The sequence below is a fragment of the Eumetopias jubatus genome, unplaced genomic scaffold (assembly GCF_037043125.1).
Source record: "Eumetopias jubatus isolate StellerSeaLion01/CBP00866 unplaced genomic scaffold, mEumJub1_p1.0 scaffold_12, whole genome shotgun sequence".
Lineage (NCBI taxonomy): Eukaryota > Metazoa > Chordata > Mammalia > Carnivora > Otariidae > Eumetopias > Eumetopias jubatus.
In genome coordinates, this window is record NW_028274818.1 from 113,154,221 (window position 1) to 113,226,309 (window position 72,089).

A 72,089-nucleotide genomic window follows, 5' to 3' on the forward strand; every position below is an offset into this window, starting at 1 on the left:
GGATCGTGAGAATCAGGAACATGATCAAGTCCAGCAGAGGTTCAGTTAGATTACTGTTAGTGGAAGGGTCAAGGTCAGGGTTAGGGTGAGAATCAAGAAGAGGGTGAGGGTCAAATTCACATGAAGTCCTGGGTCAGGGTCAGTGTCAGAGTGAAGGTCAGAAGGATCAGGGTCAGGTTAAGGTTGAGTTTTGTCAGCAAGGTGTGAGGGTGTCTCAGGGCCTGAATGACAATCAGTCCCATCAATCCAGGGTTGTTGAGTGTTAGAATCAGGGCCAAAACCAGGGTGAAGAGTAGGCTCTGATCTGTGTGAGGGACAGTCTGGGTGATGGTTGGGTTTTGGAGTCAGGGTCAGAGTCCAGTTTATCAATAAGGGAAGATCAGGGCAAGGGTCAAATTTAGATGACTCTGAGTTTTATGGTCAAGGTCATGATAAGAGTCTGGGTGAGGATTATGGTCAGAGTCAAAGCAAGCCTCAGGGTTAGAGTTGGGATAAGGTCACAGTCAGGGTCATGAAAAGGGTCAGATAGCATTTGGATATTTTCAGCGTGAAGTTCTGACTGAAAATCAGGGTTATGTGAAGGATGTAGTCAAAGTCAGTGTCAGAGTCAGACATGATCACGGGAGGTTCTGGGTGAGACCCTCAGGTAAGAGTGAGGTTGAGTGAAGTTCAAGTTGTGAGTAGGATTAGGGAGAACATCACTGTTAGAGTGAGGGTAAAGCTTAGGGTAGAATCAGAGTCAGGGTAATAAGTCAAGGTCAGGGTTGGAATGACGGTGTGTGAGGTTGAGGTTCAGGGTTAAGTGAAACACGGTCATGGTCAAGGTGAGGGTCAAGGTCAGTGTCAGAGTGAAGTTGGTCAGCAATCCCTTCCCCACCACCCAGCACCACGTGCAGCTTTTGCAGATGCCACCTCCTGAAACGCTCTCCTGCACTGAGCTCACCTTCTTGGGAGTCCTCAGTGCTGCCTAACCCTCCCTGCAGACCTCCACAGGGGTACAGGTGTCTCGAAGTCAGGGATCTTGGAACAGAATGTTTTGTCCATTGATGGATTCCAAGCACTCAGAAGAATCTGTGGCCTACAGGAGGTGCTCAATTGAAAGCTTATTTAATAAGCAACGAGTATCCATTAAGTTATTTCTGGAGGGAAAAAGTACATCTCGAAATAAAATAAACTGTTCACAGTAGTTCTCTATGGAAGAATTACAAGAAACTTTCATGGTTGACTTGACACATGTCCATACTGTTTAAAATTTTTAAAAATTAATGTTGATTATTTTATAATGACCAAAAATGGATTCTTCCACTTTGAGAAAAAACAAAGAACTCCAGGTAAAGTTCCTGGTAAAGTGACAAGAGTCTCATTGCACTGTAGCTATTACCCAAGCCTCAAACAACTGGTAGCCTGTTGGGGAGCCTTGGAACATCTTCGAAGAAACCTTATTCTAGTTCTCTTCTCTAAGGAGGAAAGACAAACCAAGAGGCAAGACAACACAGAAGGTCTATTTATTCAACAGCAGCTTTGGAAAGGAATCCTTGAGACAGTGAGGGGATGTATTTCCCCATTTCTACTTCACTCCTTTCCCATATGGTCCTGTCCTTCACAGGCTAGAGCCTGATGCAGAAAAGGTGATTGCCTTAGATGTACTTATATACGACCTTGGAGGGCACACTCTGGAGGTGCAGACGGACGGGACATTTGTAAAAGTGGGACAGCAGAGTCTCACTGTAGCCCACCAGGTAGTAGAAGTTGTGTGCGGGCAGCTGCCTCAAGACCAGGACACAGATCTCCAACTGGTTAGCCCAGCGCTTTAGGATCAGCTGGTCGACCAGACACCCTGGGAATGCCCAGCATGAACTTTCAGAGGAAAACATCCTCCACTGTTCACTCTGTAGCATGGTTCTCCCCATCCAGGTTAACTGAAAGGAGAAGGGCACCTCAAAGACCCAGCAGAAACTCCAGAGGTAATATCCAAGAGCATTGGGCACTCAATTCCACCCTACCCTGGCTTCTTCTCTCTTCTTCTACAAGTGGAATAAAAATAATAACACTTTAAAGTTCAAAGTACATTATTTCATAACATTCACAAATAAATCCTGTGAAGTAAGTATTATCAGTTATCCTGGTTTTGCAAAAGGGAAGACTGAGTCCTGAGTAGGTCACAAAACTTGTGATGATGATCTTCTCCTGTCTAGACCTTTCCCACTCTTTCTGGATGATTATAGAAGCACTGGCCATCCCTTGGCCCAGAGAGATGAGGCCAGCAGCTACTTTTGAGACTGGGGACATGAGCTCTCTCACCATCCAGGGACATGGCTATAAAGACCCAGGTTTGGGGGACACCTGTGCAATACCATGGGACTCAGCCTGCCACCCTGACAGAAACCATGCCATTTGGAACTCCAGAAAGCATTCAGAGCAGGAGAAATCTGCATGCCTATCCAAGTGAAACCCCACATTTAGTGGCCCCCTGGTGGCAAACCCTGAGCCTAACACTCATCCTGACCCACACCTTCAACTCAGACCCCCGGGAAGCTCGCACAGCATGGGCAGATCCCTGCTGAAATGATCCTAAGCCTTAACTCTAACCCTAGGTTAACTTCTGAGTGGTCTGTCCACAGAAGCCTGGCTCCAAAGCCACCGAGATGGGGACACCTGAGCAAGACCAGAAGACGCAGCCTGTCACCCAGAAGGAAAACAAGCCATTTGGAACTCCAGGAAGCATTCAGAACATGAGTACACTGCATGGCCATCCAAGCAAGCCCCCACTTTGATCGGCCCCTTGGCCTCTATCCATGAGGATGACACTTACCCTGATGAACGCCCTTAAGTCAAACCACACGTACCGCACCACAGCACCGGCAGTTCAGCTTGCCATGCTGCCAGGCCATAACCGTCACCCTAGGAAGGCTTCTGAGGGGTCTGTACCCAGAGGTCTGGTTCCAAAGCCCCAAGGACTGGGGACTCCTAGCAATACAAGAGGACTCAACCTGCCAACTAGAAGGACCTGCCAACTCAACACGCCATTTAATCTCTGGAAAGCATTAAGAACAGGGGGACTCTGAATGCCCATCCCAGCAAATCCCCATATTCAGCGCTCCCATGGACACAAACCCTGAGCCTGAAACGCACCCTGACTCACACCCTCAACTCAGAAGCAGTGGAAGCTCACCACAGCACATGCAGATTGGTCCTGACATTCCTCTAGTCCCTAACCCTAAACCTAGGGTGGCTTTTCAGGGGTTTGTCCCTAGAGGCCCCGATCCAAACTCCATGGATTGGGGACTACTGAGCAATACCATAGGATTCAACATGGCACCCAGATGGATTCCGTGAAAATGGACCTCTGGGAAGCATTCAAAACAAGAGGTATTCGAATGCCAACCAAGCAAATCCTACTTTCATTGGCCTGCAGGTCTCAAACCCTGAGCCTAACACTCACCCTGACCCATGCCCTTAACACAGAACCCTGGGAAGCTCGCCACTGAAACGGCAGATCAGCATGCCATGCCCCTAGGTCTTACACCAAACCATAGCATGGCTTCTAAAGGGCCTGTCCCCAGAGGCCCAGTTCCAAAGACCCAGGGATTGGGGACACCTGAGCAATAGCAGAGGACTCAGCCTGCCACCCAGAAGGAAACTGAGCCATTTTGAACTCTAGAAACCATACAGTGCAGGAGAAATCTGCATGCCCATTCCAGCAAACCCCACTTTCTGCAGGCTCCCTGGCTGCAAACCATGAGCCTAACACTCACTTGACCCACACTCTCAAATCAAAGCCCTGGGAAGCTCAACCCAGTGCCAGCAGATCGAGCCTCCCATTCTTCTTGGCCCTAACCCTAACCATAAGGTGGCTTCTGAGGTGTATGGCCTCAGAGGCTGGGCTCCAAAGCCCCAGAGATTGGGAATAACTGAGCAATACCAGAGGATTCAACCTGCCACGCAGTAGGAAACCACACCATTTGGAACTGTGGAAAGTTCTCAGAGCAGAAGATCTCTGCATGTTCATTCCAGCAAACTGCCAATTTCAGTGGCCCCCTGGAGGCAAACCCTGACCCTGACACTTACCCTGAACCATGCCCTCAACTCAGACCCGGTGGTAGTGATAAGGAAATCTGTGACGTAAGATGGCGGACCGAGCCAGGCAGAGAGTCCCAGTCCTTGCCCCGGGGCTCTTTCAGGTTCTTCTCCCTGCCCCGCTTTGTGCATGCACCAAAAGTGCCAAGTATGCAGAAGTAGAAGTGTATTAATTGCCCCCTTTGTGCTCAGGGCTCAGAGCATTGGAGATCACTCTACTCCGAGACCGCTGGCATTAAATAAACCTCCTATCCTCCAAGATCTAGGGTGCCGCTACGTTCTTCCATTGGGCGATCCAGTCCAGGTTCCGTAACATTTGGTTCCCTGACCAGGAAACCCAACCACACTGGCCCACTGTTGCCACCGGTTTGGGGCAATGGCGAGGTGGTGACACAACGAGGGATTGCAACGGAGAAGGTATGCCCTAATATTCGGGAGTCTCCCGCCCCAGTCGCCTTGGGCTGGCCCCACTCTGGTGTTTCCACCGGACTCAAGGAGACTTGGCAGGCGAGGACCTGGTCCCGATGTCAGATTCTAGTAAGGCCATGGGTCCCAGGATCCAGACAGGCCCACCCCTATTGGGGTGGAAGGGGAGCCTGATCACCTCCCAGAGACCTCTTGGAGGTCTCACAGGTAGGGATTCCCAGGGAGGGAATGTAATAACTTCTGGAGTGTGAATGTGGGAGTGAATATGCAGTCCGACTTGGCTTGCTCAATTGGACTGATCCTGTGACTCCATGGGCGGACACCTTTCAGGTCCCCAGAAGTATACGGAGTCTGAGTGGGCCCATCTGCAAATCCGTGGTGAATGGCATACAGTCTATGGCGGCATCAGAATAGTTTCTGATCGTAAGTCACAACACTGAGACCGCTATGGCTAAGCCTCACCCAAGCTCCTTTGGGACACGGTCAGACAGGCTTCTGATTGGTCTCCTCATCTCAGTTGGCACCCCCCCCCTTTGTCTGTCTCTGCACCACCGCACACTGGGCAACACCATGGGGTCAGGGCAGAGTAAACCTATGGTTCTAGAGACCATGATCCAAAATTTCAAGAAGTGGTTTTCAGGAGACTATGGAGTCAGGATGAACCCCGGCAAGTTAAGAACCCTATGTGGATTGGAATGGCCCACCTTAGATGTCGGGTGGCCTTTAGAAGGGACATTGCATGTCCCAATGATTCTTTGAGTATGGCGAGTCATAACAGGAGAACCAGGACACCCTGACCAGTTTCTGTACATTGACTCCTGGCTAAGAACTGCTCAGAACCTTCCCCCCTGGATGCGATTTGCTTGCAATAGGGAGGGACAGGCCAGGGTCTTAATCGCATCATCCAAGTGACCTAAAGAAAATCAGGAAAAGCCCCAATCTCCACAAATCCTGTTTGGAGATCCCAAGGATGAACCGACCCTGCCCCCACCGTACGTACCCCCAAGACTGCCTACACATGGCCCTTCAGCTCCAGACACACCGCCGCCATTGGTTTCGCCAGCGCCCCCAGGCCCAGAGGATCCATGGCTCCCCCAGGCCCAAAAGATCCACTTTCTCCAGGACCAGCAGCCAGGCTATGCTCCAGACCAGAAGGCTCAGAAGCCCAGCTGCTACAAGGAAGAACTCCAAGGGGAGGACCTCATAGGCCTTGCGGGAATGGACTCAGACTGAGGGGGAACAGGCTCTTTCTTCCTTGGCCCCCATGAACCCACGGTCAAAATGAAGGTGGGGGGCCAACCAGGGTTTTTATCTTTTTTTTCTTTTCTTTTCTCTTTCTTTCCCTTTCTTTTCCCCTGGTTTCAGGTCTTTTCTGATTTGTATACAGTATATTTGCTGGGGACGTTGTAAACCTGTTAGCATTTTGTTCTCTCATTCATCTATTCTCCTCTGGACAAAATGACAAGACGAAAAAAATCACCTCAGCAAAAAGAACAAGAGGTAGTACCGTCAGCCAGGGACCTACTCAATACGGACATTAGTACGATGTCGGACCTAGAGTTCAGAATCATGACTTTAAAGATACTAGCTGGGCGTGAAAAAAGCGTGGAAGTTATTAGAGAAACCCTTTCTGGAGAAATAAAAGAACTAAAATCTAACCAAGTCGAAATCAAAAAGGCTATTGATGAGGTGCAATCAAAAATGGGGGCACTAACTGCTAGGATAAATGAGGCAGAAGAGAGAATCAGTGATATAGAAGACCAAATGATGGAAAGTAAAGAGGCTGAGAAAAAGAGGGAGAAACAACTACAGGATCACGAGGGCAGAATTCGAGAGATAAGTGATATGATAAGACGAAACAGCATTAGAATAATTGGGATCCCCGAAGAAGAAGAGAGAGAGAGAGGGGCAGAAGGTATATTGGAGCAAATAATAGCAGAGAACTTCCCTAATACGAGGAAGGAAACAGGCATCAAAATCCAGGAGGCACAGAGAACCCCTCTCAAAATCAATAATAATAGGTCAACACCCCGACATCTAATAGTAAAACTTACGAGTCTCAGGGACAAAGAGAAAATCCTGAAAGCAGCTTGGGAGAAGAGATATGTAACTACAATGGTAAAAATATTAGATTGGCAACAGACCTATCCACAGAGACCTGGCAGGCCAGAAAGGACTGGCAAGATATCTTCAGAGCACTAAACGAGAAAAATATGCAGCCAAGAATACTATATCCAGCTAGGCTGTCATTGAAAATAGAAGGAGAGATAAAAAGCTTCCAGAACAAACAAAAACTAAAGGAATTTGCAAACACGAAACCAGCCCTCCAAGAAATATTGAGAGGGGTCCTCTAAGCAAAGAGAGAGCCTAAAAGCAGCAAAGATCAGAAAGGAACACAGACAACATACAGTAACAGTCACCTTACAGGCAATACAATGACACTAAATTCATACCTTTCAATAGTTACCCTGAATGTAAATGGGCTCAATGCCCCAATAAAAAGACACAGGCTATCAGATTGGATTAAAAAATAAGACCCATCCATATGCTGTCTGCAAGAGACTCATTTTAGACGCAAAGACACCCCCAGATTGAAAGTGAGGGGGTGGAAAATCATTTACCATGCTAATGGACACCAAAAGAAAGCTGGGGTGGCAATCCTTATATCAGACAAACTAGATTTTAAAACAAAGACTGTAATAAGAGATGAGGAAGGACACTATATCCTACTTAAAGGGTCTATCCAACAAGAAGATCTAACAATTGTAAATATCTATGCCCTGAACATGGGAGCAGCCAATTGTATAAGGCAATTAATAACAAAAGCAAAGAAACACATTGACAACAATACAATAATAGTGGGGGACATTAACACCCCCCTGACTGAAATGGACAGATCTTCTAAGCAAAAGATCAACAAGGAAATAAAGACTTTAAATGACACACTGGACCAAATGGACTTCACAGACATATTCAGAACATTCCATCCCAAAGCAACGGAATACACATTCTTCTCTAGTGCCCATGGAACATTCTCCAGAATTGATCACATCCTAGGTCACAAATCATGTCTCAACCGGAACCAAAAGATTGGGATCATTCCCTGCATATTTTCAGACCACAATGCTTTGAAACTAGAACTCAACCACAAGAGGAAAGTCGGAAAGAACTCAAATACATGGAGGCTAAAGAGCATCCTACTAAAGAATGAATGGGTCAACCAGGAAATTAAAGAAGAATTAAAAAAAACTCATGGAAACCAATGAAAATGAAAACACAACTGTCCAAAATCTTTGGGATACAGCAAAGGCAGTCCTGAGAGGAAAGTATATAGCAATACAAGCCTTTCTCAAGAAACAAGAAAGGTCTCAAATACACAACCTAACCCTACACCTAAAGGAGCTGGAGAAAGAACAGCAAATAAAGCCTAAACCCAGCAGAAGAAGAGAAATAATAAAGATCAGAGCAGAAATCAATGAAATAGAAACCAAAAGAACAGTAGAACAGATCAACGAAACTAGGAGCTGGTTCTTTGAAAGAATTAACAAGATTGATAAACCCCTGGCCAGATTATCAAAAAGAAAAGAGAAATGACCCAAATCAAAAAAATCATGAATGAAAGAGGAGAGATCACAACCAACACCAAAGAAATACAAACAATTATAAGAACATATGATGAGCAACTCTATGCCAGCAAATTAGATAACCTGGAAGAAATGGGTGCAATTCTAGAGATGTATCAACTACCAAAACTGAACCAGGAAGAAATAGAAAACCTGAACAGACCTATAACCACTAAGGAAATTGAAGCAGTCATCAAAAATCTCCCAAGAAACAAAAGCCCAGGGCCAGATGGCCTCCCAGGGGAATTCTATCAGACATTTCAAGAAGAATTAATACCTATTCTCCTGAAACTCTTCCAAAAAATAGAAATGGAAGGAAAACTTCCAAATTCATTTTATGAGGCCACCATTACCTTGATCCCAAAACCAGACAAAGACCCCATCAAAAAGGAGAATTATAGACCAATATCCTTGATGAACATGGATGCAAAAAGTCTCACCAAAATACTAGCCAATAGGATCCAACAGTACATTAAAAGGATTATTCACCACGACCAAGTGGGATTTATCCCTGGGCTGCAAGGCTGGTTCAACATCCGCAAATCAATCAACGTGATACAATACATTAACAAAAGAAAGAACAAGAATCATATGATCCTCTCAATAGATGCAGAAAAAGCATTTGACAAAGTACAGCATCCTTTCTTGATCAAAACTCTTCAGAGTATAGGGATAGAGGGTACATACCTCAATATCATAAAAGCCATCTACGAAAAACCTACAGCGAATATCATTCTCAATGGGGAAAGGCTGAGAGCTTTTCCCCTAAGGTCAGGAACGCGGCAAGGATGTCCACTCTCACCACTGCTATTCAACATAGTATTAGAAGTCCTAGCCACAGCAATCAGACAACAAAAAGAAATCAAAGACATCCAAATCGGCAAAGAGGAAGTCAAACTCTCACTCTTTGCAGATGATATGATACTGTATGTGGAAAACCCAAAAGACTCCACCCCAAAACTGCTAGAACTCATACAGGAATTCAGTAAAGTAGCAGGCTTTTAAATCAATGCACAGAAATCAGTGGCATTCCTATACACCAACAACAAGACACAAGAGAGACAAATCAAGGAGTCGATCCCATTCACAATTGCACCCAAAACCATAAGATACCTAGGAATAAATTTAACCAAAGAGGCAAAGGATCTGTACTCAGAAAACTATAAAATACTCAGGAAAGAAATTGAAGAAGACACAAAGAAATGGAAAAACGTTCCATGCTCATGGATTGGAAGAACCAACATTGTGAAGATGTCAATGCTACCTAGAGCAATCTACACATTCAATGCAATCCCCATCAAAATACCATCCACTTTTTTCAAAGAAATGGAACAAATAATCCTAAAATTTGTATGGAACCAGAAGAGACCCCGAATAGCCAGAGGAATCTTGAAAAAGAAAAGCAAAGGTGGCGGCATCACAATTCCGGACTTCCAGCTCTATTACAAAGCTGTCATCATCAAGACAGTATGGTACTGGCACAAAAACAGACACATAGATCAATGGAACAGAATCGAGAGCCCAGAAATGGACCCTCAACTCTATGGTCAACTACTCTTTGACAAAGCAGGAAAGAACGTCCAGTGGAAAAAAGACAGTCTCTTCAACAAATGGTGTTGGGAAAATTGGACAGCCGCATGCAGAAGAATGAAACTGGACCATTTCCTTACACCACACACAAAAATAGACTCCAAATGGTTGACAGACCTAAACGTGAGACAGGAGTCCATCAAAATCCTAAAGGAGAACACAGGTAGCAACCTCTTCGACCTCAGCCACAGCAACTTCTTCCTAGAAACATCGCCAAAGGCACAGGAAGCCAGGGCAAAAATGAACTACTGGGATTTCATCAAGATAAAAAGCTTTTGCACAGCAAAAGAAACAGTCCACAAAACCAAAAGACAACCGACAGAATGGGAGAAAATATTTGCACCCGTCAGAATGGCTAAAATTAACAAGTCAAAGAATGACAGATGTTGGCGGGGATGTGGAGAAAGGGGAACCCTCCTACACTGTTGGTGGGAATGCAAGCTGGTGCAACCCCTCTGGAAAACAGTATGGAGGTTCCTCAAACAGTTGAAATTAGAGCTACCATTCGATCCACCAATTGCACTACTGGGTATTTACCCCAAAGATACAAATGTAGGGACCCGAAGGGGTACGTGCACCCTAATGTTTATAGCAGCAATGTCCACAATAGCCAAACTGTGGAAAGAGCCAAGATGTCCATCGACAGATGAATGGATAAAGAAGATGTGGTATATATACACGATGGAATATTATGCAGCCATCAAAAGGAATGAGATCTTGCCATTTGCAACGACGTGGATGGAACTGGAGGGTGTTATGCTGAGTGAAATAAGTCAATCAGAGAAAGACATGTATCACATGACCTCACTGATATGAGGAATTCTTAATCTCAGGAAAGAAACTGAGTGTTACTGGAGTGGTTGGGGGTGGGAGGGATGGGGTGGCTGGGTGATAGATATTGGGGAGGGTATGTGCTACGGTGAGCGCTGTGAATTGTGCAAGACTGTTGAATCACAGATCTGTACTTCTGAAACAAATAATGCAACATATTTTGAGAAAAAAGAAAAAGAAGAAGATAACAGGAGAGGAAGAAAAGGGGAGTATGTCAGAGGGGGAGACGAACCATGAGAGATGATGGACTCTGAAAAACAAACTGAGGGTTCTAGAGGGGAGAGGGGTAGGGGGATGGGTTAGCCTGGTGATGGGCATTGAGGAGGGCACGTTCTGCATGGAGCACTGGGTGTTATGAACAAACAATGAATCATGGAACACTGCACCAAAAACTAATGATGTAATATATGGTGATTAACATAACAATAAAAAAATTTAAAAAAAAAATTAAAAAAAAAAAAGAAAAAAGAAAAAGAAGAAGATAGCAGGAGAGGAAGAATGAATGAAGGGGAGTAAGTCAGAGGGGGAGACGAACCGGGAGAGATGATGGACTCTGAAAAACAAACTGAGGTTTCTGGAGGGGAGGCGGGTGGGGGGATGGGTTAGCCTGGTGATGGGTATTGAGGAGGGCACGTTCTGCATGGAGCAGTGGGTGTTATGAACAAACAATGAATCATGGAACAGTACACCAAAACAAATTATGTAATATATGGTGATTAACATAACAATAAAAAAATTTAAAAAAGAAAGTATTAACAAAGCCAAAAGTTGGTTCTTTGAAGTAATTTTTAAATATTACACCCTTACAAGACATGAACAAGTATAAAACAAAGAGTGGTGCCTGGGTGGTACAGTTGGTTAAGCGTCTGCCTTTGGCTCAGGTCATGATCCCATGGTCCTGGGATCCCCCGCATCAGGTTCCCTGCTCTGTGGGGAGGCTGCATCTCCCTCTCCCTCTCCCTCTGCTGCTCCCACTGCTTGTGCTCTCTCGCTCTCTGTCAAATAAAGAAAGACTTGTACTCTGAAAACTAACAGACCTTGATTAAAAACAAACAAACAAACAAACAAACTAAAGACGACACAAGCAAATGGAAATACATAATATGCTCATGGACTGGAATAATTAATACCGTGAAAGAGTCCATAATTCCCAAAGCAATCAACAGATCTGTAACTCTGAAATAAATAATGCAATATATGTTAAGGAAAAAAAAAAAGATAGCAGGAGGGGAAGAATGAAGGGGAGTAAATCAGGGGGGGAGATGAACCACGAGAGATGATGGACTCTGAAAAACAAACTGAGGGTTCTAGAGGGCAGGGGGTGGGGGGATGGGTTAGCCTGGTGATGGGTATTAAAGAGGGCACATTCTGCGTGGAGCACTGGGTGTTATGCACAAATCATGGAACAGTACATCCAACTAATGATGTATGGTGATTAACATAACAAAAAATTTAAAGTAAAAAAAAACTAATGATTTAATGTGTGGTGACTAACATAACAATAAAAAAATTTAAAGAAGAACAAAGTTGGAGGACTCACACTTCCTGATTTCAAAACCCACTACAAAACTACAGTAATTAAAACCATGTGATTCTAGCATAAAGACAGACATACAGACCAACAGAAAAGGATTGAAGATCCCTAAATAAACCTATACAACTACAGCCAATTGGCTTTCAACCTGGGTTCCAAGACTATTCAATAAGGAAAAAATGATTTCTTCAACAAATGGTGCTGGGAAAAGTGGATATCCCCATACAAAAGAAGAAAGTTGGCTCCCTATCTCACATCATACACAAAAATTAACTACAATGGATCAATGATATGAGTATAAGTACAAAAATAATAAAACTCATAGAAGAAAACATAAAGGTAAACCTTCACGATCTTGCAGATGGCAACAATTTCTTAGATATGATACCAAAAGCATGAACAACAAAAATATATAAATTTAACTTCATTAAAAATAAAAATTTTGTGGGCGCCTGGGTGGCTCAGTTGGTTAAGCGACTGCCTTCGGCTCAGGTCATGGTCCTGGAGTCCCGGGATCGAGTCCCGCATCGGGCTCCCTGCTCGGCGGGGAGTCTGCCTCTCCCTCTGACCCTCTTCCCTCTCGTGCTCTCTATCGCTCTCATTCTCTCTCTCTCAAATAAATAAATAAATCTTTAAAAAAATAAAAATAAAAAAAAAATAAAATAAAAATTTTGTGCATCAAAGACACTATCAAGAAAGCAAAAGGAACAAAATATTTGCAAATCATATATCTGAGGAGTCTAATATCCAGAATATATAAAGAACTCTTAGGACACAACAACAAAAATATAAACAGCCCAATTTAAAAATGGGCAAAGAACTTGAATAGACTTTTTTTTTCAACAAATATGCAAAAAGATTCTCAACATCAGTAGTCATTAGGGAAATGTACACCAAAACTACAATGAAATATCACTTCATACTCATTAGAATGACTATAATAATAAAAAAAAAAAGAAAATAACAACTGTTGGTAAGGGTGTGGAAAAATTGGAACCCTCATACATTACCGGTGGGAATGTAAAGTGGTTCAGCTACTGTGGAAAACAGTTTGGTGGCTCATTAAACAGTTAAACATAGAATTACCATATGAACCTGAAATTCTACTCTTACGTATATACTCAAAGAAATGAAAATATTGCACACACAAAAACTTGTAAACACATGCTCATAGCAGCACTATTTGCAAAAGCCAAAAGATGGAAACAGTACAAATGTCCATCAACAGAAAAATGGATACACAAATAGTGGTATATCCATGCAATGGAATAATATTTGGCCTTAAAAAGGAAGAAATTTCTGACACATACTACAACATGGATAAAATCTTGAGGACTTTACGGTAAGTTAAATAAACCAATCCCAAAAAGACAAATACTGTGTGATTCTAACTATATGAGGCCCTTGGTGTAGTCACACCCATGAGGACAGGAGGTAAAGTGTTGGCAGTCAGGGGTTGGGGGGAGAGTCGGAGTCACTGTGTAATAGTGAAAGAGTTTCAGAGTCACAGGATGGAAGGGGCTGTAAGGATGGATGGTTTGAACGTATACTGTGTGTTGTATGTATTTCAGCACAATAAAACAGTCACACACCGTGTGGTTCCACTTACGTGGAATATTCAGAGCACACAAATCCATAAAGACAGCAGACTGGCGGTTCCAGGGGATGAGAGGGGGTGGAATGGGGAGAAGCTGTTACATGGGTGTGGGATTTTACTGTGGGGCACAGAGAGGTTCTGGAACGAGGCAGAGCTGGTGGTTGCACAACACTGGGAATTGTACTAAATGCCACTGAATTGTTTGCTCTGAAACGGTTTATTGTATGTGAATTTCGCCTCAAAATATTATTTTAAAAAATTAGTTCCAGGGGCTCCTGGGTGGCTCAGTTGGCTGAGCGTCCAACTCTTGGTTTTGGCTTAGGTCACATTCTTGGGGCTGTGGGATGGAGCCAAGCCCCGCGTGGATCTCCGTGCCCCAGGGAGGGTCTGCTGGAGATTCTCTCCCTCTGTCCCTCCCTCTGCTTGAGCTCTTACACACTCTCTCTCTCTCAAAAGAATAACTCTTAAAAAAAAGTTCCAGAGCTTTTGAGAAACTCTGCTAGTATCTGTTTCCCTTGTTCGTTGCCGTCGCTCCACCCCACCAATGCTTACTTAAACATTGTGCTTTGGGGAGAGGTTGTATTCTGCCCACATCGCTGGCCACCAAGACCCTCTGGGCCAGGGTCTCAGGAGATCGCAGTCTCTGGACACACTAATACCAGTTTGAGAACTAAATGCTCACTCAATTACCCATCGTGGTGCCCTAGGGGACTAACCCCAATGACATTTTCTGTAGTTTGTCCGAGGAACACATAAGGAAAGCTAGGGGACCCTTGAACTCAAGTTGAGTTCATGGCCTATTGACTTGGCACTTCCACAAAACATTTCTTCAAAAAAAAAAATACACAATTATACTCTTAAAATAGTACAGAATTATAATTGTAATTCTTCTTCCTGGTGATATCTTTTGAGTGCCAAAGTACCCTGAAGATAACTTCATTGGATATTTTTCCTTAAATGATTGCAAAAAAATTAAAATTCAATCCTTTCTAACTCTTACTTATAGGAAAATCCCTCTCTCTCTGTCATAGAATCACAGAATAATAGCTAACATTTATTGAGCACTTACTATATACCAGATGCTGTTTTTTTTTTTTTTTTTTTAAGACTTCATTTACTTGAGAGAGAGAGTGCACAAGTGCATGAGCGGGGTTGTGGGGAGGGGCAGAGGCAGAGGGAGAAGCAGACTCCCTGCTGAGCAGGGAGCCCAATGTGGGACTCAATCCCAGAATCCTGGGATTATGACCTGGGCCAAAGGCAGACGCTTAACCAACGGAGCCACCCATGTGTCCCTACCAGACACTGTTTAAGCACATTATAATGCTATGATCACCCCCATTCTAAAGATGGTAAGCTTGACGGGCTTGTCTGCCCACTCAGTGGGGAAACCAGGGTTAGAACTCTGGGTGCACAGCATGCATCCCCAACCACACGGTGCCACACTGCCCTGCGTCTCATCCTAGCAAGGGACAGAGCAGAAGAGACTCTTCACTCTGTAGGCGAACGCACCTTATGGCCTGCAGCCGTGCATGGCCTGGGTCAAAGCTCTCTACCAAACCACGATTCCTCTACTTGACAGTACAGGGACGGGTCACCCTTCTTCTGACTGACCTTCCCATTCATTTAGAATTCAGGCATTTCTTCTCTTCTGCTCTGCACACCATTGTCCCCACCCCAAAACACACACACAGAGCACATTCATTACCTCACACAGGGTCTTATCAAGTCTTTCTCTAGAGCTGTCTTGGATCTGCTTGGACTATTTCACACTGAGACAAACAAGGTTTCCCAGACTCACCTGTAATCCAGCTGCTCCCTTCTGAGGATGTTGTTTTTATTCTTGAAAGTCACAGGCAGTGCTCTTAGCTTGGGTCAGGTGGGAAGCCATAGACAGGCATCCCACAGGGCGGGTACCGCATCTGTGTGGCCCACAGAAGGCTGGGCTGGGCAGGGGAATAAAAATTTGCTTTATGAGAGGGGAGGGTGACCACCATGTGACAAATAATTGTTCAGCGCCTACTTTATGCCATGCATTATGATGCATGGGAAAACAGGGAAATAACGCAAAGCCGGCGCTGCCTGGGGAGACAGGCAGTCAACAAAGATCAGGCACAAGAGGATGTTAGCTCAGACTCTCCCATGGAGGCCCTCCTATGGCAAAGCCAAGTGGGAAAGAGGCTGGGGGTGTGTGGCTGTGGCGGGGTGTAGGCAGGATGACCAGGGGAGCTTTCTGAGGGTGATGCCTACCAGCGTTGGGGGTCTCTGGGTCTGGAAGCCGCACACAGGTGATGTTTCTTTGGAGGAAGTGCACATACCTGCTGACCTGAACAACTCTACTTCAGAATTTAAACTTAATTCGTGTCCCAAACTGCTGTAGGTATTAGATTTAATCCCTGTCTCAGGTCTTAGAAACGTAAGATGTTTTAAGGTCATGTAAAAGAAATTTACCACAAAGTAGCTTTTGCACAATCTGATTTTCTCAATGTTGGGGAAAATTTTGTAAGGTCAGAGGGTATCTGAAAGCTGAGAACTTGGGCCCAGGTGTGAACTGAGGTGCCCAGAAACACCTGGAAAGATATACCAGCTCTCAGGACAGAAGAAGCCTTCAATGTAGGAGCCTTGAACTGAATGATGAGCTGGGTTACCTTTCAGGAAGCATCTACACATGCGTCTTTAACATGAACCCATATGGTGCTCTGAGGTAGGTGGGCCATGCATTATTCCTGTTAATGAGCAGATTGAAGCTCAGAGAGGCTGAACTACAAAGCCAAAGGGCAACAGCTAATAGAGGGTGGATGTGGGTGCTCATCAAATCTCAGAGTACAAGTCTTTCACTTCTTTGGTTAGGTTTATTCTTAGGTATCTTATTATTTTGAGTGCAATTGCAAATAACATTGTTTTCTTATTTTTTCTTTCTCCTGCATCCTTGGTAGTGTATACAAATGCAACAGATTTCTGCACCTTGATATTGTACCCTGGAACTTTCCTGAATTCCTTGATCAGTTCTAGTAGTCATTTGCTGGGATCATCAGGGTTTTCTGTCTAGAGTACCATGCCATCTGCAAACAGTGAAAATTTTACTTCTTCCTTGTTTGGATGCCTTTTATTTCTTTTTGTTGTCTACTTGTGGGAGAGACATAGGGCAGTCAAGTCCCCAGAAAACCAGACTTGCCAGGAGGCTTTTGACCAAACCCCCTCTGACCAAGCTTGGCACAAGGCAATCAAGTCATCTGCACAGAAGGGTGACCAGGAGCCTTAGGACCATGGGCCCTCCATCTCAGCTTTGTACAAGGCAAAGGAATCACCAAGACCCTGGGCCAAGTGCATGCCCACCAATGCAACAAAGAACAGCGCAATTGAATCCTCAGAAAATCAGGCCTCCTGGTAGTCTCAAGAATATGAAACCTCCAACCGAGCTCTGCACTGCCCAAATGAGGACCAATGACACCAGGCTGAGGGAGAGTCCTCTGAAGAGGAGCCCTCCAACATATCCAAGCACTGGCCACAAGAATCGCTTGGACACCAGGCTGAACACAAGCACCCTGGGATCATGAGGACACCATCCCTGCCAAGCACAGGGTAATCAGGTCCCCAGAACACCAGGAGCCCTTAGGCTAGGAGCTCTCCAACACAGTCTGGCACGGGCAAATGAATCACCTGGACTCTAGACTGCAAAGGAGCCCTCAGAAGAAAAGCTCTCCAACCCAGAAAAGCATAAGGCAATCAGGTTCTCAAACACAGGATTTTGCGGAGCCCTCTGACCAAAACCCCTCCAACCAGACCTGGAGGTGGACAAATATATTTTCTGGACAGTGGACCCAGCAGGAGCCTTAAGTCCAAAAGCCCCCCTACCCAACTCAGCACCAGAGAAAGGAGCTACTTGGAACTTAGGACAAAGAAGGGGAGTCTTCTACTGCTGTTGAGAAAATGGCAACGAATTCCCCAGAACACCAGGCCCAATAGATGCCCTGAGACTATGACACCACCAAGCTAGTTGTACACTGGGCAAAGGAGTGCCCTGGACACTGGGCTGAGTGGGAGTCCTCTCTCTGGCAGCTCTTCAGCCCAAGAAAGCAGAGGGCAATTGAGTCCTCACAACACTGGGCCAAACAGGAACCTTCAGACACTCCAACTCAGGTTGGCAGTGGGCAAAGGACTCACTTGGACAACAGGATGACTGGATTCCCTCCAAGTGGGGGCCCTTCAACTGAGGAGACAGCTGGCAACTGAGTCGCAAGAACACCAGCGCCAACTGGGAGATCTGGGTCGCCAAGCCTTCTGATTCAGCTTGACACTGTGCCGAGTCTCTCGGACATCAGCCTGAGCAGGAGACCTCTGACCCAAAACCCTCCACCCCATAGAGCACAGGACAATTGGGTCCCCAGGACAGAGGTTGGCTGGGAGCCCTGTGGTCATGACTCCTCCATCTCAGCTCTGCACTGCGCCAAGAAGTCCCTAGAACACTAAACTGACTGGAAGTCCTTTAACTAAGGCGACCCCAGGACAAGTGAGTCACCAGTTCCCTGGGATAGACTTCAGCTTAAGGTCATTGTGGCTTGTCACCTGGGTAGCCCTCATCTTTTGGGGAATATCTCTCAAGAGGAAAGGATACCAAGCCAAAAAGTGGAGTCAAACCAAAAGTTTGGAGAGTTTGAAATAGAATTCATAGCAGGAGATGAGGTGGGGGGTTGAAACAGAACTCATATCAGGAGACGAGATGGGGACTGGAGGGAATTCTAGAAGAGACCCCAGGCCCTGAATACAGAGGACTCATTGGCAAAGGTCCTCCAGATGAAGAAGAGGTGCTCCATCCTAGAAGGAGTGGTGGAGACCATAGAAAAACAAATCAAGTCGTGGGGTGAGAAGCAGGCTCAGGTCTATAAGGTAGAGACATTTTTTGGGTACATCAAGGACTTGCTGGAAGCTTTTGCCTCCCAGGCAACGGCATCCAAGTGGTGACGTCCCTGCACACTCCCATCCAAGATGCCATAAATGCGGAGCTTGGAAAAGTTTGGTCATCTCCAGGAGTGAGAGTTTTAATATTTTTCAGAGGCCTAAATAACTTAAAAACATTATTTCAGAATAAGTACAGGAAACAACCGGTGTGACTGTGATGTATAGCCTGGGTTATTCTCACTACTGTGCCTTGTAAGTCATCACGTTCTCCAGTTGGTGGGCAGTGGCCTCCACAGCTCTGAGAGAGTGTCAGTGAATTATGCAGAGCTGACCCTGAACACATCCTTCCTATCCCCATCAACACTTTTAGACATCCTGGTTTCTGAAAATCAAGGTCAGCTGCTGAGGTCATCCGCATTCTGAAGGAAGGAAAAAATAAGCTGTAATGTCCATATGTAGGTATTTCTGCAAAAATGATTTTTGTCCCTAGCCCCATCACACATGATGTGGCAAATTTGTGTTTGGGCCCTGGCATAAAGTTTCCAAACTCTGGTCACCAGAACTATTTCCTGACTGCATGTCCCTGTGTGATGCAGACCTCTGAACAGTAAATGTGACAAGATGAGGGAACCAGGCTGGAGGGCGGCCAGAAGCAGGGGACCATTCCCTGCCTCTGGATGATTTCCTCCTGTGGGTGAGGTAGGTATAGACTGGAGTAAGGAGCCTGGAGTGTGGGCTCTCTGCTCTGAGCCACAGAAGCACTGCAGAAGTTGGGGGAGACACAGATTACTACTTGCTGCTCCATGTGGAGGGGTGGATGGACAGAGTAAAGAAGAGAAGGAGACAGGAACAGGTGCATATGGAATACTCGGGTGTATGTGGATATGGAGGAAGGTGTCTACCTCTAATATGCAGAGCTGAGATTCTGCCATGCATTGGACAGAAGGAAGGAGGAGAGTAAGGTTCCAGGTTTGTCTTCTCCCTAGAGTTTGTCCCCTTACCTCAAGGTAGGATGTGGGAGCTCAAGTGCCTTGTGGATATCAATGAGCTGGGTTCTGCCTGTGGCTGTAGTGGAGGTGGAAGAGAGCCTAGAGCCATGGTTCCTTGGGGGAGCTCAAGGCACTCTGCTCATAGCACCAGGGCATAACCTGATTAGAGCCATGAAAAAGCTGTCTCTTAGGGAAGGTCAAAATGAGGGGGACTTGGGATGAGAGAGGTTAGTATCTCTAAGATGGATGGTGTCTGAACTTATAGGAGGGCTGCTGCTTTCAGGAGCCAGTGGGGAGGCTGCTGCATTCCGGGTCACTTGGATTTGATGGGGAAGTGGATCACAGTGTGATCCCAGAGCTGCTAACCTCTAGTGGCTACCTGCTCAGACCCCACTTACCAGACACATGTTTCTGGACACAGCAGGATCTTGGAGGTGCTAGGACCCCACTTTGGGGGTGTGTAGCAGAGCAATTGACTCCTTAAGCCACCATTCCTTCACCTGTAAAATGCCGGCAACTTTTGGGGGGTGGCTGTGTGAGCAGGATGCAGGAGACGGCAGGGTTGGGGAGGGGATCTCTAAGGCCAGGGGATGGATGCTGTCCAGAGGAGGGAGGGCAGGCTGTGAGCCAGGTCCTTGCCCCGTTGATTCCTTCCCAAACTCAGAACAGCAGATTCAGGAGAGCAGTCTGTGTCCTGCCTCTGTCCTGTCCCACACCTGGCCTTCTCTTCCCCTTAGGTACAGCACATCACAGCCCAGCGCCTGCCCAGTCACAGACCAGACCAGGTTCCTCCTGCCTCCTACACTGCTGCTTGACACCCACACATTAGGGTCCTGGGGAAGCTTGGAGCTTCCAGGAGCCAGGGTGGGACTGATAGCTTTAGGGAACTATGCTGAGGTGTGTTGACAGGTAGAGCGATCCTATAGGTAGGGAGGGATTTAGGTCCATTTAGAGATTCAGATAGTACAGAAATGTCCCATCGCAGAGGCACTCTTGGCACATTTTGCCCCAAGGTAACATCCTACATCACTGCAGGACACTATTCGCACCAGGACACTGACAGTGTGGTATGATGGACATGTCTAGGTCTGTCACTTTGTCATGGACATTTATATATTCAACAGCACAATCCAGGTATGGAACTACTCTGTCAGCACAAAGATCTCCTTCATGCTACCCATCCCTGCCCATGGCATTCACCCCTGTGTTTTACATTTTGGATATATTGGCATTTTGTTACATGAGGGAACTCCTACAGCTGTGACCGGTGATGTTGTTTGGTTTCATTCGGGATAATACGCCTGGAATCCATTCACGTTTTGTGTTATCCTAACTTTATGACTTTTTATCACTAATTTGGCCTCCCTAGTTTGGAAATGCCACAGTTTGTTCATCTGCTCCCCTTTTGAGGGATATTTTTGTTTCCGGGATTTAGAGACTACAAATAATCCCACAGTGAATATTTGGCATATTGTTTTGTGGGATCTTAAATTTTCATTCTCGAGAATAAAGGTTCAGGACAGTGGGTTTTTGCATTTATGTTTTGCTTTTGCATAACCAGTCAAACTGTCTTACCAGAGTGACTGTTCCATTTACATTCCCACCAGCAATGTAGGAGATCTGGCTCTTTCCAACATTTGATGTTTTTACTCTGTTTTAATTTAACGAGCTTTCCTAACAGGTAGGTAGTAGTGATTACTCAATCAGGTTTTCCTTTACATTTCCCTCATGGCAACTAATGTATAGTTTTTCTTGTGCTTATTTGCCATCTGCATGTTTTCTTTGCTGAAATGTCTGTTCATGACTTTTGCCCATTTGCTATTTGGATAGTTTTTTTTTTTCCTCTCCCCTGGTTGTGTTTTAATTTTTTATATATAGAAGTTCTTTGTCAGATAAGTGGTTTGAAAATATATTCACCTAGTCTATAGCTTGTCTTTTCATCCTCCTAACAAGATCTTTACAACAACAGACGGTTTTAATCTTGATAAAGTCCAGTGTTATACCTTATGAATCCTCCTTTCTTGTCTTGTGTAAAAATGCACCAAATGCTAAGTTTAGAAAATGGCTAAACATCCATAATGTATTTTCTCACAGTTCTGCTGGGTAGAAGTCCAACATAAGGCACCAATGTGGTCAGGTTCTGAGGAAGCCCATCCTCCTGGAGGTTTGTTGATAACCACCTTCTGGCTTTGTGCTCACATAACCTTTCTTTGTAGGTGTGCATGGAGAGTGCAAGCTCTCTGTGTCTCTTCTCGTAAGCATGCTAACCCCATCATGAGAGTCCTAACCTTGTGACCTAACTCAACCTATGTTCCTCCCAAGGTGACAGGTCCAGTTTCATAGGGGTTAGAACTGAAACATGTGAATGGGATGGGGGACCGAATTTAGTCTATACCATGTGTCTTGATGACTGTATTGGGTTCCCTCTATTTGGGTCTTGTTCATTTTCTTAAATTTTAGGCTCATGTCTTTTGTCAACTTTGGGAGATGATCAGCTATGTTTTCTCAAAATATTCTTCTTTTTTTCCTTTACATTTCTTTCAAATACGTTTTAATCCCTACATTTCTTTTTTTCTCATTCTGGGATTCTTGTGACATGAATAGATTTTTGTTTTTGTAGATTTTTTTCTTCTCTCCATTGTTCATATGAGATACTTTCTGTTGTTCTACCTTCAAGGTACTGACTCCTCTGTTATCTACATTGTCCTACTAAGCCAGTTTACTGCGTTGCAAAAAATTTAGTTATATTTTTTCAGTTCTTTGTTAATTACATTCTTTTTTATATCTTTTTGTCCTGAGACTTACTTTCATTTGATTCCATCACAACTGCAATAGCTTGTGGAAGCATTTTTATAATGGTTCCTTTCAAACCCATTGGAAATCCCAACATCTAGGTCATCATTGATCTTAACGATCTTTGGATTGTGTGGCATGGTCAAGATGATATTTTTCTGGACTTTGGCATGGTGAATGTTCTTGATTATCCATCTTGCCTATTTGGGGTCTTATGTCATGTGACTCTGGACCGTCTTCATTCTGGTGTATGAGCAGGTGGTGGGTCTACAAGAGCGTGGCTAGTACGAGAAGCCCCAGTTATGTGCCCAAACTAGAAGAAGCAAACTGAAGTCTGGCCAAACACAACCGTGAGGTTCCAGTGCACCTGTGGGGAATGTCACATCTTCCTGTCATTCTTACCAGAAGCCAGAGATGAGGGCTGCAGTATCAACAAGACATTTCCCCCCTCTACTTTGAGAAAGAGGGATTTGGCCAGAATGACCAGCAGCCAGGGGAGGAGACCAGCCAGGACACCCTCAGCTAGTGAGGGGCACTGACAGCATCCTGGGGAAAGTGATGGCCAGAGTCCATGAGAGAAAACGAGTACAAAACCAAGTCCAGAGAGCCCCAGGCTGGCTGGCAGTCAGGGCTCTGAATCTAGAGTTCGGCTTAGGGGGAAAGGGGCCAAAAGGAGAGATGGTGGAGAGGCGGAGGGATTCAGTAGAAAGAACGTGGATGGGCTGGGGAAGCCTCTGAATCCTTATCACCAGCTGGAAGTTGTGGGGTGGTCTGACAGGGCAGGTCTGTTGGATGAATGGATCGGCAGCATGCCAGACACCCCACTACTGTAGAGTCCCCCTAAATCTGTCAGGAAGAGTACACTTGTCTCCCTCCCCCTGAATACAGTTGAGAGACATCTCTTGACTACTCCAGTGGTCCAGGGCATCCTTGCCGGGGTCCCAGGGCTGGGAGCTGCCATGATGCCTCCTGGAGGCAGGGGGCTTTCCCCCTGGGTGGAGTGCAACCCCACATAGAGGGTAGGGCTATGTGAGTGAGGGGTGGGTGACTGAGGAAGGACAGCTGAGGTAGGCCAGGAATACCCAGGAGCAGTGGAAGGGAGCGTGCTGCTAGCTGCAGGGAGGGTGAAATTGGAAGGAGAAGGCCCTGGGGCCAATCACCTCAGAATTTGCAGATAAAGGGCGGGGCATGGACATGCTTGAAAGCTGTCCAAATGGTGTCCACGGCTCAGACTCCCTTCCCGGGCTCCTGAGGTCGTGGCATAGCAGGGGCGGGTGTCCTGTCCTGTGGCTAGGACGGCTGGCCTGTGTTGCCACCAGTCTGCAGGGTGGGCGGAAAACCTGTGGAGATGGCTTTTTCTTATCCAACTGATAAGAAAGTGTGGGCGCCAGTGCAGGGCAAGGAGCATAAATGGGCTGGGGAAATCTGATAGACCATGTTTCCTAGGAAGGAAGCACCACGGACCATCCTGTTGAGAGCAACCCCACCTCCAAGATGGTGTTTGGACCTGGGGAGGATACGTCCATGGTGACACCCTCAATAATAGTTTCCATAGGAATTCTGAAGTTCCGTGAGCAGTTGGAGAACTGTGGGTTTCATCCATAGAGGTGGAAGGCCCAGGCAGGGGGCAGGCTCCACATTTTGAATCAGGGAATGGCACGCTCCAGCAACTTGATTCATCCAGCAAACATTTATTGAACATATGCTGAGAAAGAATATCAAGTAAACAAAACAAAATAACATGACAAAGCACTTATTTTCAGCCTGAATGGGAGGATGGTGAGAGATGTGATGTACAAGAGTTTTAGGAAGTTAGGAACTTTGAGATGGCAGGTAAAGTCTATAATGACACTGAATTCTGATATTTCTCAATTGGCAGAAGCTTTTCCTCTCATCTGAGATTGAGTATCAGGGAGGAAGAAGTGGTAGTAAGTTAATGAGCAAAGGTGTGGAGGATGCAGTCAGTGTGAGCCATGTAAGCAGTGAGCTTCTGCCAGCTGTCCAGGTGGGGCTGTCCAGTGGGTAGGAGGAAACATGGGTCTAACAGGAGAGGAGCTTGGGCTGGGCATTTTTAGGTTGCTTCAGTAGGGGTAATTTGAGACCTTAGGTTTAGGTTTAAAAAAGCGTTGCATGGATAGTGGCCTACATGCTATAGTAGGCCATCTTCTCTCCAGCAAAGAGAGTTGGAAACTAAAGGCACATATTAAATTTAGGAAAGACTTTAATGGGAGAAAATATTCAACCAGAAAATCAATTACAGAAAATTTTTATAAAATATATATTCTGTGTATTTGTGGCTCCTATGTATAGTTTTACAATAATGACCTTTCAATTTCACATCTGCTGTGTCAGATCAGTTTTAAGGAATTACTCTTGACAGCCTTTGGCAAAACTGAGCTTACTCTCTGCCTCCCCCAATATCCAGACACTACCTTTTCAAGTCTGGTGTGTGAGTTTTAGGCAGTAGGCAACTCTTCAGTAACAAAAGTTGCTCATAAAATCAGATCAGGGGTCTGGAATTACCCTTCGACTCAGATCTAGAGGCTGGGATTCCATGATGTGTCATCTATCTAGTGGACAGTGGTCATCAAAATTTTAGGTGTCGGACCTCTTACTTCCTTCCACAGAAGAATCGCTTCCACAGAAATCCACTTCATGAACATGAGCAAGGTAGAGCACTCTTGTTGAATGGTTGAAGTGAGGATGATAATCCTAAAGTCCTTCCTAAACCCTCAAAGAATTGGACCCTGCCACCCAGACACAGAATGCTGGGGTCCTCCTGATCACAGATGGGAAAGCTGTGTGCCAGAAGACGCTTCTTCAGACATGGACTCCCTCATGCTCCTGCAAAGACACCTATCTGTGTGGACTCCAATGGGCCCAATGCACTGACGGTACTTTTGCTGTCTCGGTTTCCAGCGCTGCCAACAGCAAATGGTGCCCTAACCACTATGCTCTCAGCATAACTTATCACCCCATTTTCCAAACTCCTCATTGGCCAGTGCTCCCCTACTCCCACTCCAATCCAGACACACACTGGCACACAATATCTTTCTACCCACTTGACTATTCTCTATTCTCAGCACGGAATTAGCTGCCCTCCCTCTAACTCACCAAACCTTCTTTCCAAACCTGCCTTAAATTCTCATTTGAAAAAGAGGCCCTTACTAGTGCTTTACCTGGTAGCTCTCCACTCCAAGAAACACAGTGGGCCTTCTTTACCTTCTTTTTCATGCTTCCTTCTTTTAAATGTATCCTCAGATCACATTCAAGCACCCTCAACAAGAGTATGGAACTTGGCTCATTTTATTTACACCTATTGCTTCTGCTTCCCCAGAACACTGCAAAGATGTTTTGTTTATTTCTGTCATTTACCCAGAGAGGACTGTTGAGTCTCCAAATGTAATTGTTGATGTGACTATTTCTTCTTTCAGCTCAATCAGATTCTTTTTCTTGTATTTTGAAGCTCTGTTTTTAGGTGTACACACTCAAGATTGTTGTATTTTCTTGGTGAATTGACATTTTTCTTAAGAATTATTTATTTTGAGAGAGTGAGAATGAGAGAGAGAGAGAGTACATGAGAGCGGGGAGGGTTAGAGGGAGAAGCAGGCTCCCCGCTGCGCAGGGAGCCCGACGCGGGACTCGATCCCGGGACTCCAGGACCATGACCTGAGCTGAAGGCAGTTGCTCAACCAACTGAGCCACCCAGGCGCCCCGAATTGACTCTTTTATCATTATGTGATATTCCTTTCTATCCATGGTAAATTTCCTTCTTATAAAGTCAACTTTTTCTGATATTTCATTTATAGTCCTACTTTCCCCTGATACCTAACCTTGACAACCACTCATGTGTTTTCTATCACTGTAGTTTTGTCTTTTTCAAAAACGCTATAGAAATAGAAGAACAGAGCATGTAATTTATCGAGACTCGTTTCTTTCACTCAGGAAATTGCATTTGAGGCTCATCCAAGTTGTATGTATCAATAGTTTATTACTTTTCTGTTGCTGAGTGGTAACCCATTGTACAGGTGTACCACAGTTTATCCATTCATCCATAGAAGGACATTTGGGTCAAAACAAACAGATTTTAGCAAATATGAATAGCTGCTATAAACATTCACAGGTATGTTTTTGTGTGAACATAGGTTCTTATTTCTTCCAGGAGTGGCATTGGTGAGTCATATAGTGTCTATATGTTTAGAAGAAATGACCAAATTATTTTCCAGAGAGGCTGTATCATTTTACATTCTGACCAGTAATATATGAGAGTTCAAGTTGCTCTTTATCCTTGTTAACATTTAGTAAGGTCAGTAATTTTTAAAATTTCAGTCACTCTCAAGTGTGTGTTGTGTTACCTCATCTTATTTTTAATTTGCATTTCTCTTCATTGATGTAGAACAATTTCCATGTGCATATTTGTCATCCATATGCCCACTTTGGTGATGTGTCTATCAAGATCATTTACCCATTTTTAAAAGCCAAATGTGCATTGACAAATGAATAAATAAAGAAGTTGTGGTATATAAATATACAATGGAATATTACTCAGTCATCAGAAAGGATGAATGCCTACCATTTACATCAGTGTGGATGGAACTGGAGGGTATTATGCTAAGTGGAATAAGTCAATCAGAGAAAGATAATTATAATATGGTTTCACTCATATGTGGAATATAAGAAACAGTGCAGAGGATCATAGGGGAAGGGAGGGAAAAACAGAATGGAAAGAAATCAGAGAAAGAGACAAACCATGACAGACTCTTAACTATAGGAAACAAACTAAGGGTTGCTGGAGGGGAGGTGGGGGGCATGGGGTAATTGGGTGATGGGCATTAAGGAGGGCACATGATGTGATGAGCACTGGGTGTTATATGCAACTGATGAATTATTGAACTCTACATCTGAAACTAATGATGTACTGTATGTTGGTTAATTGAATTTTTTAAAAAAGACAATTCAAAAGCCATGAAAAAATTTAAAAATGGGTCATTTGTTTGCTAAGTTTTGAGTTTTGAAAAACTTTGATGTATTCTGGATACAAGTCTCTTGTTGAATATATGATTTGCAAATACTTTCTAACAGTCTCCAGCTTGACTTTTTATTCTGATTTTCTCAGAGCAAAAGTTTTTAATTTTGAGGAAGTCTAACTCCAGGTCATGAGATTTTCTCCTACGTTTTCTTTAAAAATTTTATAGGTTTCCCTTAGCATTTAGATCGATGATACATTTTAACTTGATTTTGTACTATAAAGTGTTAGGTTTAAGTACAGGTTCTTTTTTGTTTCTTTTTTTGTTGTTTCTTTTTTTAAAAATATGTGTGTCTAATTGTTCTATTACCATTTATTGAAAAGACCAACATTTCTCAATTGAATTGTCTTACTCCTTCATAAAAAACTCTACCGGTCCTCTTTGGGTGGGTCTATTACTGGACTCTAATCAGTTCGACCGATCTACGTGTATATCCTTTAGCTAATTCCACACCACCTTTTTTTTTTTAATTTTTTATTGTTATGTTAGTCAGCATATATTACATCATTAGTTTTTGATGTAGTGTTCCACGATTCATTGTTTGTTCATAACACCCAGTGCTCCATGCAGAATGTGCCCTCTTTAATACCCATCACCAGGCTAACCCATCCCCCTCCCCTCCTCCCCTCCAGAACCCTCAGTTTGTTTTTCAGAGTCCGTCATCACTCATGGTGCATCTCCCCCTATGACTTACTCCCCTTCATTCTTCCTCTCCTGCTATCTTCTTCTATTTCCTTTTTCTTAACATATGTTGCGTTGTTTCAGAAGTACAGATCAGTGATTCAACAGTCTTGCATAATTCACAGCGCTCACTGTAGCACATACCCTCCCCAATGTCTATCACCCAGCCACCCCATCCCTCCCACCCCCAACCACTCTAGTAACACTCAGTTTGTTTCCTGAGATTAAGAATTCCTCATATCAGTGAGGTCATATGATACATGTCTTTCTCTGTTTGACTTATTTCACTCAGCATAAAACCCTCCAGTTCCATCCACGTTGTTGCAAATGGCAAAATCTCATTCCTTTTGATGGCTGCATAATATTCCATTGGGTATATATACCACCTCTTCTTTATCCATTCATCTGTCGATGGACACCTTGGCTGTTTAAAAGTGGATGGTATTTTGATGGGGATTGCATTGAATGTGTAGATTGCTCTAGGTAGCATTGACGTCTTCACAATGTTGGTTCTCCCAATCCATGAGCATGGAACGTTTTTCCATTTCTTTGTGTCTTCTTCAATTTCTTTCCTGAGTATTTTATAAGTTTTCTGAGTACAGATCCTTTGCCTCTTTGGTTAAATTTATTCCTAGGTATCTAATGGTTTTGGGTGCAATTGTGAATGGGATCGACTCCTTGATTTGTCTCTCTTCTGTCTTGTTGTTGGTGTATAGGAATGCCACTGATTTCTGTGCATTGATTTTATAGCCTGCGACTTGACTGAGTTCCTGTATGAGTTCTAGCAGTTTTGGGGTGGAGTCTTTTGGGTTTTCCACATAAAGTATCATATCATCTGCAAAGAGTGAGAGTTTGACTTCCTCTTTGCCGATTTGGATGTCTTTGATTTCTTTTTGTTGTCTGATTGCTGTGGCTAGGACTTCTAATACTATGTTGAATAGCACTGGTGAGGGTGGACATCCCTGCCGCGTTCCTGACCTTAGGGGAAAAGCTCTCAGCCTTTCCCCATTGAGAATGATATTCGCTGTAGGTTTTTCATAGATGGCTTTTATGATATTGAGGTATGTACCCTCTAACCCTATACTCTGAAGAGTTTTGATCAAGAAAGGATGCTGTACTTTGTCAAATGCTTTTTCTGCATCTATTGAGAGGATCATATGATTCTTGTTCTTTCTTTTGTTAATGTATTGTATCACGTTGATTGATTTGCAGATGTTGAACCAGCCTTGCAGCCCAGGGATAAATCCCACTTGGTCGTGGTGAATAATCTTTTTAATGTACTGTTGGATCCTATTGGCTAGTATTTTGGTGAGAATTTTTGCATCCATGTTCATCAAGGATATTGGTCTGTAATTCTCCTTTTAGATGGGGTCTTTGTCTGGTTTTGGGATCAAGGTAATGGTGGCCTCATAAAATGAATTTGGAAGTTTTCCTTCCATTTCTATGTTTTGGAACAGTTTCAGGAGAATAGGTATTAATTGTTCTTTAAATATCTGATAGAATTCCCCTGGGAAGCCATCTGGCCCTGGGCTTTTGTTTCTTGGGAGATTTTTGATGACTGCTTCAATTTCCTTAGTGGTTATAGGTCTGTTCAGGTTTTCTATTTCTTCCTGGTTCAGTTTTGGTAGTTGATACATCTCTAGGAATGCACCCATTTCTTCCAGGTTACCTAATTTGCTGGCATAGAGTTGCTCATAATATGTTCTTATAATTGTTTGTATTTCTTTTGTTTGGTTGTGATCTCTTCTCTTTCATTCATGATTTTCATGATTTTGGTCATTTCTCTTTTCTTTTTGATCAGTCTGGCCAGGGGTTTATCAGTCTTGTTAATTCTTTCAAAGAACCAGCTCCTAGTTTCTTTGATCTGTTCTACTGTTGTTTTGCTTTCTAGTTCATTGATTTCTGCTCTGATCTTTATTATTTCTCTTCTCCTGCTGGGTTTAGGCTTTATTTGCTGTTCTTTCTCCAGCTCCTTTTGGTGTAGGGTTAGATTGTGTATTTGAGATCTTTCTTGTTTCTTGAGAAAGGCTTGTATTGCTATATACTCTCCTCTCAGGACTGCCTTTGCTGTATCCCAAAGATTTTGGACAGTTGTGTTTTCATTTTCATTGGTTTCCATGAGTTTTTTTAATTCTTCTTTAATTTCCTGGTTGACCCATTCATTCTTTAGTAGGATGCTCTTTAGCCTCCATGGATTTGAGTTCTTTCCGACTTTCCTCTTGTGGTTGAGTTCTAGTTTCAAAGCATTGTGGTCTGAAAATATGCAGGGAATGATCCCAATCTTTTGGTACCGGTTGAGACCTGATTTGTGACCTAGGATGTGATCAATTCTGGAGAATGTTCCATGGGCACTAGAGAAGAATGTGTATTCCGTTGCTTTGGGATGGAATGTTCTGAATATGTCTGTGAAGTCCATTTGGTCCAGCGTGTCATTTAAAGTCTTTATTTCCTTGTTGATCTTTTGCTTAGATGATCTGTCTATTTCAGTCAGGGGGGTCATAAAGTCCCCCACTATTATTTGATTTTTGTCAATGTGTTTCTTTGCTTTTGTTATTAATTGCCTTATATAATTGGTTGCTCCCATGTTTGGGGCATAGATATTTACAATTGTTAGATCTTCTTGTTGGATAGACCCTTTAAGTACGATATAGTGTCCTTCCTCATCTCTTATTACAGTCTTTGTTTTAAAATCTAGTTTGTCTGATATAAGGATTGCCACCCCAGCTTTCTTTTGGTGTCCATTAGCATGGTAAATGGTTTTCCACCCCCTCACTTTCAATCTGGGGGTGTCTTTGGGTCTAAAATGAGTCTCTTGCAGACAGCATATGGATGGGTCTTATTTTTTAATCCAATCTGATAGCCTGTGTCTTTTTATTGGGGCATTGAGCCCATTTACATTCAGGGTAACTATTGAAAGGTATGAATTTAGTGTCATTGTTTTGCCTGTAAGGTTACTGTTACTGTATGTTGTCTGTGTTCCTTTCTGATCTTTGCTGCTTTTAGGCTCTCTCTTTGCTTAGAGGACCCCTTTCAATATTTCTTGGAGGGCTGGTTTCGTGTTTCTAAATTCCTTTAGTTTTTGTTTGTTCTGGAAGCTTTTTATCTCTCCTTCTATTTTCAATGAAAGCCTAGCTAGATATAGTATTCTTGGCTGCATATTTTTCTCGTTTAGTGCTCTGAAGATATCTTGCCAGTCCTTTCTGGCCTGCCAGGTCTCTGTGGATAGGTCTGTTGCCAATCTAATGTTTCTACCATTGTAGGTTACATAGCTCTTCTCCCGAGCTGCTTTCAGGATTTTCTCTTTGTCTCTGAGACTCGTAAGTTTTACTATTAGATGTCGGGGTGTTGACCTATTATTATTGATTTTGAGAGGGGTTCTCTGTGCCTCCTGGATTTTGATGCCTGTTTCCTTCCTCACATTAGGGAAGTTCTCTGCTATTATTTGCTCCAATATACCTTCTGCCCCTCTCTCTCTCTTCTTCTTCTTCTGGGACCCCAATTATTCTAATGTTGTTTCGTCTTATCGTATCACTTATCTCTCGAATTCTGCCCTCGTGATCCTGTAGTTGTTTCTCTCTCTTTTTCTCAGCCTCTTTATTTTCCATCATTTGGTCTTCTATATCACTGATTCTCTCTTCTGCCTCATTTATCCTAGCATTTAGTGCCCCCATTTTTGATTGCACCTCATCAATAGCCTTTTTGATTTCGACTTGGTTAGATTTTAGTTCTTTTATTTCTCCCGAAAGGGTTTCTCTCATAACTTCCACACTTTTTTCAAGCCCAGCTAGTATCTTTAAAGTCATGATTCTGAACTCTAGGTCCGACATCGTACTAATGTCCGTATTGAGTAGGTCCCTGGCTGACGGTACTACCTCTTGTTCTTTTTGCTGAGGTGATTTTTTTCGTCTTGTCATTTTGTCCAGAGGAGAATAGATGAATGAGAGAACAAAATGCTAACAGGTTTACAACGTCCCCAGCAAATATACTGTATACAAATCAGAAAAGACCTGAAACCAGGGGAAAAGAAAGGGAAAGAAAGAAAAAAGAAAGAGAAAAAAAAGAAAAAAAAGATAAAAACAAAGCAGAACAATACAAAAAAAGCAGAATGTGATCAAATATGATCAGGCTAGTGCATAGATCAGTGCCACACACTAGATTTTGGGCGTATTTTGGTCTGTTAGAAAAAAGTGCCTCCTAAAATTTTAAAGGAAGAAAGACATATGTACAAAATAAGGGTTGATACAATGAACGGATGGAAGATGACTGTAAAGATGAAAATTATAAAAGATTTTATAGAAGGACTTGATAAGATAAGAAGTTGTTTGAAAAAAGAAAGAAGATTTAAGAAAAAAAAAGGAAAAAGGGAGAGAATGTGATCAGGCAGGAGACTAGAACAAAGCCATACACTAGTGATTTAGGGTATATTTTGATCTGTTAGAAGAAACTGTATCTCAAAATTTTAAAGAGAGAACAACTTACATATATATGCCAAAAATAAGTGTAACTACTATGAAAGGATAAAATATGACTCTAAAAATGAAAAATAAAAAATGTTTTTTTTTATAAAAAGGGATTGATAAGATGTTCGTTGAAAAAGGGAAAAAGAAAAATAAAAAAAAAACAGTTAACAAAATTTAACTTTGATGAAATAATGAATCACGGTAAAAAAAAAGCCATGAATTCTACGTGCAGTATTCCCCTAGCGCTGGAGTTCTCCCGTTCTCCTTGATCGGTAAACTTGGTCTTGGCTTGCTGGCCTTTCGTGCTGATCTTCTGGGGGAGGGGCCTGTTGCTGTGGTTTCCAAATGTCTTTGCCGGAGGCTAAGTTGCCCCACCCTTGTCGGTCTGGGCTAAGGAAGCTGCTCGGGTGCTCTCTCAGGAGCTTTTGTTCCCTGCAAGCTCTCCGCACAGCTTTGGAAGACCAGGGCAAAAATGGTGGCCTCCCAATCTCCACCCGGAGGAGCTGAGAACTTGGGGCCCCGCTCCTCAGTGTGCCCTCAGAGAAAAGCAGTCACTCCCGTCTCCCCGGTCTTCGGCCGCACTCAGTGCTCACCCGACCTTTGATCGAGCGTTGCTATCTCTGGCACCTGAACCCGTGTGGAGTCTCCAAACCCAGCAGATCCCTGCGGTTCGTTACCGCGCCGCTCCTCCCCGGGAAGGAAGGGGAGTCTCCCCGGCTCTGCCGCTTGTTGGGTCCCTGCTGGAGGAGCCGTGCCCCGACTGGGCCACGGATCACAGTTTATGGCAACCCCAAGCTGAGAGCCCGCGCCTCAGCTCCGTCTCTGCAGCCGCCTTCCCTGCTCTGATACCTGGGAGCTCTGGCGCACTCAGGCACCCCCGGTCTTTCTCTGACCCCAAGGGTCCTGAGACCACACTGTCCCGGGAGGATTCCACCCCCCGCTTAGCCACTGCAGCGACGTCCCTCAGCCGAGCCAACTTCTAAAAGTTCCGATTTTGTGCTCCGCGGCTCTAGCACTTGCCAGAAGCGGCCAGTGGAGGCCCCTCCCTCGCCATTTATCCTCCTGAATATCGCCTTGGATTCACTTCTCCGCAGGTCCTACCTTCCAGTAAGTGGTTGCTTCTCTGTTCAGAGAGTTGTTGCTACTCTCCTCTTCGATCTCCTGTTGAGTTCGTAGGTGTTCAGAATGGTTTGATCGTTGTTCAGCTGAATTCCTGAGACCAGACGAAATCTAGGTCTCCTACTCCTCCGCCATCTTGCTCCGCCCCCCAATACCACACCACCTGGATTATCATAGCTTTATCTTAAAATCAAGTAGTGTGATTCTTCTGACTTTATTCTACTTTTTCATAGTTGTTTTCGCTATACTATTTCCTTTGCCTTTCCATAAACTTGTTGAATCAGCTAGTTTATATCCAAAAACATCCTGGTAGAATTTTGATTGGATTGTTTTGAATGTATAGATCAATTTAGTGAGAATTGACATCTTCACTATGTGAGTCTACCAGTCCATGAACACAGTATATCTCTGAACTTACTATTTAAGTCTTGATTACTTTTATCAGCATTCTGTGTTTTCAGCATACAGATCCTGTGCATATCTTATTAGATTTATACCTAAGTATTGCAATTTTGGAGCTATTGAAATTAATTATGGGAATGCAAACTGGTATAGCACTTGTGGAATAAAATTTCAGACGCATTTATGAAATGTTAAACAATTCACACCCTCTCCACTCTAACCCAATGTCTGTGTTAGTATGTATATCTTATTAGAAAACATTCATATCTACCCAAGGATTCAGGTCAAAGATGTTGTTTTCATTTTATTAGTCATACGATAAAGGGAAAACAACTTGTTTCCACCAGGAAAAAATTGTGTATGTGATTAATTATGGTATATACAAACTTTAACATTCCAGGGAATACTTTCAAAAGTGAGGTAGGTGTATATGTGCTGTTATTGGAAGATCCTGCATCCATTTTATTAAGTGACAAAAGGTAGTGGCAGTTCACTATGCACAGTATTACGGGTTAGGTTGAATAAAAACAATATATTTGTAGAGCATATCTATGAAAAAGCCATAGTCACCTTTAGAATAACACACACTAGGGGCGCCTGGGTGGCTCAGCTGGTTAAGCGTCCGACTCTTGATTTCGGTTCAAGTCATGATCTCAGGGTCCTGAGACCGAGCTCCGAATCAGGCTCTGCATGGAGCCGGCTTGAGGGTCTCTCTCTCTCTCTCTCTATTTGCCCCTCCCTCCATCACACACTCTTTCTCTCTCTCAAAGAAAAGAAAATATTTTAAATTAAAAAAATAAAAATACACACTAGATTGTTAGTCATGGTGACTTCTGAGGAGGAGGCTGAATTGTGGAGGAACTTTGAAAAGGGGATATTGTGACTCATCTGTATTTTTAGAAGTTTTTTTGCAATAGGAAGATATGCACTAGTACCTTCTTAAGTAAAATTGCTAGATAAGCCTAACAAAACAAGCGGCTGCATGAAAGTAACTGCTAACTGATGCAACAAACTGTGACTTTTGAAGGGCTAACACAACAGAAGTGCATCTTTGTGCACACAAATTCTGATACAGTTTGGCAGGGGCCCTCTGCTTTTCCTAGACCCTGGGTCCAGGTTGCTTTCATCTTGTGGCTCCCCTATCTCAACACGGGGTCACCATGTTTGCTGGTGAATCAAGGGAGACAGCATGGAGTGGACATACTGGCTCGCAAACGCCTGGACGTGAGAAACAATGCTTCTGCTCATATCTCCATGGCAAAGGGTCATCACACAACCCTCCCTAACTACAAGGGGACTGGCAAGGTGGTGTCCCCTGTATTCTGGAAGGAAAGCAAGACACACTATGGATGAACATTAAAGTTTCTCCCATGTATTGTTACACAGTAGGGGCTTAACCAAATGCAACTATTATAATTTGTTATGACTGACTTTATTGCTGGGAGGAGTTTCTTTTTTTAAGATTTTTTTATTTGTCAGTGAGAGAGAGAGAGAGAAAGAGATTGCACAAGCAGGGGGAGCAGCAGGCAGAGGGAGAAGCAGGCTCCCCATTGAGCAGGGAGACTGATGTGGGACTCGAGCCCAGGACCCTGGGATCATGACCTGAGCCAAAGGCAGATGCTTAACTGACTGAGCCACCCAGGCATCCCAGGGGAGGAGTTTTTGAGGTCAGTTTGCCTTGGAATTCTTTGAACTTTTCAAGCACCTCCTATGTGACAGATACTTTCAAGTACAGGATGACATCTAATTTTCAAACGATTCTGTGATCCCAGCAGGGAGGATTCACTTCTTCATTTAGTGACCAGAGGATTACTACAGAGAGTAAGGTTCTATGTTGGGGGAGAGAAGGTGATTCCTAGCTGTTCCATGGAGACCAGTGCTGAGCTCGTTAGCAGGCCAGGTTCAAGAGTGAGACAGAGGAGCACACGGGGGAATACCAGGGAAAGGCTGCTGTAATTCGGGAAAGTGCCAGGTCTGGAAAAAATGCCAGCGCCTGGGCAGTCAGTTCTCAAAGAACTCTGAGGCTCAGGCAGAAGAACTCTAGGTTAATAAAGCCCACAGACAGTACCCAAAACCTGTTTGATTCTCATTGTCACCTTCCTTCCTTAGCAACAGGTTTTTTAGTACCTTAGCCACAGCATCCTTCTTTTTGTCACCTGGAAGACACCATGCTGTCCTCAGGAATGATGTAGGACTCGGAAGGTTGGCCACAGGCTGCAGTGGGTGGGAACAGCGTGGACTCTACACGAATTCAGACCCGGGTTCTAGTCGCTGCCCTGTCACTCACTAGCCACGTGATCCTGGGAAAATGACCAAGTCCTAGGAGCCTCAGGTTCTTTCTGAAGTGAGTGAGTTAAGTGAGTGGGTTTGATAAGCCCCGTCTTGCAGGACTGCAGGAATGCATGTGATATATGGAAAGCACCTTGCACAGTGCCTGGCACATATTGGAACTTTGATGAATGGCAGTGATTTCAAGTGTGTTTTGATCCCAGGGCCTTCCACTCTCTCCTCTGGGGTATTATTTTATTTATTTATTTTTTTTGTTACCGAGGTCATGTTAGAGAATGTGCAGCTCAATAGGACATGGAATAGCTAATCAGCCAAAGAGGGCGCTTCATAAGTAAAACTCAATCCATTTTCTAAATCAGAGGATATATGTGAGATATATGGGAATATGTGTGGCATTCAGGTGTGAGGGAACTGTCCCAGCTGGACACAATACAAAGCTCCTGGAATGTGAGTCAAAGACCAGCTCCTTCCCTCCCTCCAGCTGCTCTTCCACCAAACCACTCCTTTCACTCATTTCTCCCCCCACCAAAACCTAGACCTTGCTTACTTATAGCTGTCCAAATTACACTCCAGATAATCAAACTAAAATGACTTTTTAAGCAGTGGGTTCTGGCTTTGCATGGTCAGGACAAGAGTGCCAGTCTAGAGTCTTCTGGGCTCCACTTCAAAGAAATATCACTGTATTTCTTCAGAAATACTTGCAGATGACGGATATAAAACACCTAGTCTGTGCACTGTGTTCAAGGCCTTGGGATGAGAGTGCAGGATATCTTCTTTTCCTGCCCCAGGAGGAGATTTCTCCCTGGTTTGTCCATGATCCAGAAGGAACATGTCAGAGCAATTATCCATTTCAGACTTTGCTCCCACCTCTAAGGTACCCTGTCTCCAAGTAGGGCCACTGTCACCCCCCCAGGTTCACGGTGATCAGCTGCACAGAAGGAAGCACGGTGACCTGACACCCTGAGCCACCCAGGCCAGGGGCACTTCCACTGCAGTGCTTGCCCCGGGAGCCACACTCCCTCACCCTTCTTCCGTTTCTTCTGCAGGTCTCAGGGCACCTCTCCCCACTTTCCTGCCATGAGTGCAGCTGCTAGACTGTCCCCTAAGAGTGGAACGTGTCCTGCTTTTCCTAATGTCCTCACTGCTCACACACAGGACCTTCCAGAGAGCAGAGCTCAGCCCATGTCTGGGAATCAAGGAGCCAGTGAGCAGGGCTCCCTCTGTGCTGAGATGTCATTTCTCCTCTTTTCTTGAAGAACTAAGTGAATGAAGGTGCACGCATCTATGTTACTTTTGCAGAATGACAGACGAGAAGGAGTAAGAAGCAAAAATGAATAATCTTTTATTTCCGTATTTCCTGACCCCGTCACTTGACTGCTCCATTTTTCCACCTTTCCAACAAATTCCTATGCCAATGCCCCGTTATTTCATTCCAGAACCCAAACAAGGAGGGAAGATCTCCCACCTTATTTCCAGAACATGACAAAACTCTTAAAACTCTTGAACTGGGTAAGTCCAAATGGTGTGGGGTGGATGTCACGCACACATTTACCTGCCGAAGCTGGTTAAAACTTGTACTCCAAGGAACAACATTTGAGAGCTTCCTCAAGAAACCCAAGCTCTGGATGTCAGAGTCATCGCAGAGAACAGGCCCCCAGAGAGGCTGGCTCTTCACCCTGCTTTCTTCCCCCAACCCTCCCTGGCCCTGCCTTACTTAGAACTCCCGGGGCTCTCTCTTTTCACACACACACACGGAAGAACCAAAATGTGGCCTCACTTCATGCCCAGCACCCTGCAGGAGAAGCTGCCGACCCCACCAAAGCCTGGAAAGGGCCTGGCCGCCACTGGGACTCAGGCCTCCTCTCCCTCATCTCTCACAGCTCCTTCAGACAGGGCCAGGGAGGAAGCCAGCTGCCCGTGCCTGACCCGGAGCACATACTCCAGCACTTGAACCTTGCTGGTTCAGCATGGGCCCTGGGACCCCACGGGAACTCGTAGTGGGCAGGGTCCCTGCCAGGCACCTGCCAGTACTCCAGGTACCCTTCCTGCACCCAGACTTTGGTGAGGAGCTCCCTGGGCTCCCCATAGATGATGTGCTTCTGGCCGGCATACACCCCCATGAGCCCCAGCGTTTCCCACACCTCCTCCTCGGGGGCACGGTTGCCATGCAGGAGGCTCACCCCCAGTAGCAGCACCAGGAGGCCGGTCTTGGGCATGCTATGCTCACCGCTCAGCATCCCATCACAGGTGAGACCCAGGACATTGGCCAGGACGTAGGAGTGGTCACTGCGGTCCACTTCCTTCACGTCCACGCCAAAGACCAGCCGCATGCACTCGGAGGCTTGGCCCAAGATCACTGGGAAGTCGTCCTGGTAATCTTTGCTGACGATCTCCAGCATCTCTGCCTGGCGGGTTGGCTGCTTGTTGCGGTATTTGAGGAGCAGGAACTCCACCAGGGCAGCCATTTTCACGTGGAGTTTGTCCTGGAGAGAGGGTTGCGTGACTTCCGGCTCCTCCCAGGTGCTCGACCCCTCCTAATCTAAGCTGCTGGGACCTCCTCTTCCCCACCCCCCGACAGCTGTGCCTCCACCAGGCCCTCGGCTGGGCCTGGGTCTTCCTCCATTAGCTCCTGACCCCCGGTTTTTTAAACTCTTTTTTTTTTAAGATTTTATTTATTTATTTGACAGAGAGAGACACAGCGAGAGAGGGAACACAAGCAGGGGGAGTGGGAGAGGGAGAAGCAGGCTTCCCGCAGAGCAGAGAGCCCGATGCGGGGCTCGATCCCAGGACCCTGGGATCATGACCTGAGCCGAAGGCAGACGCTTAACGACTGAGCCACCCAGGCGCCCCCTGACCCCCGGTTTTTTAAAGCAGGCCCCCAGCCTCTGTCAGACCTTGATGCGGACGTCCTGACACACCGCCTGTGGACTTGGTACAAACAGGCCTCCCAGGGCGGACAGCAGGGGCAGGCTTCAGTGCGTTGTCCCTGTTCTGGAGTCCAGGTCCCTCCCTGAGCCCTCCCTCAGGGATTTCAGCATGAGCCGCAGCACCGCTGGTGATGCTGTCTCTGCTGTCTCCAGGCCCGTTCCCTCCGACCAAAGCCCTCACTGCCCTGAGAGCCACGGGCAAAGACTGTGGATGTCGCATCAGGCTACAAAGTCCAGGGATTCCCCGAGATGGGTCCTTCGGGTCCCTTAGCCCTACTCTCTGTTCCCCATCTGGACTCCCTGGATGGCCGGTGCCCTCAACCCTGCTCCTCAGGGCCACTCCTCACAACAAGCGCTCAGTGTCTCTGGGACCCAGAGCAGAAGCCAGGACACGCCTCATGTCACCGTTGTCTCACCCAGAGGCCTCCCAGGACTGATTCTCTACTGGGTCTAGGGTCCTTCATTCCTCCCTCTGGTCCTCACCTTGACTCCTGACAGAACCTGGGCCCTCCTGCCCCTGTCCCCACACGTGTGTGCGCGTGCTTGCCTTTGGCATTTGCACAACGATGGTCGGGAAGGCATCAGAAGCAAGAACCAGCAAACTTCTATCTCTTCAGCTTCTGACCCCCATCCCTTGCTTCTTCCATTCTTGCGCCTTTCCAACCCATCCCTAGACCAATGCCCTGTGATTTCAGTCCAGAGCCCACACAAGTAGGCAAGGTGTCCAGGCTGGTGTCCAGGGCATGAAAAAAAACTTTTTCTTAAAGGTATTTATTTATTTGAGAAAGAGAAAGCACACACAGGGGAGAGAGAGAAGCAGAGTCTCCACTGAGCGGGGAGCCCCATGTGGGGTGTGATCCCAGGATCCTGAGATCCTGACCTGAGCCGATGGCAGACGCTTAACCAACAGAGGACCCAGGCACCCCAAGACCATGATAAAACTCTTAACTCTTGGACTGGGTAAGAACAAATGCTGCAGAGTGGATGGTACTCACACAATCAGCCCCTGAAGCGGCTGAAACCTTCTATGGCAAGGAACCCCACAGGAGAGCTTCCGCAAGGACACCAAGCTCTGGATGTGGGAGTCATCCCAGGAAACAACCCCCCCACCCCCAGGAGGCTCCTTGCCCTGCTTTCTTCTCCCAACCCTTCCTGGCCCTGCACTCCTTAAAACACCCAGGGCTCTGTCTTCACGGGCACACACACACACACACACAGGGAAGAACCAGCAAGCGGCCCCACTTCATGCCCAGCACCCCGCAGGAGAGGCTGCTGAACCCAGCAAAGCCTGGAAAGGGCCTGGTGGATGCCAGGCCTCAGGCCGCCTCTTCCTCATCTCTCACAGCCCCTTCAGACAGGGCCAGGGAGGAAGCCAGCTGCCCGCGCCTGACCTGGAGCAAATACTGCAGCATTTGCAACTTGCTGGTTTTGGCGTGGTCCCTGGAACCCCACGGGACCTCGTAGGAGGCAGGTCACTTCTGGGCACCTGCCGGTACTCCACGTACCCTTCCTGCACCCAGACTTTGGTGAGGAGCTCCCTCGGCTCCCTGTAGATGACGTGCTCCTGGCCGGCATACACCCCCATGACCCCCAGCGTTTCCCACACCTCCTCCTCAGGGGCACGGTCACCATGCAGGAGGCTCACCCCCAGGAGGCCGGTCTTGGGCACTCCCTGCTCACCGCAAATCATCCCATCATAGGTGAGGCCCAGGATGGGGACCAGGATGTAGGAGTGGTCGCTGGGGTCCACTTCCTTCACATCCATACCAAAGACCAGCTGCAAGCACTCGGAGGCCTGGCCCAAGATCACAGGGAAGGCATCCAGGGCATCCTGGCCGACGATCTCCAGCATCTCTGCCTGGCTGGTCGGCTCCTTGATGTGATACTTGAGGAGCAGGGAACTCCACCAGCTCAGCCAGCTTCCCCTGGATTATGTTTTGGAGCCCCGGCTGGGCTTCTTCGGGCTCCTCGCGGGGGCTGGCGCCCTCCTCATCGGACCTGCTGGATCCCTGGTCAGGCTGGCTGCAGGCAGTGGCTGCCTGGGCAGTGGGGGAGGGGCAGGCACTCAGAGAGCTCTGGGGACGACTCTGGAACCCAGCAGCAGACCCCTCCTCCGATGGGACCAGAAAGAGGGCAGAGCAGGAGCCAGATGGGGCGGCGGACTGGGAGGAGGCCAAGGTGGAGAAGGATGGGGGGGTGCGGGGGACCTTCTCCTCCCCAGCCCCCAACAGCTGTGCCTCCACCAGGCCCTGGGCCGGGCCTGGGTCTTCCTCCAGCTTCCAGAGCTCACCCCTCTGACCCAGGGGCATGGTGTTTGTGTCGGGCTGAACCTGAAGAAAGAGGTGGGATGGCTCCTCAGGGTGCAGCCCAGGCAGCAGAGGCCTGAAGTCCCGGAGCTGACAGTGCGCTGCGTCGGACTTGGGTGCTGAGGGGTCCCCTCTGGGGTGGGATGGGCGAGCCCCTAGCTCCATGCTCAGAGCAAGTACCTCACCTTGACCACTGGCCCTCACCTGCACCTCCCCTGCTCTGGGACCTTAGAGGCTCCTGCCTCAGACCTAGGCCTCGACTCTGAATTCTGGAAGCCCCTGGAGGAGAAAAGGAGTCATTTCAGGGTGCAGACACAGAGCACGGCCCACGGCCCCCAGTGGGGCAGGAGGGCTGGGGCAGACTCTGTGAGGTCCCCATCCGTCCAAGCTGGGTGGTCCCCTCCTTGGCCCCTCAGGGGACTGCTATTTCCCCTGGCAGGGCCTGGGGCCCTGCAGCCTGAGGCCACAGGGTCACAGCAAGGCCGCAGAGCCCTGAGACCCCACAGAAGGTAAGCGAGGGGGCCCACCTCTGCCCACGCCTGCCAGAGGTCTAAGGGCTCGTCTCGGGATCCCAGGGACGGCCAAGCTCGGCTGCCGTCTGTGCTGGGATGGGCGCACCTCTCCGTCTATACCATGACCCCACGGAAGGCCTGGGAATACTCCCTGTGTTGACGGGAGGCCACCCTCCTGGTGCCAAGGCCTCATCTCTGGGAGACGCCAGAAGGAAAAGTCAGGAGACACAACTTGGCCCACCGATCGCCCGTCTCCCCAGGGCTGGCAGCAGCGTCAGGGTAGGCCTGGGCCCTAAGGATCCTGCTGTGGGAGGCATCCCCTCATTTCTCATCTGCCCCCCACCATCAGGGCCAGACCCAGAGCCAGGGCACCTGCCTCCTCTCCTACCCGAGTCCAGACCCTCAGGCCCAGGCCCTCTCCATCCTGAGAGGAAGGATCTGGAGAGGAGGAGGGACTCAGCCTGACAGGCCCCACCCTGGGTTCCCAGGGCCTCCAGGTAGGGGCTGCACAGACTTCTGGTCCATCCTTTCCTGGTCCCGAGGGGTGGGTGGGGAGTCACTCACTCCTCCCTCGGGTGTCCCCACACTGATTCTTGGCAGAAGCGGGGACTCCTGTGTGTCTCCCAGGTGCGCTTCCCCAGATGACCTGACCCCGACCTCTCCCAGCATGGTCCTCACCTCCCTGAGAGCTCCGAGAAGAGGGTGAGGAGCCAGCACGTCCTCGTCCATGGCCACGTCTCCATCCACCCCCTCAGCCCCCGGCAAGATCCCAAAGGGCTGGTTGTAGGGACGGGCCACTCTGTCCTGGGGTGGGGATGCCCTCAGGCCCCCAGGACGCTAATCTTCTTTCTTCCTGCCAGGGCCTGCGCTTCTTCCAGGTCCCCAACGTGAGATAGAAGGCATGTGCCCCTCAGACCAAGACCTCAGCTCCCCGAGGACTCCCGCCTTCTGGCCCATGAGACAAGTGAGCATGCATGCCAGGTTGGGCCCCCGCTGACCGATCCTCCCTGGATCGGGCCCGGCCAGACTCCGGTGCCCTGGCTTCTTTGCTGAGATGGGGTGGAGGGGGTACGGCCAGTCCTCCCCCAGGGTCCTCACCCTGACTCCCAACCGGAACCGTGCCCCGCCCCCCCGACCCCGCACTCCACCCTCACACACACACAGGCCCGCCCCACCCCAGGCCCGCTCCTTCTCACCACAGGCCCTCAGGCTCTAACAGCCAGATGTGGACCCCCGGACAGGAGGCGTGGGCTCCTCCTCCACAAGGGTCCTCCTCCATGGCCTGTCTGTACTGCGGCCCAGTCAGTCCTCCCTCTGGTCCTCCCCTTCCATCCTGGCAGGACCGGGCTCAGCCTGGGCGACCCTGAAGCCTGCTCCTTCCACCCAGACCCCAGGCTCTAGGAAACGTGGCTGGGAAGTCAGGGCACACCCTAGGTGACCATCCGGCCCCGGGGCCTCCCGGGACCGAATCTGTTCTCTGTCCCCAATCCCGCAGTCCTCCTTCCGGTCCTCATATTTTCACCCAGCAACACGTGGGCCACTGCCCCCCACCCGCATACTCGAGGCAGTGCTCCATCCAAACGGCCAGGGGTTCTCGGAGGCCCTGAGGCCAAAGTGGCCACGCACTGTGTGGTCTCTTCCATCCCAGGAGTCTCCCATGGCTGAATCAGGCCCGCAGTCCTGCGGGCTCCCTGGGGAGTCCCTTGGGGGTCCTCGCTTCGAGCCCTGGCAGGTCCTAGGCCACTCTGGCTGCTGTCCCCAAGCTGGTCTGCCATCACCAAGGCCCTCCTTGCCCTGAGCCAACCAGGGTAAGTCTGTGGCCAACACGTGCGGCCACGAAGCCCAGGGCTTCCCAAGGCTGAGATGGGGCGTCCAGGTCTCTCAGGCCTTCTTCTGATCTCCACCAGGACTCCCTGGGTGCCTATGCCTCTGCCTGTCCCTACTGCCTGCGGATCGGCTCCTGGGCACCGGGGCATCCCGTGTCTGGGACACCCGGATGGGCGAGTGGGGGACACACAAGCACATGCACGAACACAATCGGGGTGTCCCCGTCCTCCACTCAGGCCTCTAGGGACTGACTCTGGGCTGGGGTCCAGGGTCTCTCAGTCCTCCCTCTGCAACTTCAGCGTAAACCCCAACAGGACCTGGGCCTGCCCCTCTGCCCCCTGAGCGAGGCCCTGCTCCTTCAATCCACCAAGGACCCCAGGTTCTCGGGAGACCCAGATGCAGAAGTCTGCTGCACTGGCCACGTGTCCCCATCCCGCCCAGCGGGGGCTTCTAGACTGACATCATGGGTGGGCTTCTGCGGGGCTCCCCTCTGTCCTCCCACAGGGTTTATCCCTGGCCTCCCCAAGCCACCCCCACCACGGGGGGACCAGGGCCCTCCCCTCTGCCCACCTGAGCATCTGCTCCTTTCATCAGGGCCTCACCTCAGTCTCTCTGAGACACGGACTCAGAAGTCCAGACTCACCACGTGTTCCAATCAGCCCCCCTCCCCCCAATGGACCTTCCCTGACTGACGCTGTGCTGGGGTCCAGGGTCCTTCACTCCTCCCTCTGCATCCTCACCATAAAGTCCAGCAGGACATGAGGTCTCCCCTCTGCCCAACGAGGGAGGCCCTTCTCCTTCTGCCAAGGCATCTAGCGTCTTTGAGACCCGGATGTGGAAGTCAGGACTCACCACATTTTCCCATCACCGCCCCCCCGCCACGGACCTTCCCAGACTGAGGCTGGGCAGGGGTCCAGGGTCCCACAGTCCTCCCTCTGCATCCTCAGCGTGAAGCCCAGCAGGACTAGGGCCCACCCCTCTGCCCACCCAAGGGAGATCCAGCAATTGCACTACTGGGTATTTACCACAAAGATACAAATGTAGGGACCCGAAGGGGTACGTGCACCCCAATGTTTATAGCAGCAATGTCCACAATAGCCAAACTGTGGAAAGAGCCAAGATGACCATCGACAGATGAATGGATAAAGAAGATGTGGTATATATACACAATGGAATATTATGCAGCCATCAAAAGGAATGAGAGCTTGCCATTTGCAATGACGTGGCTGGAACGGGAGGGTGTTATGCTGAGTGAAATAAGTCAATCAGAGAAAGACATGTATGATATGACCTCACTGATATGAGGGATTCTTAATCTCAGGAAACAAACTGAGTGTTGCTGGAGTGGTCGGGGTGTGGGAGGGAGGGGGTGGCTGGGTGATAGACATTCCATAGGGTATGTGCTATGGTGAGTGCCGTGAATTGTGCAAGACTGTTGAATCACAGATCTGTACCTCTGAAAAAAATAATGCAATATATGTTAAGAAAAAAAGAAGAAGATAGCAGGAGGGGAAGAATGAAGGGGAGTAAATCGCAGGGGGAGATGAACCATGAGAGACGATGGACTCTGAAAAACAAACTGAGGGTTCTAGAGGGGAGGGGGTGGGGGGATGGGTTAGCCTGGTGATGCGTATTAAAGAGGACACGTTCTGCCTGGAGCACTGGGTTTTATGCACAAACAATGAATCATGGAACACTACATCAAAAACTAATGATGTAATGTATGGTGATTAAAATAACTATAAAAAATAATAATAATAAAAATCCCACCTCTTGGAAATCCAAGCTGTTAGGACAAAGGCATAGAAACCACACCCACAAATTAATAAAGGACAGGCATCCGGTTAGCCGGATGTTGCAGATCACCACCACTCTCACGAAGTCACTCCACAGTGAACTCAGGATCTGTGCTCTCCCCAGAATTACGAGGTGCGCCACATTCTTCCAATACTCCATCCTTAGAACAAAACCTTTAACTGTCCTCGTCTGTCCTGTGTGCAGGCTCACAGTGAGCCCTGCGAAAGCCAGACACCTTCTTGAGAGCACTCAGCCTCTCACGCCTATCCTAGCAGATCGGGGTGCTGTTCTCCCTGACTACTGTACCAACTAGAAAATATTTTGAACAAGTCTTGTCATACTCCATGCAAAAGGCATATTCTTCATCTACAACATTATTGACTATGAAACACCACAGATTCCTCGCACCTTCTTGAACCTGGGTAAATTTTAGATACAAGTTGGCCAGAGCTATTAACCCCAATCCCCATAGCCCACACGTGCTAGGTCCTCCACTGACTCATGGAAACCGTAAACATGTTCATGATCTTGGCCTGAACAAGATGACCGTCTGCATGGTATATACCCCCAAGATACACCCACTAGGCAATGGGGACATATTCAGCCAAACAATAACTACGTGTACTTCAACCACAGACAAACATCTTGTGGGAAGCTAGAGGCATACAGAGAAATGCGGGGGAATTCCAGAGGCCTTAATGGTTAGTCAGTCTTGCTATCATCTTTCCTTTCAGGTTTAAGGGCCAGGGTCAGGCAGGATAGATCCCAGTGTATGCCCACGCTGCCATTTGAAAATAAGAGCCCCCTCCCCCATCGTCCATCAGGTTGCAAACCTGGGGTGTGGGAAACTGCCATCCATGGGCCAAATGTGGCCTCCCCCTGTATTCTGTAAATAAAGTGCAGCTGGAACATTAGTTATGGATGGTCTGTGGCTGCTTTCAAGCCACAGTGCAAGAGTGGAGTCACTGTCAGGGAGACCACGTGGATTGCAACACCTAACGAAAAATCCTTACAGAAGATTTTACAGAAAAGTCTGTGCCGATCCCCGTTCTAAAACGTAATATTATCATGTCACTCCTTTGAGCAGAACGTAGCGCTTTCTGGGGAAAAACTAATTTCTTTACCCGCGTAGGCGAGGACTTCCCTCATTTTAGCCAGAACTCCATATCCACCCTCCTCTATTTCTACCTTTAATGGCACATCTACATACCTGCAGCCCAATGGGAATTCACTGTAGTTTACATGGGAGTGATGCTCAGAAACGGAGGTGCAAGTGTGAACGTGTGAGTGTGAGCGTGTGTTGACTCTTTGTTAGCCACGGTATGCAAGTAGAACACAATACAGTAGCATGCTTTCTGTCTCACAGGGACGGCCACGTTCTGTGGTTACATAATGATATCAGAAAGAATCCACCTTCATAGAACAAACTTCATCTAGGAAGACTCTCAAATCCCTTGTCCTGGGCACTATGCTCCACCGAGGCTGGGGACAAACAGAGGGTCAGAGACTCACCCTGCCCATCAGGGTTTTGTTGGGTACCTGCTATCCCAGGAGAAAAGATCCCGAAACCATTCATCTACCTGTCATCCAGCCAGGCAGCTGTGAGAGAGACCTACTCCGACAGGAAGGACAGACCGAGAAACAACACATGACAGCATGCTGCGACAAGTGCCACTGCAGGGGATGGTCAGGAGGACTGGGGTGTGCAGGGTTGGCCAGAGCAGGGGCAGGGGTACCGGGAATGATCCCAGACAATGATCAAGGCTGTGTCACTACAGGGGACGGTCAGGAGGACTGGGGTGTGCAGGGTTGGCCAGAGCAGGGGCAGGGGGACCGGGAATGCTCCAGGAGGATGTCACAGTTGTGTCCTTGTGTGGCTACACGTGTTAGTGTGACTGGGCTTTGGCCACACAGGAAATGATGGGGGGGGAGATGTCGCTGAACTCTCTTCTGTAAGGTAAAAGATTAGTAATGAGATTTCTTTTAGTACGATTTCATTTTACATGCTTTTATGAGCCCCTAAAGCTAGTTGTGTATGACATGAGGTAGGTAGTTTGCCATTTCTTTCAAGTCTGAGGTACCAGGCGCACAGCACACTTGATATTTGTTTTTGTTGCTTTTATAATATGATGACTTTTCCTGCTTTTATCTCCGACCCAATGACAGGGAACAAAGACAACACAGATCTGCACACTTGGAAATATCAACAGAAACCTGCAAACCCAGGGTCTCATAGGAGCTAAAGTTTAAGGACCAGGGTGACAAAAAGGGGAGGCAGATAGCAAGTAACCAAAGGAAGATGCCATGTGTCTGTGAGTTGGCCACCTTCTCCACCTGTCGGAAGGAAGCCATGCCTGAGAGGAGGGAGCCACACCTGGGCCTGGTCCCTCTGGGCTGCCCTTGAGCCTAGAAGAGGATGTGCTGAGCTGGGGGTGGGTGCAGTGGGGAGATGGGCAGCTGGCCACAGATGCTACCTGCCAAGTACCTGTAGGAGCACCTCCCGGTCCTCAGCTAAGGTGAAGCAATAATTATGTTTAGTTACATAATTATCATGACAGGAAAGATGATCAGTGCTTTGAGTGACTATCTTCTCTCCCGTTTTATTTTTTAAAAACACTTTATGGAGTTACGACTGACATACAAAAAGCTGTGCATAATTAATGTATTCAAATTGACCCTGACCCTAACCCTAATGTCTAGTTAGGTTATACACAATTTAGAATATAGCTTAATTGTGCTGCTGGGAAATAAGTATTTTGCTTTTGTCTGCCGGGCTGGGCTCAGTTTTTATGTTTATTTTAGAAGACAACTGTTGCATCAATATATTGTTTCTTGGCATTGTTCAACATAGGTAATGCGTGCACTCCTTGTGTACACATAATCATATTTAAGTTTTTTTGCAAAACATAAAGCTTTCAGATGTAAAAAAAAGGAATATGGCTTCTAAATTATATGATGGTTTTTAGGAGCTGGGGAATCCAGGGACCAACCTACTCTATCTTATTCTCCCTTGAATTTGATAGGTTTTTAACACATTCTGCCACGTGCTATCTAGACAACGGCCACACGAGGGCAACATTGAGTAAACATTAGGGCAAACCGGCCAGAAAGCCAATTCTTCCTTCATCCTGTAAAACCTTGTTCATTCACTGTTTACAGATCATTCTATAGATAATTAATAGTGTGACTTCGTTGAATTTAAAAAAAACTAATTCTTTGAAACTGTTAATATAATATGTTTTTAAAAATCTTGGAGTGGTGAGCAGATGAAGATCCAGGGGCCTGGGAAAAGGCTGCTACTATTGAATATGTTCAGATCTAATTAGGAAACAAGCATGATTTATAGTCCACTTATTTCACAAAGCGTTTGTGTCAACTAACAGTATTGAACCCACACAAAATAGTGCAGGTCAGAAGGAAACAAAATAAGAATCAACAGCCTTAAGAGGCAGAGAAAGAGCCATACCCAGGAGCAAAGAAGACAGACCACGGAGGCTAGGCTCAGGCTGACAACTCTGTAGTAGAAGGGTGTGTTAACCCCTTCATTAGAGTTTGGAGGTTAACAGAAAAGAGCATGAAAAATAACCAAAGTCACTATCCCTTCTCAGTGAATTTGCAGCATAAAAAGAGGTACATTTTAACATCAAAATTAAGGGGAAGAGTAAAACTGTGGAAACGTCACAGGGAATGAAAATAAGGTGCTATCAGCATAAAAAGAACTATCTTATATAACAGATGTTGTTTGTAATCCAAATGGTAAAAACAAAACAAAACTCTAGAGTCCCAAAACAAGAAAAGGGGGAGACCAAACGCACTGGAAAACCAGCACTTCACAAAGGTAGACAGAAACGGGGGGGGGGAATAAGCAAGGGGCTACAAAACAAAGGTAAGACATAAGGGGGCAGTACTGAGTTCTTCCATATCAATAATCACTCTAAATATTAAAAATTGAATTCACCAATCAATAGGCAGAGTGGTTCCATGGATTAAAACACGAGAACCAACAGCAGCAGAACAGGCATTCTCCTCAAGTGCACGTGGGACTTTGTCCAGAAAGGACTGCACCATAGGACACGCAACAACTCTTAGCTCATTTAACAAGACTGAAAGCATACCCACTGTCTTTTCTGACCACAATGGTATGGAAAGAGAAATCAGCAAAAGGAAAGCTGGAAAATCCACTAATATGTGGAAACTAAACAACACACTTCCGAACGATCAACGGGTCAGTGAAGAAATCAAAAGGAAAATAAAAAATTATCTCAAAATAAATGAAAATGGAAAGACAAGATTTCAAAACATACAGAAGGCAGCAACAGCAGCTCTGATAATTTAAAGTGATAAGTGTGTATATTAAGAAATTGGGGGGGCGGAGCAAGATGGCAGAGGAGTAGGAGACCTAGATTTCGTCTGGTCTCGGGAATTCAGCTGAATAGGGATCAAAACATTCTGAACACCTACGAACTCAACAGGAGATCAAAGAGGAGAGTAGCGACAACTATCTGAACAGAGAAGAACCACTTACTGGAAGGTAGGACGTGCGGAGAAGGGAATCCGAGGCGATATTCGGGAGGATAGACGGTGGGGGAGGGGCCTCCGTTGGCCGCTTCTGGCAAGTGCTAGAGCCGCGGGGCACAAAATCGGACCTTTTAGAAGTCGGCTCCGCTGAGGGACGTCGCTGCAGTGGCTAAGCGGGGGTGGAACCCTCGCGGGACAGTGGGGTCTCAGGACCCTTGGGGTCACAGAAAGACCGGGGGAGCCTGAGTGCGCCAGAGCTCCCAGGTATCGGAACGGAGAAGCCGGCTGCAGAGACAGAGCTGAGGCGCGGGCTGTCAGCTTGGGGTTGCCATAAACTGTGATCCGCGGCCCAGTCGGGCCACTGCTCCTGTAGCAGGGACCCAACAGGTGGCAGATCCGGGGAGACTCCCCTTCCTTCCCGGGGAGGAGCAGCGCGGAAGTGCACTGCAGGGATCTGCTGGGTTTGGAGACTCCACACGGTGTCGGGTGCCAGAGATACAAACGCTCGGTCACAGGCCGGGTGAGCACGGAGAGCGGCCGGAGACCAGGGACAAGGGAGTGACTGCTTTTCTCTGGGGGCGCACTGAGGAGCGGGGCCCCGATTTCTCAGCTCCTCCGCGTGGAGATTGGGAGGCCACCATTTTTGCCCTGGTCCTCCAAGGTTGTACGGAGAGCTTCCAGGGAACAAAAGCTCCTGAGATCAAACCCGAGCAGCTTGCTTAGCCCGGACCGACAAGGGCGGGGCAATTCAGCCTCCGGCAAAGACATTTGGAAACCACGGCAACAGGACCCTCCCCCAAAAGATCAGCAAGAACAGCCAGCAAGCCAAGACCAAGTTTACCGATCAAGGAGAACCGGAGAACTCCAGCGCTAGGGGAATACTGCACATAGAATTCATGGCTTTTTTTACCATGATTCATTAGTTCATCAAAGTTAATTTTTGTTAACTATTTTTTTTCTTTTTCTTTTTCCCTTTTCAACCAACATCTTATCAAACTCTTTAAAAAAAAAGACATTTTTTATTTTTCATTTTTAGAGTCATATTTTATCCCTTCATAGTAGTTATGCTTATTTTGGCATATATATATATATAAGTTGTTCTCTCTTTAAAATTTTGAGATGCAGTTTCTTCTAACAGATAAAAATATACCCTAAATCACTAGTGTATGGTTCTGTTCTAGTCTCCTGCCTGATCACATTCTCTCCCTTTTTTTTCTTTTTTTTTTTTTAAATCTTCTTTCTTTTTTAAAACAACTTCTTATCTTATCAAGTCCTTTCATAAAATCTTTTATAATTTTCAGCTTTAAAGTCATCTTCTATCCGTTCATTGTATCAACCCTTATTTTGTACATATATGTCTTTCTTCAGTTAAAATTTTAGGAGGCACTTTTTTCTAACAGACCAAAATACGCCCAAAATCTAGTGTGTGGCACTGATCTATGCACTAGCCTGATCATATTTGATCACATTCTGCTTTTTTTGTATTGTTCTGTTTTTGTTTTTATCTTTTTTTTCTTTTTTTTTCTCCTTCTTTTTCTTTCTTTCCCTTTCTTTTCCCCTGGTTTCAGGTCTTTTCTGATTTGTATACAGTATATTTGCTGGGGACGTTGTAAACCTGTTAGCATTTTGTTCTCTCATTCATCTATTCTCCTCTGGACAAAATGACAAGCCGAAAAAAATAACCTCAGCAAAAAGAACAAGAGGTAGTACCGTCAGCCAGGGACCTACTCAATACGGACATTAGTACGATGTCGGACCTAGAGTTCAGAATCATGACTTTAAAGATACTAGCTGGGCTTGAAAAAAGCGTGGAAGTTATGAGAGAAACCCTTTCTGGAGAAATAAAAGAACTAAAATCTAACCAAGTCGAAATCAAAAAGGCTATTGATGAGGTGCAATCAAAAATGGGGGCACTAACTGCTAGGATAAATGAGGCAGAAGAGAGAATCAGTGATATAGAAGACCAAATGATGGAAAGTAAAGAGGCTGAGAAAAAGAGGGAGAAACAATTACAGGATCACGAGGGCAGAATTCGAGAGATAAGTGATTCGATAAGATGAAACAACATTAGAATAATTGGGATCCCAGAAGAAGAAGAAAGAGAGAGAGGGGCAGAAGGTATATTGGAGCAAATAATAGCAGAGAACTTCCCTAATGTGGGGAAGGAAACAGGCATCAAAATCCAGGAGGCACAGAGAACCCCTCTCAAAATCAATAAAAATAAGCCAACACCCCGATATCTAATAGTAAAACTTATGAGTCTCAGAGACAAAGAGAAAATCCTGAAAGCAGCTCAGGAGAAGAGATATGTAACCTACAATGGTAAAAATATTAGATTGGCAACAGACATATCCACAGAGACCTGGGAGGCCAGAAAGGACTGGCAAGATATCTTCAGAGCACTAAAACAAAAAATATGCAGCCAAGAATACTATATCCAGCTAGGCTGTCATTGAAAATAGAAGGAGAGATAAAAAGCTTCCAGAACAAACAAAAACTAAAGGAATTTGCAAACACGAAACCAGCCCTCCAAGAAATATTGAGAGGGGTCCTCTAAGCAAGGAGAGAGCCTAAAAGCAGCAAAGATCAGAAAGGAACACAGACAACATACAGTAACAGTCACCTTACAGGCAATACAATGGCACTAAATTCATACATTTCAATAGTTACCCTGAATGAAAATGGGCTCAATGCCCCAATCAAAAGACACAGGCTATCAGATTGGATTAAAAACAAAACCCATCCATATGCTGTTTGCAAGAGACTCATTTTAGACCCAAAAACACCCCCAGATTGAAAGTGAGGGGGTGGAAAACCATTTACCATGCTAATGGACACCAAAAGAAAGCTGGGGTGGCAATCCTTATATCAGACAAACTAGATTTTAAAACAAAGACTGTAGTAAGAGATGAGGAAGGACACTATATCCTACTTAAAGGGTCTATCCAACAAGAAGATCTAACAATTGTAAATATCTATGCCCCGAACATGGGAGCAGCCAATTATATAAGGCAATTAATAACAAAAGCAAAGAAACACATTGACAAAAATCAAATAATAGTGGGGGACTTTATGACCCCCCTGACTGAAATGGACAGATCATCTAAGCAAAAGATCAACAAGGAAATAAAGACTTTAAATGACACACTGGACCAATGGACTTCACAGACATATTCAGAACATTCCATCCCAAAGCAACGGAATACACATTCTTCTCTAGTGCCCATGGAACATTCTCCAGAATTGATCACATCCTAGGTCACAAATCAGGTCTCAACCGGTACCAAAAGATTGGGATCATTCCCTGCATATTTTCAGACCACAATGCCTTGAAAGTAGAACTCAATCACAAGAGGAAAGTCGGAAAGAACTCAAATCCATGGAGGCTAAAGAGCATCCTACTAAAGAATGAATGGGTCAACCAGGAAATTAAAGAAGAATTAAAAAAATTCATGGAAACCAATGAAAATGAAAACACAACTGTCCAAAATCTTTGGGATACAGCAAAGGCAGTCCTGAGAGGAGAGTATATAGCAATACAAGCCTTTCTCAAGAAACAAGAAAGATCTCAAATACACAATCTAACCCTACACCAAAAGGAGCTGGAGAAAGAACAGCAAATAAAGCCTAAACCCAGCAGGAGAAGAGAAATAATAAAGATCAGAGCAGAAATCAATGAACTAGAAAGCAAAACAACAGTAGAACAGATCAAAGAAACTAGGAGCTGGTTCTTTGAAAGAATTAACAAGATTGAAAAAACCCTGGCCAGACTGATCAAAAAGAAAAGAGAAATGACCCAAATCAACATAATCATGAATGAAAGAGGAGAGATCACAACCAACACCAAAGAAATAGAAACAATTATAAGAACATATGATGAGCAACTCTATGCCAGCAAATTAGATAACCTGGAAGAAATGGGTGCATTCCTAGAGATGTATCAACTACCAAAACTGAACCAGGAAGAAATAGAAAACCTGAACAGACCTATAACCACTAAGGAAATTGAAGCAGTCATCAAAAATCTCCCAAGAAACAAAAGCCCAGGGCCAGATGGCTTCCCAGGGGAATTCTATCAGACATTTCAAGAAGAATTAATACCTATTCTCCTGAAACTGTTCCAAAAAATAGAAATGGAAGGAAAAATTCCAAACTCATTTTATGAGGCCACCATTACGTTGATCCCAAAACCAGACAAAGATCCCATCAAAAAGGAGAATTATAGACCAATATCATTGAGGAACATGGATGCAAAAATTCTCACCAAAATACTAGCCAATAGGATCCAACAGTACATTAAAAGGATTATTCACCACGACCAAGTGGGATTTATCGCTGGGCTGCAAGGCTGGTTCAACATCCGCAAATCAATCAACGTGATACAATACATTAACAAAAGAAAGAGCAAGAATCATATGATCCTCTCAATAGATGCACAAAAAGCATTTGACAAAGTACAGCATCCTTTCTTGATCAAAACTCTTCAGAGTATAGGTATAGAGGGTACATACCTCAATATCATAAAAGCCATCTATGAAAAACCTACAGCGAATATCATTCTCAATGGGGAAAAGCTGAGAGCTTTTCCCCTAAGGTCAGGAACGTGGAAGGGATGTCCACTCTCACCACTGCTATTCAGCAAAATATTAGAAGTCCTAGCCACAGCAATCAGACAACAAAAAGAAATCAAATGCATCCAAATCGGCAAAGAGGAAGTCAAACTCTCACTCTTTGCAGATGATATGATACTTTATGTGGAAAACCCAAAAGACTCCACCCCAAAACTGCTAGAACTCATACAGGAATTCAGTCAAGTAGCAGGCTATAAAATCAATGCACAGAAATCAGTGGCATTCCTATACACCAACAAGACAGAAGAGAGACAGATCAAGGAGTCGATCCCATTCACAACTGCACCCAAAACCATAAGATACCTAGGAATAAATTTAACCAAAGAGGCAAAGGATCTGTACTCAGAAAACTATAAAATACTCAGGAAAGAAATTGAAGAAGACACAAAGAAATGGAAAAACGTTCCATGCTCATGGATTGGAAGAACCAACATTGTGAAGATGTCAATGCTACCTAGAGCAATCTACACATTCAATGCAATCCCCATCAAAATACCATCCACTTTTTTCAAAGAAATGGAACAAATAATCCTAAAATTTGTATGGAACCAGAAGAGACCCCAAATAGCCAGAGGAATATTGAAAAAGAAAAGCAAAGCTGGCGGCATCACAATTCCGGACTTCCAGCTCTATTACAAAGCTGTCATCATCAAGACAGTATGGTACTGGCACAAAAACAGACACGTAGATCAATGGAACAGAATCGAGAGCCCAGAAATGGACCCTCAACTCTATAGTCAACTTATCTTTGACAAAGCAGGAAAGAATGTCCAGTGGAGAAAAGACAGTCTCTTCAACAAATGGTGTTGGGAAAATTGGACAGCCACATGCAGAAGAATGAAACTGGACCATTTCCTTACACCACACACAAAAATAGACTCCAAATGGTTGAAAGACCTAACCGTGAGACAGGAGTCCATACAAATCATAAAGGGGAACACAGGTAGCAACCTCTTCGACCTCAGCCACAGCAACTTCTTCCTAGAAACATCACCAAAGGCACAGGAAGCCAGGGCAAAAATGAACTATTGGGATTTCAGCAAGATAAAAAGCTTTTGCACAGCAAAAGAAACAGTCCACAAAACCAAAAGACAACCGACAGAATGGGAGAATATATTTGCAAATGACCTATCAGATAAAGGGCTAGTATCCAAAATCTATAAAGAACTTATCAAACTCAACACCCAAAGAACAAATAATCCAATCAAGAAATGGGCAGAAGACATGAACAGACATTTTTCCAAAGAAGACAACCAAATGGCCAACAGGCACATGAAAATTGCTCAACATCGCTTGGCATCAGGGAAATCCAAATCAAAACCTCAATGAGATACCACCTCACACCCGTCAGAATGGCTAAAATTAACAAGTCAGGAAACGACAGATGTTGGCGGGGATGTGGAGAAAGGGGAACCCTCCTACACTGTTGGTGGGAATGCAAGCTGGTGCAACCCCCCTGGAAAACAGTATGGAGGTTCCTCAAGCAGTTGAAATTAGAGCTACCATTCGATCCAGCAATTGCACTACTGGGTATTTACCCCAAAGATACAAATGTAGGGACCCGAAGGGGTATGTGCACCCCAATGTTTATAGCAGCAATGTCCACAATAGCCAAACTGTGGAAAGAGCCAAGATGTCCATCGACAGATGAATGGATAAAGAAGAAGTGGTATATATACACAATGGAATATTATGCAGCCATCAAAAGGAATGAGATCTTGCCATTTGCAATGACATGGATGGAACTGGAGGGTGTTATGCTGAGTGAAATAAGTCAATCAGAGAAAGACATGTATCATATGACCTCACTGATATGAGGAACTCTTAATCTCAGGAACAAACGGAGGGTTGCTGGAGTGGTCGGGGATGGGAGGGATGGGGTGGCTGGGTGATGGACATTGGGGAAGATATGTGCTACGGTGAGCACTGTGAATTTTGTAAGACTGTTGAATCACAGATCTGTACTTCTGAAACAAATAACGCAACATATTTTAAGAAAAAAGAAAAAGAAGAAGATAGCAGGAGAGGAAGAATGAAGGGGAGTAAGTCAGAGGGGGAGACAAACCAGGAGAGATGATGGACTCTGAAAAACAAACTGAGGTTTCTAGAGGGGAGGAGGGTAGGGGGATGGGTTAGCCTGGTGATGGGTATTAAAGAGGGCACATTCTGCATGGAGCACTGGGTGTTATGAACAAACAATGAATCATGGAACACTACACCAAAACAAATTATGTAATATATGGTGATTAACATAACAATAAAAAAATTAAAAAAAAAAGAAATTGGAAAGACCTCAAATAAGCAACCTATTTTTACATCTCAAGGGACTGGAAAAACAACAACAAATTAAGCCCAAAGTTAGCAGAAGGAAGGAAACAATACAGCCCAGAGCAGAAATAAATGAAATGGGAATGATAAAAAAAAAAAAAAAACAACCGAAAGCATTGATGAACTTGAGAACTGGTTCTATGAATAAGATAAACAAAATCAACAAACCTTTAGTTAGGCTAAGAAAAAAAAAAGACTCAAGTAAGGGTGCCTGGGTGGCTCCGTCGTTAAGTGTCTGCCTTCGGGTCAGGTCATGATCCCAAGGTCCTGGGATCGAGTCCCACATTGGGCTCCCTGCTCTGCGGGAAGCCTGCTTCTCCCTCTCCCACTCACACTACTTGTGTTCCTGCTCTCGCTATGTCTCTCTCTGTCAAATAAATAAATAAATAAAATCTTTAAAAAAAGACTCAAATAAAATTAAGAGTGATAAAGGAGACATTAGGGGCGCTTGGGTGGCTCAGTCATTTAAGCGTCTGCCTTCAGCCCAGGTCATGATCCCGTGGTCCTGGGATCGAGTCCCATGTCAGGTTCCTTGCTCAGCATGGAGTCTGCTTGTCTCTCTCCCTCTCCTCTTGTTCCTCCCCCTGCTTGTGCTCTCTCTCTCTCTCTCAAATAAATAAATAAAATATTTTTTTTAAAAAAGAAAACAAAAGACATTACAACTGAGACTGCAGAAAAGGGGGATTGTGAAACTAAACAATTGCAAGCCAAAATCTCAGATAACTTAGAATAAACAGATCCATTCCTAGAAACAAGCAACCTACCAAACTGAATCAGGAATAAATAAAAAATCTGAACAGACCAATAGAGACTAAAGAGATTGAATCAGGAATCAAAAACCTCCCAACACAGGGGGCGCCTGGGTGGCTCAGTCGTTAAGCATCTGCCTTCGGCTCAGGTCATGATCCCAGAGTCCTGGGATCGAGCCCCACATCGGGCTCCCTGCTCTGCGGGAAGCCTGCTTCGCTTCTCCCTCTCCCACTCCTCCTGCTTGTGTTCCCTCTCTCACTGTGTCTCTCTCTGTCAAATAAATAAAATAAAATCTTTAAAAAAAAAAAAAAAACCTCCCAACACAGAAACCCCCCCCAGGACAAGACAGCTTCACTGGAGATCCTATCAGACAGTCAAAGAAGAATTAACCCCTGTTCTTCTCAAACTCTTCCAAAAAATTGAGGAGGAGGGAATACTTCCAAAATAAGCTTGTGAGGCTGCCATTTCCCTGATACCAAAGCCAAAGAAGGACTCCACAAGAAAAAAACCTATAGACCAATATTTCTGATGAATCCAGATGCAAAAACTCTTAACAACATATTAGCAAACTGAATTCAAGAACACATAAAAAGGATTATACATCATGAGCAAGTAGGATTTATCCCTGAAATGCAAGGATCATTAAACATACACAAATCAATAAATGTGATACATCACATTAATAAAATGAAAGGAAAAAATCACATGATCATCTGAATAGATGCAGAAAAAGCACTTGACAAAATACATCATTTAATAAAAACCCTTAGCAGATCCGGTATAGAAGGAACGTACCTCAATGTATTAGAGGCTATACGTTATGAGCCCATGGCTAACAGTATACTCGCTGGTGAAAAATTGAAAGCTTTTCCTCAAGGAACAGGAACAAGATGTGGATGCCCACACACACCGCTCTTATTCACTTTGGTATTTGAAGTCCTTGCCAAAGCAATCAGGCAAGACAAAGAAACAACAGGCATCCAAATCAGGAAGGAAGAAGTGAATCTGTCACTGTTTGCATATAATACGATTTGGTATATAGAAAATCTAAAAGGCTGTTAGAGTTCAGTCAAGTTGCAGGATACAGAATCAACTTATGCAAATTATTTACATTCCTATACACTAAGAATGAAACATCTGAAAACGAAATAAAGAAAACTACCCCATTCACAATAGCATCAAAAACAATAAAATATTAGGAATAAATTTAACCAAGGATGTGAAAGTCCTGTACACTGAACTAGAAGACTTTGCTGAAAGAATTCAAAGAAATGCAAAGACAAACAAATGGAAAGACATCTTCTGTTCATGGATCAGAAGAATTTATATTGTTAAAATGTCCTTCCTGAGGAAAAAAGAACAAAGCCATAGTTACCACACTTCCTGACTTCAAACTATACTACAAAGCTTCAGGAATAAAAACAGTATGTTACTGAGAGGAGGAGCAAGATGGCAGAGCAGTAGGAGACCTAAATTTCATCTAGTCACAGGCATTCAGCTAGATGGGGATCAAACCATTCTGAACACCTACAAACTCAACAGGAGACCAAAGAGAAGAATAGCAACAACTCTCTGAACAGAAAAGCGACCACTTTCTGGAAGGTAGGATGTGCAGAGAAGTGAATCCGAGGTGATATTTGGGACGATAGATGGTAGGGGAGGGGGCATTCTTCAGGCACTACTAGCAAGTGATAGAGCAGTGGAGCACAAAATCGGAACTTTTAGAAGTCAGCTCTACTTAGGGATGTCACTGCAGTGGCTAAGAGGAGGGTGGAGCCCTCGCTGGGACAGTGTGGTCTCAGGACCCTCGGGGTCACAGAAAGACCAGGGGTGCCTGAGGGCAGTAGAGCTCCCAGGTATCGGAGCAGGGAAGCTAGCTGCAGAGACAGAGCCAAGGAGTGGGCTCTCAGATAGGGGTTGCCATAAAATGTGATCCACAGCACAGTCGGGCCGCTGCTCCTCCAGCAGGGACCTAACAAGTGGCAGATGCGCGGAGACTCCCCTTCCTCCCCCAGGAGGAGAAGTGCAGGAGTACAATGCAGGAATCTACTGGGTTTGGAGACACCACACGGGGTTGTGTGCCAGAGATAGAAATGCTATGCTGGTTCACAGGCCGGGTGAGCACAGAGTGAGGCCAGAGACTGGGGAGAGAGGAGTGATTGACTGCTTTTCTCTGGGGGCTCACTGAGGAGTGGGGCCCCAATTTCTCAGCTCCTCTGCGGTGGAGATTGGGAGGCCGCCATTTTCACTCTCATCCTCCAAAGCTGTACTGAGAGCTTGCAGGGAACAAAAGCTCCCGAGAGCAAACCCGAGTAGATTCCTTAGCCCGAACCGGCAAAGGCAGGGCAGTTCTGCCTCCAGCAAAGACATTTGGGAACCACGGCAACAGGTCCCTCCCCCAGAAGATCAGCAAGAACAGCCAGCCAAGACCAAGTTTACCGATCAATGAGAATGGCAGAACTCCAGCACTAGGGGAATACTGCACCTAGAATTCATGGCTTTTTTCCCATGATACTTTAGTCTTTCAAAGTTAATTTTTTTAATTTTCTTTTTGAAATTTTCTTTTTCCCTTTTTCAATCAACATCTTATCAATCCCTTTTTAAAATAATCTTTTTCATTTTTCATTTTTGGGGTCATATTCTATTCCTTCATAGTAGTTACCCTTATTTTTGTACATATATAAGCTTTTCTTTCTTTAAAATTTTGGGAGGCACTTTCTTCTGATAATATTTGATCATATTCTGTTTTTCTTTGTTCATTTGTTTTTTATCTTTTCTTTTTCATTTTTTTTTCTTTTTACTTTCTTTTCCGCTCTTTTCCCCCACTTTCAGGTCTCTTCTGATTTGTTTAATGTATATTTGTCTGGGGTCATTGTTACTCTGTTAGCGTTTTGTTCTCTCATTCATCTATTCTTCTCTGGACAAAATGAGAAGGTGGAAAAAAATCACCCCAGAAAAAAGAACAAGAGGCATTACCGACTACCAGGGACCTAATCAGTATGGACATTAGTAAGATGTTGGAACTAGAGTTCAGAATGACGATTTTAAAAATAGTAGCTGGGCTTGAAAAAAGCATGGAAGTTATTAGAGAAACCCTTTCTGGAGAAATAAAAGAACTAAAATCTATCAGGTCAAAATCAAAAAGGCTATTAATGAGGTGCAATAAAAAATGGAATCTCTAACTGCTAGGATAAATGAGGCAGAAGAGAGAATTAGTGATATAGAAGACCAAATGATGGAAAATAAAAGAGCCCAGAAAAAGAGAGATAAACAACTACTGTATCACGAGGACAGAATTTGAGAGATAATTGATACCATAGGATGAAACAATATTAGAATAACTGGGATCCCAGAAGAAGAAGAAGAGAGAGAGGGGCAGAAGGTATATTGCAGCAAATTATAGCAGAGAACTTCCCTAATTTGGAGAAAGAAAATGAATCAAAATCCAGGAGGCAGGGAGAACCCCCCTCAAAATCAATAAAAATGAGTCAACACCCCGACCCATTTTTTTAAAGATTTTATTTATTTATTCGACAGAGACAGAGATGGTGAGAGCAGGGACACAAGCAGGGGGAGTGGGAGAAGGAGAAGCAGGCCTCCCGCTGAGCAGGGAGCCCGATTTGGGACTCAATCCCAGGACTGTGGGATCATGACCTCAGCCGAAGGCAGCCTCTTAATGACTGACCCACCCAGGCGCCCCAACCCATTTTTAATAGTAAAACTTACGAGTCTCAGAGACAAAGAGAAAATCCTGAAAGCAGCCTGGGAGAAGAGATCTGTAGCCTACAATGATAGAAGTAGTAGACTGGCAACAGTCCTATCCACAGAGACGTGGCAGGACAGAAAGGACTGGCATGATATTTTCAGAGCACTAAAGGAGAAAATTATGCAGCCAAGAATACTGTATCCAGCTAGGTTGTCACTGAAACTAGAAGGAGAGATAAAAAGCTTCCAGGACAAACAAAACTAAAAGAAATTACAAACAACAAACCAGCCCTACAAGAAATATTGAAAGAGGTCCTCTAAGCAAAGAGAGAGCCTAAAAGTAACATGGACCAGGAAGGAACAGAGACAATATACTGTAAGAGTCACATTACAGGAAATACAATGGCACTAAATTCATATCTTTCAATAGTTACCCTGAATGTAAATGGGCTAAATCCCCCAATCAAAGGACACAGGCTATCAAATTGGATAAAAAAACAAGACCCATCGATATATTTTCTGCAAGAGAGTCATTATAGACCCAAAGACACCCCCAGATTGAAAGTGAGGGGGTGGAAAACAATTTACCATGCTAATGGACACCGAAAGAAAGATGGGGTGGCAATCCTTATACCAGACAAATTAGATTTTAAAACAAAGACTCTAATAAGAGATGAGGAAGGACACTATATCCTACTTAAAGGGTCTATCCAACAAGAAGATCTAACAATTGTAAATATCTATGCCCCGAACATGGGAGCAGCCAATTATATAAGGCAATTAAAAACAAAAGCAAAGAAAAACATTGACAACAATACAATAATAATGGGGGACTTTAACACCCCCTTCACTGAAATGGAGAGATCATCTAAGCAAAAGATCACCAAGGAAATAAAGACTTTAAATGACACACTGGACCAAATGGACTTCACAGATGTATTCAGAACATTCCATCGCAAAGCAACAGAATACACATTCTTCTCTAGTGCCCATGGAACATTCTCCAGAATTGATCACATCCTAGGTCACAAATCAGGTCTCAACGAGTATGAAAAGACTGGGATTATTCCCTGCATATTTTCAGACCACAATGCTTTGAAACCAGAACTCAATCACAAGAGGATAGTCAGAAGGAACTCAAATACATGGAGGCTAAAGAGCATCCTACTAAAGAATGAAAGGGTGAACGGAAATTAAAGAAGAATTAATGGAAATAAATGAAAATGAAAACACAACTATTCAATATCTTTGGGATGCAACAAAGGCAGTCCTAAGAGGAAAGTATATGGCAATACAAGCCTTTCTCAAGAAACAAGAAAGGTCTCAAATACACAATCTAACCCTACACCTAAAGCAGCTGGAGAAAGAACAGCAAATAAAGCCTAAACACAACAGGAGAAGAAAAATGATAAAGATCAGAGCAGAAATCAATGAAATAGAAACCAAAAGAACACTGGAACAGATCAATGAAACTAGGAGCTGGTTCTTTGAAAGAATTAACAAGATTGATAAACCCCTGCCAGACTTAGCAAAAAGAAAAGAGAAATAACCCAAACAAATAAAATCATGAATGAAAGAGGAGAGATCACAACCAACACCAAAGAAATACAAACAATTATAAGAACATATTATGGGAGGCGGAGCAAGATGGCGGAGGAGTAGGAGAACTAGATTTCGTCTGGTCTCAGGAATTCAACTGAATAGGGATCAAACCATTCTGAACACCTACGAACTCAACAGGAGATCGAAGAGGAGAGTAGCAACAACTCTCTGAACAGAGAAGCGACCACTTTCTGGAAGGTAGGACGTGCGGAGAAGTGAATCAGAGGCAATATTCGGGAGGATAGACGGTGGGGGAGGGGCCTCCGCTGGCCGCTTCTGGCAAGTGCTAGGGCCGCGGAGCACAAAAACGGACCTTTTAGAAGTTGGCTCGGCTGAGGGACGTCGCTGTAGTGGCTAAGCAGGGAGTGGAATCCTACCGGGACAGTGTGGTCTCAGGACACTTGGGGTCACAGAAAGACAGGGGGTGCCTGAGTGTGGCAGAGCTCCCAGGTATCTGAGCGGGGAAGCTGGCTGCAGAGACGGAGCCGAGGCGTGGGCTCTCAGCTCGGGGTTGCCATAAACTGTGATCAGCGGCCCAGTCGGGCCACTGCTCCTCCAGCAGGGACCCAACAAGCGGCAGAGCCAGGGAGACTCCCCATCCTACCCTGGGAGGAGTGGCGCGGAAGTGCACCGCAGGGATCTGCTGGGTTTGGAGACTCCACACGGGGTCAGGTGTCAGAGATAGCAACACTCGGTCACAGGCCGGATGAGCACAGAGTGCGGCCAGAGACCAGGGACAAGGGAGTGACTGCTTTCTCTGGGGGCACACTGAGGAGCGGGGCCCCGAGTTCTCAGCTCCTCCGGGTAGAGATTGGGAGGCCACCATTTTTGCCCTGGTCCTCCAAAGCTGTACCGAGAGCTTGCAGGGAACAAAAGCTCCTGAGAGCAAACCCGAGCAGCTTCCTTAGCCCGGACCGACAAGGGCGGGGCAATTCAGGCTCCGGCAAAGACATTTGGAAACCACAGCAACAGGTCCCTCCCCAGAAGATCAGCACGAACAGCCAGCAAGAAAGACCAAGTTTACCAATCAAGGAAAATGGGAGAACTCCAGCGCTAGGGGAATACTGCACATAGAATTCATGGCTTTTTTTTACCATGATTCATTAATTCATCAAAGTTAATTTTTGTTAACTGTTTTTTTTTATTTTTCTTTTTTCCCTTTTTCAACCAACATCTTATCAAACCCTTTTTAAAAAAATTATTTTTCGTTTTTAGAGTCATATTTTATCCCTTCATAGTAGTTACCCTTATTTTTGGCATATATATATAACTTGTTCTCTCTTTAAAATTTTGAGATACAGTTTCTTCTAACAGATCAAAATATACCCTAAATCACTAGTGTATGGCTTTGTTCTAGTCTCCTGCCTGATCACATTCTCTCCCTTTTTCCTTTTTTTTTTCTTAAATCTTCTTTCTTTTTTCAAACATCTTCTTATCTTATCAAGTCCTTTTATAAAATCTTTTATAATTTTCATCTTTACACTCATCTTCTATCCCTTCATTGTATCAACACTTATTTTGTACATATATGTCTTTCTTCAGTTAAAATTTTAGGAGGAACTTTTTCTAACAGACCAAAATACGCCCAAAATCTAGTATGGGGCACTGATCTATGCACTAGCCTGATCATATTTGATCATATTCTGCTTTTTTTGTATTGTTCTGTTTTTGTTGTTATTTTTTTTCTTTTTTTTTTCTCTTTCTTTTTTCTTTCTTTCCCTTTCTTTTCCCCTGGTTTCAGGTCTTTTCTGATTTGTATACAGTATATTTGCTGGGGACGTTGTAAACCTGTTAGCATTTTGTTCTCTCATTCATGTATTCTCCTCTGGACAAAATGACAAGACGAAAAAAATCACCTCAGCAAAACAACAAGAGGTAGTACCGTCAGCCAGGGACCTACTCAATACGGACATTAGTACGATGTCGGACCTAGAGTTCAGAATCATGACTTTAAAGATACTAGCTGGGCTTGAAAAAAGCGTGGAAGTTATTAGAGAAACCCTTTTTGGAGAAATAAAAGAAATAAAATCTAACCAAGTCGAAATCAAAAAGGCTATTGATGAGGTGCAATCAAAAATGGGGGCACTAACTGCTAGGATAAATGAGGTAGAAGAGAGAATCAGTGATATAGAAGACCAAATGATGGAAAATGAAGAGGCTGAGAAAAAGAGAGAGAAAGAACTACAGGAGCACGAGGGCAGAATTCGAGAGATAAGTGATTCGATAAGACAAAACAACATTAGAATAATTGGGATCCCAGAAGAAGAAGAGAGAGAAAGAGGGGCAGAAGGTATATTGGAGCAAATAATAGCAGAGAACTTCTCTAATGTGAGGAAGGAAACAGGCATCAAAATCCAGGAGGCACAGAGAACCCCTCCCAAAATCAATAAAAATAGGTCAACACCCCGACATCTAATAGTAAAACTTACGAGTCTCACAGACAAAGAGAAAATCCTGAAAGCAGCTCGGGAGAAGAGATATGTAACCTACAATGGTAGAAACATTAGATTGGCAACAGACCTATCCACAGAGACCTGGCAGGCCAGAAAGGACAGGAAAGATATCTTCAGAGCACTAAACGAGAAAAATATGCAGCCAAGAATACTATATCCAGCTAGGCTGTCATTGAAAATAGAAGGAGAGATAAAAAGATTCCAGAACAAACAAAAACTAAAGGAATTTGCAAATATGAAACCAGCCCTCCAAGACATATTGAAAGGGGGGGCGCCTGGGTGGCTCAGTTGGTTAAGAGACTGCTTCCGCTCAGGTCATGATCTTGGAGTCCCGGGATCGAGTCCCACATCGGACTCCCTGCTCAGCGGGGAGTCTGTTTCTCCCTCTGACCCTCTTCCCTCTCGTGCTCTCTATCTGTCACTCTCTCTCTCTCAAATAAATAAATAAAATCTTTAAAAAAAAAAAAGAAATATTGAAAAGGTTCCTCTAAGCAAAGTGAGAGCCTAAAAGCAGCAAAGATCAGAAAGGAACACAGACAAATAAAGCTAACATTCACTTTACAGGCAATACAATGGCACTAAATTCATACCTTTCAATAGTTACCATGAATGTAAATGGGCTCAATGCCCCAATCAAAAGACACAGGCTATCATATTGGATTAAAAAACAAGACCCATCAATATGCTGCCTGCAAGAGACTCATTTTAGACGCAAAGACACCCCCAGATTGAAAGTGAGGGGATGGAAAACCATTTACCATGCTAACGGACACCAAAAAAAAAGCTGGGGTGGCAATCCTTATATCAGACAAACTAGATTTTAAAACAAAGACTGTAATAAGAGATGAGGAAGGACACTATATCCTACTTAAAGGGTCTATCCAACAAGAAGATCTAACAATAGTAAATATCTTTGCCCCGAACACAGGAGCAGCCAATTATATAAGGCAATTAATAACAAAAGCAAAGAAACACATTGACAACAATACAATAATAGTGGGGGACTTTAACACCCCCCTCACTGAAATGGACAGATCATCTAAGCAAAAGATCAACAAGGAAATAAGGACTTTAAATGACACGCTGGACCAAATGGACTTCACAGACATATTCAGAACATTCCATCCCAAAGCAACGGAATACACATTCTTCTCTAGTGCCCATGGAACATTCTCCAGAATTGATCACATCCTAGGTCACAAATCAGGTCTCAACCGGTACCAAAAGATTGGGATCATTCCCTGCATATTTTCAGACCACAATGCTTTGAAACTAGAACTCAATCACAAGAGGAAAGTCGGAAAGAACTCAAATACATGGAGGCTAAAGAGCATCCTACTAAAGAATGAATGGGTCAACCAGGAAATTAAAGAAGAATTTAAAAAATTCATGGAAACCAATGAAAATGAAAACACAACTGTTCAAAATCTTTGGGTCACATCAAAGGCAGTCCTGAGAGGAAAGTATATAGCAATACAAGCCTTTCTCAAGAAACAAGAAAGGTCTCAAATACACAACCTAACCCTACACCTAAAGGAGCTGGAGAAAGAACAGCAAATAAAGCCTAAACCCAGCAGGAGAAGAGAAATAAGAAAGATCAGAGCAGAAATCAATCAACTAGAAACCAAAAGAACAGTAGAAGAGATTAACGAAACTAGGAGCTGGTTCATTGAAAGAATTAACAAGATTGATAAACCCCTGGCCAGACTTATCAAAAAGAAAAGAGAAATGACCCAAATCAACAAAATCATGAATGAAAGAGGAGAGATCACAACCAACACCAAAGAAATACAAACAATTATAAGAACATATTATGAGCAACTCTATGCCAACAAATTAGATAACCTGGAAGAAATGGGTGCATTCCTAGAGATGTATCAACTACCAAAATTGAACCAGGAAGAAATAGAAAACCTGAACAGACCTAGAACCACTAAGGAAATTGAAACAGTCATCAAAAATCTCCCAAGAAACAAAAGCCCAGGGCCAGATGGCTTCCCAGGAGAATTCTATCAGACATTTCAAGAAGAATTAATACCTATTCTCCTGAAACTGTTCCAAAAAATAGAAATGGAAGGGACACTTCCAAATTCATTTTATGAGGCCACCATTACCTTGATCCCAAAACCAGACAAAGACCCCAACAAAAAAGAGAATTACAGACGAATATCCTTGATGAACATGGATGCAAAAATTCTCACCAAAATACTAGCCAATAGGATCCAACAGTACATTAAAAGGATTATTCACCAGGACCAAGTGGGATTTATTTCTGGGCTGCAAGCCTGGTTCAACATCCGCAAATCAATCAATGTGATACAATACATTAACAAAAGAAAGAGCAAGAATCATATGATCCTCTCAATAGATGCACAAAAAGCATTTGACAAAGTACAACATCCTTTCTTGATCAAAACTCTTCAGAGTATAGGGATAGAGGGTACATACCTCAATATCATAAAAGCCATCTATGAAAAACCTACAGCGAATATCATTCTCAATGGGGAAAGGCTGAGAGCTTTTCCCCTAAGGTCAGGAACGCGGCAGGGATGTCCATTATCACCACTGCTATTCAACATAGTATTAGAAGTCCTAGCCACAGCAATCAGACAACAAAAAGAAATCAAACGCATCCAAATCGGCAAAGAGGAAGTCAAACTCTCACTCTTTGCAGATGATATGATACTGTATGTGGAAAACCCAAAAGACCCCACCCCAAAACTGCTAGAACTCATACAGGAATTCAGTAAAGTAGCAGGCTATAAAATCAATGCACAGAAATCAGTGGCATTCCTATACACCAACAACAAGACAGAAGAGAGACAAATCAAGGAGTCGATCCCATTTACAATTGCACCCAAAACCATTAGATACCTAGGAATAAATCTAACCAAAGAGGCAAAGGATCTGTACTCAGAAAACTATAAAATACTCATGAAAGAAATTGAAGAAGACACAAAGAAATGGAAAAACGTTCCATGCTCATGGATTGGGAGAATCAACATTGTGAAGATGTCAATGCTACCTAGAGCAATCTACACATTCAATGCAATCCCCATCAAAATACCATCCACTTTTTTCAAAGAAATGGAACAAATAATCCTAAAACTTGTATGGAACCAGAAGAGACCCAGAATAGCCAGAGGAATACTGAAAAAGAAAAGCAAAGCTGGCGGCATCACAATTCCGGACTTCCAGCTCTATTACAAAGCTGTCATCATCAAGACAGTATGGTACTGGCACAAAAACAGACACATAGATCAATGGAACAGAATCGAGAGCCCAGAAATGGACCCTCGACTCCATGGTCAACTTATCTTTGACAAAGCAGGAAAGAATGTCCAATGGAAAAGAGACAGTCTCTTCAACAAATGGTGTTGGGAAAATTGGACAGCCACATGCAGAAGAATGAAACTGGACCATTTGCTTACACCACACACAAAAATAGACTCCAAATGGTTGAAAGACCTAAACGTGAGACAGGAGTCCATCAAAATCCTAAAGGAGAACACAGGTAGCAACCTCTTCGACCTTAGCCACAGCAACTTCTTCCTACAAACATCGCCAAAGGCACGGGAAGCCAGGGCAAAAATGAACTATTGGGATGTCATCAAGATAAAAAGCTTTTGCACAGCAAAAGAAACAGTCCACAAAACCAAAAGACAACCGACAGAATGGGAGAAAATATTTGCAAATGACATATCAGATAAAGGGCTAGTATCCAAAATCTATAAAGAACTTATCAAACTCAACACCCAAAGAACAAATAATCCAATCAAGAAATGGACAGAAGACATGAACAGACATTTCTCCAAAGAAGACATCCAAATGGCCAACAGGCACATGAAAAAGTGCTCAACATCGCTCGGCATCAGGGAAATCCAAATCAAAACCTCAATGAGATACCACCTCACACCCGTTAGAATGGCTAAAATTAACAAGTCAGGGAACGACAGATGTTGGCGGGGATGTGGAGAAAGGGGAACCCTCTTACACTGTTGGTGGGAATGCAAGCTGGTGCAACCCCTCTGGAAAACAGTATGGAGGTTCCTCAAACAGTTGAAATTAGACCTACCGTTCAATCCAGCAATTGCACTACTGGGTATTTACCACAAAGACACAAATGTAGGGATCCGAAGGGGTACGTGTACCCCAATGTTTATAGCGGCAATGTCCACCATAGCCAAACTGTGGAAAGAGCCAAGATGCCCATCGACAGATGAATGGATAAAGAAGAGGTGGTATATATACACAATGGAATATTATGCAGCCATCAAAAGGAATGAGATCTTGCCATTTGCAACGACGTGGATGGAACTGGAAGGTGTTATGCTGAGTGAAATAAGTCAATCAGAGAAAGACATGTATCACATGACCTCACTGATATGAGGAATTCTTAATCTCAGGAAAGAAACTGAGTGTTACTGGAGTGGTTGGGGGTGGGAGGGATGGGGTGGCTGCTTGCTAGACATTGGGGAGGGTATGTGCTACGGTGAGCACTGTGAGTTGTGCAAGACTGTTGAATCACAGTTCTGTACTTCTGAAACAAACAACGCAACATATTTTAAGAAAAAAGAAAAAGAAGAAGATAACAGGAGAGGAAGAAAAGGGGAGTATGTCAGAGGGGGAGATGAACTATGAGAGATGATGGACTCTGAAAAACAAACTGAGGGTTCTAGAGGGGAGGGGGGTAGGGGGATGGGTTAGCCTGGTGATGGGTATTGAGGAGGGCACGTTCTGCATGGAGCACTGGGTGTTATGAACAAACAATGAATCAAGGAACACTGCACCAAAACTAATGATGTAATATATGGTGATTAACATAACAATAAAAAATTAAAAAAATTTAAAAAAAAAGAAAACTATAAAATACTCATGAAAGAAATTGAGGAAGGCACAAAGAAATGGAAAAACATTCCATGCTCATGGATTGGGAGAACCAACATTGTGAAGATGTCAATGCTACCTAGAACAATCTACACGTAAGGCAATCCCTATCAAAACACCATCCACTTTTTTCAAAGAAATGGAACAAATAATCCTAAAATTTGTATGGAACCAGAAGATACCCCGAATAGCTAGAGTAATATTGAAAAAGAAAACCAAAGCGGCCGGCATTACAATTCCGGACTTCCAGGTCTATTACAAAGCTGTCATCATCGAGACAGAATGCTACTGGCACAAAAACAGACACATAGATCAATGGAACAGAATCGAGAGCCCAGTAATGGACCCTCAACTCTATGGTCAACTCGTCTTCGACAAAGCAGGAAAGAACGTCCAATGGAAAAAAACAGTCTCTTCAACAAATGGTGTTGGGAAAATTGGACAGCCACATGCAGAAGAATGAAACTGGACCATTTCCTTACACCACACTCAAAAATAGACTCCAAATGGTTGAAAGACCTAAACGTGAGACAGGAGTCCATCAAAATTCTAAAGGAGAACACAAGGAGCAACCTCTTCGACCTTAGCCACAGCAACTTCTTCCTACAAACATTGCCAAAGGCAAGGGAAGCAAGGGCAAAAATGAACTATTGGGATTTCATCAAGATAAAAAGCTTTTGCACAGCAAAAGAAACAGTCCACAAAACCAAAAGACAACCAACAGGATGGGAGAAAATATTTGCAAATGACATCTCAGATAAAGGGCTAGTATCCAAAATCTATAAGAACTTATCAAACTCAACCCCCAAAGAACAAATAATCTAATCATGAAATGGGCAGAAGACACGAACAGACATTATTCCAAAGAGGACATCCAAATGGCCAACAGGCACATGAAAAAGTGCTCCACATCGCTCGGCATCAGGGAAATCCAAATCAAAAACTCAGTAAGATACCACCTCACACCAGTCAGAATGGCTAAAATTAACATGTCAGGAAACGACAGATGTTGGCGGGTATGTGGAGAAAGGGGAACCCTCCTACACTGTTGGTGGGAATGCAAGCTGGTGCAACCCCCCTGGAAAACAGTATGGAGGTTCCTAACACAGTTGAAATTAGAGCTACCGTACGATATAGGAATTGCACTACTAGGTATTTACCCCAAAGATACAAATGTAGGGATCCGAAGGAGTACATTCACCCTGATGTTTATAGCAGCAATGTCCACAATAGCCAAACTGTGGAAAGAGCCAAGATGTCCCTTGAGAGATGAATGGATAATGAAGCAGTGGTATATATACACAATGGAATATTATGCAGCCATCAAAAGGAATGAGATCTTGCCAATTGCAACGACGTTGATGGAATGGGAGGGTATTATGCTGAGTGAAACAAGTCAATCGGAGAAAGACATGTATCATATGACCTCAGTGATATGAGGAATTCTTAATCTCAGGAAACAAACTGAGTGTTCCTGGAATGGTGTGGGGTGTGGGAGGGATGGGGTGACTG

The 72,089-nt window shown here is 45.0% G+C and overlaps 2 protein-coding genes across 2 annotated transcripts; both read right to left on the reverse strand.

Annotated features, from left to right (window-relative positions):
- Positions 1 to 5,515: 5,515 nt before the first annotated feature.
- LOC148162927 (melanoma-associated antigen 9-like) lies at positions 5,516 to 38,799 on the reverse strand. Its single transcript, XM_088017085.1, has 2 exons — positions 38,321 to 38,799; positions 5,516 to 5,675 (listed from the first exon to the last, which is right to left on the reverse strand). The coding sequence occupies exons 1-2, from the start codon at positions 38,797 to 38,799 to the stop codon at positions 5,516 to 5,518; spliced, it is 639 nt and encodes a 212-aa protein (XP_087873211.1).
- Positions 38,800 to 40,577: 1,778 nt separating this feature from the next.
- On the reverse strand, positions 40,578 to 42,808 carry LOC114204097 (melanoma-associated antigen 8-like). Its single transcript, XM_088017086.1, has 4 exons — positions 42,758 to 42,808; positions 41,148 to 41,300; positions 40,738 to 41,056; positions 40,578 to 40,609 (listed from the first exon to the last, which is right to left on the reverse strand). Exons 1-4 carry the CDS (start codon positions 42,806 to 42,808, stop codon positions 40,578 to 40,580), a joined length of 555 nt encoding a protein of 184 aa, XP_087873212.1.
- Positions 42,809 to 72,089: the final 29,281 nt, after the last annotated feature.

Bases quoted from the DNA above. Each gene is read 5' to 3' on its own strand.
- LOC148162927 (XM_088017085.1), bottom strand. From the start codon at position 38,799: ATGGCTGCCCTGGTGGAGTTCCTGCTCCTCAAATACCGCAACAAGCAG. The intron at 5,676-38,320 runs GTGGGGTCCCAG...TCTTCCTTGTAG, and splicing joins CCTGCCCACTACGAGTTCCC to CAGCTGGGCTTCTGAGCCTT.
- LOC114204097 (XM_088017086.1), bottom strand. From the start codon at position 42,808: ATGGACGAGGACGTGCTGGCTCCTCACCCTCTTCTCGGAGCTCTCAGG. The intron at 41,301-42,757 runs GTGAGGACCATG...CCCACTGCCCAG, and splicing joins TTCTCGGAGCTCTCAGGGAG to GCAGCCACTGCCTGCAGCCA. The intron at 40,610-40,737 runs GTGACCTGCCTC...CCCTGTCTGAAG, and splicing joins GTACCGGCAGGTGCCCAGAA to GGGCTGTGAGAGATGAGGAA.